At 42.9% G+C, this 68,523-nt stretch overlaps 1 protein-coding gene across 2 annotated transcripts; it reads right to left on the bottom strand.

The window, feature by feature from the left end:
- Positions 1–8,625: 8,625 nt before the first annotated feature.
- CLTCL1 (clathrin heavy chain like 1) lies at positions 8,626–66,936 on the bottom strand. Of its 2 annotated transcripts, XM_084819550.1 has the most exons (33): positions 66,616–66,936; positions 59,534–59,741; positions 53,061–53,329; positions 52,582–52,743; positions 51,954–52,067; positions 42,624–42,797; positions 40,671–40,868; positions 40,192–40,392; positions 39,441–39,593; positions 38,093–38,215; positions 37,171–37,308; positions 36,776–36,940; positions 35,106–35,286; positions 33,380–33,543; positions 32,405–32,530; positions 31,956–32,098; positions 31,321–31,555; positions 28,421–28,543; positions 27,778–27,923; positions 27,253–27,436; positions 26,414–26,606; positions 23,473–23,630; positions 23,173–23,337; positions 22,465–22,572; positions 21,711–21,878; positions 20,947–21,096; positions 19,722–19,853; positions 19,318–19,428; positions 18,332–18,502; positions 17,700–17,921; positions 16,545–16,565; positions 12,723–12,798; positions 8,626–10,753 (listed from the first exon to the last, which is right to left on the bottom strand). In XM_084819550.1, exons 1-33 carry the CDS (start codon positions 66,655–66,657, stop codon positions 10,638–10,640), a joined length of 5,040 nt encoding a protein of 1,679 aa, XP_084675676.1. In that variant the 5' UTR covers positions 66,658–66,936; the 3' UTR covers positions 8,626–10,637. The 2 variants fall into 2 exon arrangements, with proteins under 2 accessions (XP_084675676.1, XP_084675677.1); XM_084819551.1 differs by lacking the exon at positions 16,545–16,565.
- Between the last annotated feature and the right edge of the window lie 1,587 nt (positions 66,937–68,523).

Genomic DNA, 68,523 nt, shown 5'->3' with positions numbered 1-68,523 from the left:
ATCTACTGGCAACAGGACAATCTTCCCTGCCCAAGTCCAACAAAATTCTCCCTCCCTCCCTTCCTCCTTGCTTTTAGAAAGGGCAACCAGGAACACATCTTTTCTGGTTAGCCTTTGAATTGGTAAGTTTTTGTGTGTGTGTTTAAAATTTTATTAATATATAAAGGTGGTACAAATTTATCCAAATCTATCAAACAAAAATATATATAGGATTGGTAAGTTGGCATTGCTGATTGGGTGGGCAATCAATGGATGTTGCTTTTTGTTTTGTTAATTTTATTATATTTTTGCAATTAAAATTATGGTTGTGTGCCTTTGGGGGGGGTTGCTTTGAGCTACAGAAAAGTGGCATACAAATATTCCAAACAACACACACACACACACACACACACACACACACACACACGTGGGGCCTGCAGCAGAATGTTGCAGTATGAAGTGCTTCCTTTTCAGGGTTCCAGCCACTCCATTCCCCATCCCACCTCTGGTTTTCCCTTTTCCCCTCCTAACAGCTCTCTTAGTTCTCATTGAGCTGGAGTCCAACCCCAACCCCCGCCCAACCCCAAGATGTTTTGTACTGCAAACCTCCAGGTTTCCCCAAATCAGCTGAAACCTCCCTTTTATATATGTGTGGGTGGTGCCATCTTGGCTACATAAGCAACAACACTCACTGCCTGGACATCAGGAATGGAAGGAATGCTACAACCTGTAGAGTAAGTGGAATTACAGCATTTGTAAGTGGGTTCCACGAATGCTTATTCCACATTGCCTTTATTATGAGAGCATATCACTCTGTTGATAAAGACCGCACAGTTTCTATAGAAAAGCAGAGTATCAATTATTCCTATAAAGAGATACGATGCATGGAAATTAACCCGGGAATTTGGGAAGATCAGACTATGGCTTAGAAAGCAGTGTAAAAGCAGCAAGAGGTATAGCTACACTGGGGCAAAAGGGAATGCAGGGAAGAGAATCCAAGATGGTAGAGAATCCAAGGAATGCAGGGAAGAGAATCCAAGATGGTAGAGAATCCAAGGAATGCAGGGAAGAGAATCCAAGATGGTAGAGAATCCAAGGAATGCAGGGAAGAGAATCCAAGATGGTAGAGAATCCAAGGAATGCAGGGAAGAGAATCCAAGATGGTAGAGAGTCTGTCAACAATGAAGACTTAGGGTGAAATCCTATGCATATTTAGATAGGAAAAAGTCCTACAATTCCCAGCATTCCCCAGCCAGCCATGCTGGCTGGGGAATGCTGGGAAGTGTAAGACTTTTTCTGTCTAAACGTGCATAGGATTGCACCTGGAGGGTGCAGTTCTATGGGGATAGTCGGCCTGCTCCAAAGTCAGAGGCAACCGGCAATCCAATGCAGGGCGGGCGGAGCATGGAGGGGATCTTCTCCCCTGCGCTCCAGCCACCCCACATTTTGCAGCTAGTCTGCCGATTTCAGCTGTCTAGCTGGAGCGGCTCAGAGCGGGGGGTAGGGGAGGCCAGATGGTGCATAAGAAGCATCGTACTGACACTTCCACCATCCCTGCCCCTCCCTGCCTCCAGGAACACACCGTTTTCCCCCCACTCCGCGCTTCTCTTCCAAGCGCGGAGCTAGGGACAAATCATGCCTCCTACAAGGCGGAGGAGGAGGAAGTGTGGAGGTGGTTTTCTGGGAACTGGCCTTGGAGTGCTGGCTCCGAGGTGAGTTCCCGAAAACCGAAAAATCTTATGGCCCTCTAGCCGCTGTCTAGGAGCCATAGGCTTGCTCCCTTACTTACAAAGGAGGGGGAAATAAGGACTAGGTATATGTCAAGCAGAGTCTAGAATGCCTTTGGATTAAGATGACTGAATAGTATTTCATGCCAGAATACGGAAAGCTAGAGTTAGGAAGCTTGAGTTAGGAAGAGTTAGAAAGCTAGAGTTAGAAAGCTAGAGTTAGGAAGAGTTAGAAAGCTAGAGTTAGGAAGAGTTAGGAAGCTAGAGTTAGGAAGCTAGAGTTAGGAAGCTAGAGTTAGGAAGAGTTAGAAAGCTAGAGTTAGGAAGCATGCAACCTTTTTCACAGTGGGTTTTGAGTCTTGGGAATGGTCCAGTAGTTCTGATTCAACGCAGAATTCCCACATACACTGCATGGCAGTTTTGTGAGTAAGAGGCTTCATTTGTCATCTGCCGCACGGCTGTGTTCCTTCCCAAGCACCATCAAGGGGACATCTCTAAGTAAACATGATTGGGACAGACCTGGGAAAGCTGCTGCACAACCAGAATATACCTTTGCAGACTGCAGATTTCTGTAAGTAGATGTAGATGCTACACTCTCCTTTAGTCTCTTTCTTGCACTACTAAAGAACACCATTGCCGTTGTTTTAATTGTGCATTGTGCACACGCCCCTGTGCAAAGATGAAGGATAACAAGTTAGTTGTGTGGGAACAGAAGGAGGGTGGGGGTGGGGAGATTATGAAGCTGGCAGGGAAAGGCCTAAGCCAAGGGTGGTGAATCTGTAGTCCTTCAGATGTTGTTGGACTCCAACTCCCATCACCCCCAGCAGCATGGCTAATGGTCAAGGATAACGAGAGTTAAGTATTCCCTTCTCCCCAGCCACATCCCTGCTTCTAAAAACCTTCTAAAAACCCTGTCACGCATGCCTGCCGACTAATTTTGTATCCATGCATGCCTGGATGCAGGGAAGGGCCTCTCTGTTACATCTTAGGGTGTGGGCAGGATTATATGGGAGAAGGCGGTTGAACCAAGGATGTTCTGTGTGCAGACGATGGGCTCTGCGACTCAACTGAGGTCCCTCCCCAAACGTCTGTCTTTGGGATCCCCAGAATGCCATCTTTGCTCTGCTCCTAAATCCTAAATTGTGTCTTTCTAATGGTCCTGCTTTATATTCGGAGAAACCAGAAGGAGGTGAGCATCCAGAGTAAATCACAAAGAAGAGAAACAGGTTCTCAGGATGCGTGCTCTCTCTCTCTCTCTAGATGGATGGATGGATGGATAGATAGATAGATAGATAGATAGATAGATAGATAGATAGATAGATAGATATTGTAGGAAGCCCAAGGAGTTTTGGCCTTTTTCTTATTTTTAGGCCTTCTTCAGGTGGTGTTGTTTATTTACAGTATTTTTACCCTGCTCTTCAGCCAAAAAAGCCTCCTAGATTTAATACTGAGACAGTGCCTGCCCTCAGGCTTACAATCTGTACCAGTTACCAGTACGTTACCAGTTACCATCTACACTGGTTACCGGTGTGTTTCTGAGCTCAATTTAAAGTGCTGGTTTTGACCTTTAAAGCCTTAAACAGTTTGGGACCGAGTTACTTGAAGGACCGCCTCCCATATCAGCCTGCCCACACTTTAAGATCAGAAAGAGAGGCCCTTCTCATTTGCCCACCCATGAGAGCAGTCAGGTGGGTGATCATACATGAGAGGGCCTTCTTTGCAGTGGCCCCACACCTTTGGAACAAGTTGCCATCAGAGGTCCACCATGCTCCATCATTGCAGGCTTTTAAGAAGGCCTTGAAAACATATTTTACCATGGCTTTCTCTTGATATGACTGCTGTTGTTGCTGTTATTGCCATTGTTGCTAATTTTATTGTTGTTTTTATTGCTAATTTATTGTGTCTATGTTTTTACCGCGTTTAATATTTTAACTGTTTTTATGTATTTTATTCCTGTAAGCCGCCTTGGCAGGGCTTCTGCCCTGAAGGGCAGCGAAGAAATCTTTTAGAAATTTTAAAAAATCTTTTAAAGGACACGACAGAAAAGGGATTGGGGAGGAGGAGCGGGGGCAAAGAGAGCAAAACTCAGGCACCACTTTTTACCTTCAAAGTTCCTATAGGCGTTGTATCTGGCGGAGATGGACGAAACAAGCTCCCTGCAGCTGTTCCTTCTCTGGCCAATGTCTGAGGCCAGGCTGGCCTCCCCCTTACCTTGATGTTTACCCGGAAGGCAGGGGCTTCAGCTGTCTTGGTACTCTGGCCGATGGATGAGGCCAAAGTCTGCAGCCCAAGGAAGCAGGCAGTAAAAAAGGGTCGTCTGATAACCACTACAGATGTCAGTGTGTAATGTGTAGCACAGTCCCCAGATAATGGCCCACGAAAGGGCTTTGCGCACGTGACATGTGCTGTAGTGGTACTGTTGCATCTGTTGCGCATAAGGGACACATACAGCTGCAGCACACACCTCTCCCTGGAGGTGGAAGAAGGCAGAACAATATACACCCAGATTTTGTCGTATAAGGGCTGAAGCGGTTTTAAAATGTAGGGATGTTGGAGAATTTCTCCATGAATCTCTGGGAGGCCGAATGCCAATGCATTCGGCCCCCCGAAATTGGTGGAGAAACGGTCCACCCCCCGCCCCCCCCCCCCGGGATGGGACTTACCTTGTGCGATGTGCGAATGTCCCTGGCGGCGGTGGCTTCCGGCGGTGAATGTAAGAATGGCAGTAAGAATGGCGGTGGGGCAGCGGCAGTGGCCGGTCTTCTGACCGGCTGCCACCGCCGCCATTTCCAAGTAAAACAACAACAACAAATATGATAGGCTACGTAAATGTTTATGTAGCCTATCATGGCTGACTTGGGGGGGGGAAGCACGTATGCAAATGGCGGCGCCCTTATTTTTGCCGTAGTCTATGTAAATGTTTACGTAGACTACACGTGCCCAAATAAGGAACGCAAATGGCGGCGCCCATGGGCGCCGCCATTTGCATATGCACTTTTTTTCCCCAAAGTCAGCCGTGATAGGCTATGTAAACATTTACGTAGCATATCACGGCTGACTGCAGGGATGCAAACAGCTACGGCCACCACCATTTGCATCCCGGCAGAAGAGGTTTCGCGGCTGGAGGGATGGGGCGCCTCCCCCCCGGCCAGAATTTCGTGGGGAGGGACGGAGCGCCTCGCCCCCACCGCGAAGCAAGCTGCGGGATCAGGTAAGGGACTTTCGTCCATCCCTACGATGTGGCAACCGCTCTTAAGTAGGTGCTGCCCCCTAGTGTTCCTTAGGGGAGAAACTTCTGGGAGAGATTCTAAGACTCCAGCCATTGCTTAAGGCAGCAGCCTTGAGCACAGCGCGCAAAGCAAACTAGGTCCCGTTCTGCTGATGCATCCTTTAATGGGGCTTGCCATTAAACATTCCTGAGGAATTCTGCACATCATCCTATTAACCAGAATGCTCAGTGAATTAGCTTTAATGACCATGAGGTGTTCTCTGCCAATGGCATAATAAAAGATGACACGCCTCTAATTAGAAATCGTTCACATTTCATAAGCCTTCACTTCTCAAGGGAATCATCTGCAGGGAAGGCTAGTAGCTCAGTGGTACATTACTGTCTTTACATTAGGGATGTATGAAAGTCACTTACCTTTTCGCGGATTCTGTTAATGGGGGGGGGCGTTCCGTCCCTCCCTCCGGAATCCTCGATGGGGGGGGGAGGTGATCCGGTCCTCCCCCCCGGAATCCTTGATGGGGGGGGAGGTGATCCGGTCCTCCCCCCCAGAATCCTCAACGGCCGGCTGTGCTCCGCGGCGGCTCTGCGGAGCAGCTGGCCAGGCCAGGGCCGTCTGCAGCCAGATTTCGGGCCATCCACAGCTGGATTTCCAGCCACAGAGGGCTATGGGTAGAAAAACAAAAAACAAAAACGCGTACGCAAATGGCGGCGGCTACGGCCGCCGCCATTTGCATTCCTTATTTTTCGCCGTCTTAGTCTACGTCAATATTTACGTAGTCTAAGACGAAGAAAAGGGGAATGCAAATAGCGTAGTGGGCACTATTTGCGTTCCCCTTTCTTTTCTTCGTCTTAGTCTACGTAAATATTGATGTAGACTAAGATGGCGAAAAATAAGGAACGCAAATGGCGGCGGCCGTAGCCGCCGCCATTTGCGTACATGTTTTGGGGTTTTTTTTACCCAGATGTGATAGGCTATGTAAGTCTTTACGTAGCCTATCACGTCTATGGGGAAAAAAAGAAAGAAAAAAACACAGACTGCAAATGGCGGCAGTGGCGGCGGCAGCCGGTCAGACCAGCCGCCGCTGCTGGAGCCGCCACCGTCGGAAACATCCGCCCCAGGTAAGTCTCGTCCCGGGGGGGGATCCGCGGGGGGTGGCAGGCCGTTCTGCGATGGATTTTGGGGGGCCGAATGCAGTGGCATTCGGCCTCACCGAGATCCGTCGCGGAATTCTCTGACATCCCTACTTTGTATAGAGAAGATTCCAGGTTCAATCCTGGGTGCCTCCAGTTAGGAGGATTAGTTAGCATGGAATGGGAAAGATTTCCAGCTGGAGAAGCGGGGCCAACCAGAAGACACAGTTCTGAGCCATGTAGATCCGGCATACCCGATGGGAGAGTGTCTTCCACTGAACCCAAGGGCAGTAGGCTGCTTTAGGGGTGCAGTGCACAGCAGGCCATGCAGCGCACACAACTGTGCCCTCCAACGCCTTGCCTCTGCCATCCCTATCTTTTGCCACCTGAGGCAGCTGCCTTATTCTGCTTAATGGGAGGGCCAGCCCTGCTGGCACCAATAGCTGATTATACTGAATTGCTTGAAAAGTGAAGCTATTCTAGTATGCTATCAAGCCATAGACAAGTGTGGCTGCACCAGATCAGCTCCTGCATTGTAAATTAGGAAGACATGCAGGAGCGGCCTTAGGCTAACTGCCAGTGACTGGTGCCCTAGGCGATCCATGGAATTGGCACCCACACCCCCAGACCCCAAGGGCAGATCTAGGCCGAGGTTTTTGGTAAACTGGGAAACGTTGTGCCCCTATTTTCCATTTAATGAAAAGGCAACCCACCCACATCTTCAGAAGCAGAAATATTATCATTTATAATAAAACACACAAAATGTTTTGTTTTTGCTTAGGGCGGTAGCAACCATTTAGAACGTTCCTGTAGCCACAGGCAAGAGCAGCTTGCTTTCCTCTTCTCCCTCCAGAGAGAAAATAGGTAGTATTAACTCCAAGCAGCTTAGGGTAGGAGCTGACAGAAGGTAGACTGGGATCTACGGGTAGATCCATGTGATTTGAAGCAGATCAGCAAGGGTTTCCAACTCACACCTATGTAATGATAGTGACACGAAGCTTTTTCGCCTCCTAGGTTAGGCTGGTGAAATCAAGTAAACTTGTGTGTGAAAAGCCTTATTTTTGGATCTGGAAATCACAGAAAGGACAGGAAGTGTTCTCCCCCCTACCTGAAGAGGGACTTCAGAGCCCCTTCACCTACACACAATTTAGCTTCAGTTGACTTTATTATATGGTGAACCATCTAAAATTAATATCCAGCTTTGGTAATATAAAGTCTGTCATATTTTGCTTTACTTTGGTTCTCGGCCTTCCCAGAAACCCGTCTGTTTCGCCGAAGGCAAGATCAGAGTTCCAGCCAGCCTTTGTTTTCAGAAATGAGGGTCAGCTCAGAATGCTAGGTATAATCCAGTACCTACAACATCTTTGAAAGCGATGACGTCTGTAGTAGACTGAGATACAGGGAACTATTGTCCTCTGTTCCAATTGCCTCTTTTGCTCCCCTGCATATCGGAGCCGCACTTTACATTCTGCCCACTTCACCAACACTTTCCCTCCTAGCTGTGGGACATTTTAATTGCAGCCAAACTGGACTCTTTCTTCTCTTCTCTCAAGCAGCCTGTAGAGATTCCCTGCTGCCATATTCACTCTTCTAGTGGTACTTCAGTGGTTTGTGAACATTACAAGGCATATCGCCTCCGCTTGTAGCACTCCAAACTTTATTGCCACTGCTCCCCCCCCCCCATTTATTTATATGTAACAGGTTTAAGAATGCACACCTGTGTTCAATCAGCTGCCTAGAGGAATTTAACCCACCATCTTTTTCAGTTCAGTTCTCTGTGTTAGGAAGATTAAAAAGAGAATGACCTACAGAAGGGAAGAGGCTGCACAGTAAGAAGGAAATCACATTTGGCTAGTGGCATTTTAACAATCCAGAATCGAGCATTCAGCTCCGAGTCCCAAATACTGTTGAGTTCCTGTAAAAATATAAACACCTCATGTTTTTCATTCAACTTTTCACAGAGCTCTCCTTATAACAGTAAAATAGGACCGTGTATTGACAGATACGACGGCTCACGCTGCAGTACTCTGAACCATTTTAATGCTGTCCTAAGTATAGGCAGCACCATTGCCACTACATACAAGGAGAGTTAACTTTGGAACGTTAAGTGCCTGTGGTGTCAAAGTATTACAGAAGTTAAAAGTGGGACACCTCTGTGGATCACAGCTTCCAAATATGGATAAACAGGGAGTTTGATTTTAAACTTTAGTTGCCATCATCTCTTGTGTATGGGGATGAGTGGGTTACTGAGGTACAGAAAACCCAAGGCACTTGATAGATCCGACACATCCGTTTACTAGAATAGAATTGGAGATGTAATGCCACTGTTCACCATCACATAAAACTGCTGTATTTCCACAGCTATGGGAGCCAAGCTCAGTTAATCCAGTTTGATTAGGAGAAACTCCTCCTCCTCTTCCCTTAGTTCTGGAACGTGCCAAAGAAAAGGATTATGTACAGGTATCCTTTATGTGGTTGCTGCATTCACCACCTTATAGGCACAGCTGGCTGATCCAGCAACTCCCTCCAGCCCCAGTATTTCAAACCACACAGTGGACACCAGTTTGGTTTATGTTTATAATTGGACTTTTCATAATATTCATGATTAGCACAAGATTCATAGCCATAAATTATACATTGTTATCTAGTTTTAAGTACATAAAATGTTAATGATATATGTCTCTGAAGAGTGGCACAAAGTAGTACATCTCTGTTGGCATTCTCTTATTGGGGAGAAGAAAAAAGTGTATGGTGGGCATACCATTTACATCACAGAACCCTGGCAGAGTCGGGGGGGGGGGGGCTCAAACTGTTGTCAATTCAAAAAGGCATCTCCCGATGCCCAGAGGGTTGAGAGCAACCTTCCTCAACGTGGTGCCCTCCAGATGTTCTGGTCTACAACTTCCAACAGCCCCAGCCAGCATGGCCAATGGTCAAGAATGTTGGGAGGTGTTGCCTAAAAGATCTAGAGGACACAAACGTTGAGGAAGGCTGGTTCAAGGTGCAATCCTACACATGTTTAGACAGAAAGACATCCTACAACTCCTGGCATGCCTCCAGCTAGCCATACTGACTGGGTCATGTGGGGAATTGTAGGGCTTTTTTCTGTCTAAACATGCATAGGATTGAAGCCTTAGGACGCAATCCTATGGCCCTGGACAGCGGCTAGACAGACATAGGATTTTAAATTTTCTGGGAACCAAGCTCTGAGCCAGCGCTCCAAGGTTGGTTCCCAGAAAACTGCCTCCCTGCTGCCTCATAGGTGGTGCAGTTCACCTCCTGCTCCGTGTTAGTAAGAGCAGCACAGAGAAGCCGAAAAGGGGGTGTTACTGGGTCAGGGAGGAGATGGCGGAAGCGCCGTTATGACACTTCCTATGCGCCATCCAGACTTCCCCCGCTCCAAAGCGCCCTGGCTAGACAGCTGAAATCGGCCATCTAGCCACAAATGCAGGGCAGGCCGTGCATGGGGGAGAAGATCCATGCTCCGCCTGCCCTGCATTGGATAGTAGGTTGCCTCCAAGTTCGGAGGCGGCCGACTATCCCCATAGCATTGCGCCCTTAGAGACTCAAGTCAAATACAACCAGCGTAGCAGGAAGCCTTGCTTTCAGGTTCAGAGTCAAGATATAAGAAGCAGATGTGCACCACATTCTACTTCTTCAGAAATTCACACTCCTTTCTTACTAACATAGTCCTCTTTGCACCAAACATTTATACTACTTATGGCTGCCCAGGCGTGCGCACACTTACACACACCAACATTTGCTTGTCAAGTCACATAGCTGAGTTTTTTGAAAAATTTATAGCATTTAATGCCAATGAGTATCATGCTCTCACAGTTATTCTACAGGAAAAATAATCTGGGAAGTGTCTGCTCTGCAATATGATCCAATTTATTCTCCAATAAAGTGTTTCAAAGACTACTCCAGAAGGCATAGATGCTTTTTCTTCAACATTCTGTAAATGGCACCACTCCCCCACCCCCCACACACTTATTTCCTTTTTGCATGGTGCTACGAACACATGGGGCAGGGGAAGAGAAATGAAGAGGGAGAAAGTGTGAGTTACAGATGGTTTTTCCGATGTGTCCAGCTAGTAGGAAGATTCTGAACCTAATTTCCTGCTTCTCAAGGAGCTGCTTCATCTGTTACAGTACTTTGAGCACTAACAGCTTGGTGCCAGGAGATTCCCTAGCATGAACGTGGCTACCCGAAGGACTCTGTAATGAGAAAAGTACTAACATTCCCCCAGCCCAAACACAGCTCCTCCTGGTCTCAGGAAGTTATTACTGTGTTGTTGATTTTATTGGAGGAAGTGCCTTAGCTTCAGACAGAGCCTTGAAATGTCAGTAACAAATAAAAGGGGGGGGGAGCTGCCTTTTTGAGGTTGAAATGTAACAGGACATAGCAATAAATAACACAGTGTCCTTTGGATGTCTCTGAACCAAGTGGGACTGCAAAGGCAATCAAGCCAACACAGGAAGTCATCTGCCTTCTTGGACAAAAAAGTAAAAAGGGATGGGAAGAGAAGAGAAGAGAAGACGACTGGTTAGAAAGGTCTGTTGCAGCGCAAGTTACATATTGAAACCATAAACTGGCGGCTGGGTGAATCCTGGCGCTGTGTATCCATATGGGAAGTTGGCCTGGGGAGGTACCGTGTTGGGGCCTGCTGTTAGCATCAGCTGCTGGCCTGGAAGGAGGCAAGGAAGAGTCAGTTGTTGTTAAACATGCTACATAAAAGCTAGAGCTCTTGAATACGCTACCCAACAGAAACTAGAACTAGACTGCAGAAGAACAAGCCCAATTATGAATGCAGGGGTGTGTGTGTTTTTCCTTTTAAAGACTGAAATAGAAAGAAGTACACTTCCAATTTTGTCGCGAGAGCCAATACACACATGAAGCTGCTTTAGGTGGTTAGTTTGTCCATCTACCCAAACTTTGCCTACTCATGGGCAACAGCTCCCCAGGGCCTCAGGCAGAGCTCTTTCCCAGCACTGGTTCCCAGGTTTCTTTTAACTCAAAACATGTTGAAGACTGAACCCGAGATCTCCTGCATGTCTTGAGAGCCAGTGTGGTATGGTGGTTAAAATGTCAGGCTAGGACCGGGGAGACCCAGGTTCGATTCCCCACTCAGTCATCAAGATCACAGGGTGAACCAGGCCAACCATCTCTCAGCCTAGCTTGGTCACAAGGTGGATGCAGTGGTCAAATGTAATTCACCTTGAGCTTGTTGGAGGAAAGGAGGGATTTAAGGGCTCTGCCATCGAGCCATGACCCTTCTGGGTCTAAAGAGAAGAGCAGATAATCAGGAAGACACCAAGGGACCATTCTAGTATTCCGTTTAGACAGCAAGTTTAAGTTGGCGGTTTCCCCAATGGTGGAAGGGAATAGGCAAGACTTGCTGAGAAATGGAGCTACTTGAATTAGCAGCTCCCATATTGTATGAAAGTAACTCAAGGGCTCCAGTCTGTAGCAAATGCTGCTCTCCCTGTTGGTAAAGTAATGACTGAATGGGGGGCTGTTGTGGGTATCTAGCGTCAAATTACGGGAATTTTTAAAATTTGGAACATACATTATAGACGTTCTGCACGGCCAGAATTTTAACACATTGCAGTTAGATCTGTTAGTTGTATTTCCCCAGCCTATGATGATTAATTCTGCCACAGACGACACAAATTTGTTAACACTATGAAAAACCACACATGCCTCATGCAGGGAATACTGAACTCCCATTTAAAACCATTCCCACTAAAACACTGACCTCACCATCATGAACTTCCTCTAAATGGAGGCACCTAGAATGCAATTGTCAATAAAGTCTACCTTTTGCCAAATAAGCCAAGAGAGACTTTTACATATTTCTGGAAAAGAAGCACTGTTTTCTTCCTCAATGGGATTTGTTTTTCCAGGAGATTTGATCTCAAGAAGTCTCATCACCTGTGGAAGGGCAGGTTTTCCCCTACCATAGGTCAGAAGAGTTAGAGGTAGCATAAGGAATATTATTTTCATCTTGAAATACTGTACTTCTAGAAAAGCAAATCACTCCAAGCATAGGGAATATTTTTTGTTTTTATAATGGAAAAACGCCAAGAGCCAATTCCAGCGTAATATTCCATATCTGGCTTGGAGCACTTTGTGTGGGGAATACATTTTGCTGGAATGGGTCACCCATGCCATTTGCTGATAAATTATTTCAGGAGTGAGATCTACCTTGGAATCCACCCTCTGCTCACAGACCAGGAATGAGCAATATGCATAGCTGTTCGATCCTGACATTTGTTTATTATATACGTGTGCCCCAGGAACTTCTTTGAACACATCCAGAATCTGCAAGAACACTCGCCAAGGCTGCAATCTTGAACATACTTACTAGGGAGTAAGTCCCACTGAACACAGTGAGGCTTACTTCTGAGTAAACACGTTGTGCTGCATGACCGGCTCTAGGATAGTCAGAAAAAATACATTACATCACCTAATTACTTCTACAATACCTATTATTTTGAATGTTATACTGTGGTAATGTGATTGCATGACAGTCACTAGCAGTAACAGTTAGAGCCAATGGAGCAGGTTGGGAGTAGGAGTACCAAAACTGAAGTTTAAGTCAGTTTTTTTTTTCATTTGACAGCCTAACAAAAAGAAAGCAAGTCTTCACCTACCAAATACTATTGGAGTGGGTTCAGTTACTTGTTCCTCTTCTTTCCTTAGGCTTTCAGAAGCATCAAGTTTATCCACCTAAGTTACAAAGTGAACAGGAAATGCTCATGAAGGAACTTCTTAGAGAACCTGTATTTTATGACCTCCAAAAGCACAGATGCCCCCCACCAGATGCTCCAAAGTCTTAGACATCCTTCATCTGAAATGTCTAACGTTTCAGGGTGCCAGTGGATCTAGCACAGCCTCCTGTTGGGCTGGATTCTGGAAGCTGATCACTCAGTCACGTATTTGCTTAATAGCCTGATATCATGCCGCTAATACAGGAATGGGGAACTCGGGGCCTGTGGGCCACAGGTAGCCTCCCCAGCTGATTTTGCGCCTCCCTGTGCCCAGCCCCTGCCAAATCTGCTGCCGTGGCAGAACTGGCCAAAGGGGGAAAAAAGGACACAATTTTGTGAGAAAACAAGGCATGTGGGGGGGGGAATGCATGCCTTGACTGGAAGCAGAATTATGCTCCTGGGAGAGTCCCAGGAGCACGATTCCAGTTGCAAACAAGGTACGTGCTCCCCACGTGCCTTGTTTTCTTGCAGAACAGGGGTGAAGGTGGTGCCATGGTAGTGGCAGCAAACTGAGGGGTTGTGTGGAGGGGTGCAGTCCCCCAGATGTTGCTCATCCCTGCTGTAATAGGATGGCCTACAGTACAAGCAATGATGAGGTCAATTTCACAATAATAGCAGAGAGCTACTGCCTAGATTCACCTTCAATATGTTTCAATACATGTGATCTGTGAGAGCCAGTTCCCACATTCCACCACATTCCAGGGCACCCAGTAACAGAACCCAAGGGCTAGCTCAATAGAAGCTGGTTTACTATAATGGTTCCGACAGAATTCTATAGGACAGAATTGCAGAGTGCTTGCAAATTTAGGGGTGGGGACAAAGCTTGCTTCTCATGCCTGGCACTAAGGTGACCAGGGTAAGTTTAGCCCTCACCAAAGAGGTGTCCCTACATGTATACCCATAAGTCAATGGCTGTGGGATCCATTCCCGATTTTCCCGACGCAGTGCTACACTTTAATGAGAGGAAAAGGGCACAACCTTTGCAACCAACCTAGCCAAACATGGACTGTGTGTGGGGGTGGGGGTGGAGAGCCCCTTTGCCCTCTCCTGAAGGGGGCAGTATACTCTGTGCACTGCTCCGTACCCATCCCCCAAAGGAGCTGGGTTTAAGAAGGGGAGGTGTAGGCAAGTAGCAGCATGGCCTTCTTCTCGGCCTGCATTCTGAACACAGATGGGTAAGGCTGGAAGAGTGATCCTTCAAAGGTCATGTTTGGTTTGGGAGAACAGAGGCAAGCCTAGATTTGAAAAGCAAGCCTGCAGCCCATCCCGGTCTCTACCTTCTCAATGCTGGGAGGATGAAATAAAAAAGTAAAAGTAAAAAATAAAAAAGTAAAAAAATAAAATACTGGAGTAAGTGGAACTCTCCACCCTTTCCCCACCTATCAAAACTTGATGGCCCTTTCACTGTAATCACAGTGAAATTTTACTCAACTCCCAATGCTGAGTAAAGGACTTGGCAGTAGAACGCCAAAGCAGATGTTTGTGTGATCTAGTAGCAGTAACTGAGACCTGCCATGCTAACTAAGAAGTTCATGTAAACACACTAAGAAAAATACTACATTAACAGCACAATTAAAGTTTTGACAGCCGCCAATACTAGAAACTCAGAAAAGCTTCTCTTCAAGGCAAGTTCCTGTGAATTTAAAATAAACACTAGGAGAGTCTCTTTTTAGGCTCGAGTTGTCATACTAGCATTGCTGCCTCTCGTTTATGTATCACTGCAGGGTCATCAATTCTAACTCTACTTTTGTATTCCCTGGAGGGTTGTGGTAAATAATGTTCTGCTTTATAACCAATTACCACCAAAATTCTGACATGCATCACTGCCTGGGGCAGTCTAAATACTGGAGGAACTTTACTCAAGCGGAATTTACCTCATCAGAGCTGCGTTTCTAATGAGGATTCAGTTTCCAGGACTGGAAGTGTGTTTTGCTAAGCCAGACAGCTTCACTTTATGTTTTGTTATCAAGTAATTGTTGTTTACATGGCTGAGAGCACAGAATTCCTTAGCCTAGTTCTGCCTTACCCAGGGACCAAGCTCTCTTACGCGTGCTTTTTTAATTACAGATCACTTCTGTAAACAATTCTTACGAAACAGGCAGCATGTAATGCCAGACAGTAGCTTCCCTTCCAGTACACGAAGGACCTGCAGTCTTGCAGTTCCAGGTCTTGGAACATTAGGAATTCTTTTGTACAGACAGGCACCCAAGTACTCTTGACAACATAAAGAAATCACCTGAACCATCTTAGTGCTGTTATACTTTTGATAGTTAAACATGCTAAAAGTGTGTGTAGGGGTGTGTGGAGCATTATCTGGGTCTAACCCAAACAGTAATACTGCCTTATTCTAAGCCAGAGATGGGCAAGTTGTAGGCCAAAACATCGGGAGGGCCACAAGTTGCCCTCCCCTGTTCTAAGCTAACATACAAGGCTTCCTCAGAAAAGCTGCCAACGTACCTTATCTATTGGCTTGAGACTGGCTAGGGTATATCCAGTTATGTCCAGTTGTTTCCCCTCAACTGCTACTTTCCTTTTCTATACAGTCTGATCCTCTGAAGCAGCTCTACCTTTGGGAGCTATGTAATTAGCACCTTTACACTAGATTTGTGATTGCTGCCAAAAAGCCCTAAGCACCTTGTGGTCTGGCAAACAATTATTACTTCTTTAAAAGGGAGGGGCAGCCAACATAACAGATGTGTCCTCTTAAATGGAGCTGCCCCACTTCTACTGGACATAAGGGCCTCCTGGACCAGAGGTCTGATCACAGCTTCTTTCCCTCCACAGAAATAAGTTTCCTTCACATTCTGGATGAACCTTCCACCCACAAAAGGTAGACACGCAACTGGATGTCCCTGCTGGGATGTCTGTTTTTATCCCGGTATTTTTAAAGGTGTTCAAGCCTTGCTAACAGGAGGTATGCCTTTTGGTAGAAGGGCGCACATCTAGCTGTTAGGTACACACTTACATGAGGGAAGTTAAATGCATTTACATTAAATGGGGGAATTCATTCTCCAATTAATTACTAATTCCATGTGCTAGATTAGTGCTTGTTTTAAAACCAATCTCATCATGCACGTTCTTTCTGGAAGACTGAATATTTAGTAGACACTTATTACTTGAAAATCCAACCAGAGTTCAGCTTGAAGAGAACCATGACAATATTTGTCAGATCAACTGCTTCAGTTATTTCCCAAATATAAAAACATGGTAGGGGGTTGTTTATGATTCACTGCACACCCCATTCTCCCATCCAACACAGATTAGCTTTTAGGGCCTTGCCATTTCTCTGAAGAGACCGTGAGGAAAGCCTCCAGCTACCCCAATATTACTTTAACCCTGTACATTCCAGACAATAACTTAGCGGCTTTCTCCCATAAGTGGGAGCACTACAAGCAGATCTGCATCTCAGGAGTGAAAATTTGGCTCTTCTGCCTGAAATATCTAATCTGATCAAAATATCTAATTTTGATCATTGGTTTATTGTTGGAATGTTCCCGTTTCCCCTACAGGGGAAGCAAGCAAGGTCTGGTTGGATTTTCCCCCAAGTTATTTATGAAGAGGTATGTACTACAGCATTAGTTAGACCAAGCTAGATTATTCTGCTTTTCAGCAAAAGCTACAGCTAGACTCCCATATGATCTTAGATGTGTTTTAAAGGACACAAATAAAAAAAAAACCCGAGTGTAAAACCAGAGAGACTGTCACCTTATTAAACAGACCATCAACCTGCAAGAAAATTCAGAGGGGAATACTTAAAATCAATAAGCCAAGACATCAATTTCAAGACAAAGGCAAAGGTCATGTAGCATTTGGGGTAGGGTGGGGTGAAGAGGCCTACCGAAACAGACAGATGTGAAGGAAAAGAACAAGCACACACTCGCATAACATTCAAGCCTCTGGGGAAACCAGTATTTTACTCAATGTGTGCCAATTTGCATACATGGAAATAAAAAGTTCTGCTACGCAGCTTAGAAGACAGCATATTCACTGTATGTACTGTACATATCCAACACCCCTACACTGTACTTGCCATACTAATAGGTTTGCACACTGCAAGGTCAGTGCATCAGTAACTGGTGTGGGGAAAGACAATGTGCACATGGAAATGGCATTATTTGATACAGCTTTATTCTGGTAGGGTAACGGCTTTTAAATAGCCAGAAGCTTATTGCTGGTATAACTGCCGAGACAAAGTCCCTCTGGTCTGAAATGCAAGCTTGTCAGTTCCAGACCTTCCACTATCCAGGCAGCTTTTAGCAATCCACCCAGGGCCGATTAAAAGTGCTTTAAAAACAAAAGGGAACAGCAGTTTCATGGGCTTATGAGGCCAGTGTGTGCACACACATTAGCTTCTGAAATATAGTATTCCAGGTTCGGACCAACATCTAATGGGAGGTGTCACAGCTGAGTGGGCTAGTATAAAGAGAAGTTCTGAAGAGAGAATATTAAGATCGATCAAGAAGCTGCAGGTCCATATCACACAGCAATGTTACCTCAACAAGCCATCAATTGCTTTATGAAGAAAGTGTTACACCTTAGTTTAGCGGAAGTAGCTATTAGAGGTTTTAGCCATCACATGATCACATGTTACTAGGCTTAGGTAGTTCCAGAAGATATGGGCAGAGAACTAGACAGAATAGAACTAATTTCTGTAGTGAAAATGCCATTCATTTTCTCAACATCACTGCAAGTACCCCCATAACCTTTTTTTTTTTTTTTAACACAGTGGCACTGAAGTATATTGCTATATTCAGTATTTGAGGAGTTGTGTCAGGTTTTTAAACTGAGGGATATGCTGAACCACTCACCCAGGAACCTACAGCAGAACAAAACAAATCTTTTGAGAGAAGCCACACTTACTTTGGTAAGGTATTCCCTCATCACCTGGATGAAATAAGGCATCGCAAAGTCTATAATGTTGTGCCTCCATGCCAGCTCAAGGACCACATCTGGATGCAACAAGTCATAGCATGTGAAGAGAGAAGCTGCAAAACACTCCTTTTTGTCTTCTTCCAGGAACCACTGAAGTAGTTTCTCTGCCAGCTCAGCATCTTTGGATTCTGCGGCATACTGCATTGCATCCTATGAAAGAACATAATGACGCTGACCTTTACAGCCATGAAGTAGCTTCACCATACATCTCATGTGATGCTAGAGATAGTTACATTGGATACTACCCTATGATGTCATTTCCACCAATTCAGATTATGTTGTGCTGGCATAAGAGAACTCTAGTGCAACACCAGTAACATTAGCTTGCCTGACGGGTTTTCCGGGGGACCCTCTCATGGAAGCTAATATTATTGATGTTACACTAGAGGACCTTCACACTAGCACAGTGTAATTTGCATTAGCAGAATGACATTGTTGGCTACTGCCCATAGGCACAAAAAAGTGTAGGACGGTTCTACTTTTGCAGGCCTTCTAAATAAAGGACTCCACCTCAACCATGCTCCAAGACGTACAGAAGGGATCCACGATCGTTGACAGACCTTATAAAGCCGATCTTTCTTGCAGAGCTCCACACTCTGTTTCCATCTGTTATTGCCTTTGTACAAGTAAGCAGCGATGCGCCTGAATTCAATCAGTTCGTGTTTCTCCAGACGCTGAGCCAGTGTAATGTTATCAAAATTATCGTAGGCGTCAATGGATGCTCGCAAGCCCTGTTCGAAGGGGGAGAAAGTTAGACAACACAGAGGGGTTAAGTCCCCGGTGAAACTAAAATATTTGTTCTAATTGCTGCGAATCCTACAGTGCTGCAGCATGGGGGTGGCCAAACCTTTTAGTGGAACGTTCTGAAGGCAGCAATAGGCAAAGAGCAGTGACCATAGATCACATCAACAACTATTATGTGGTTAGGACTGAGAGGGAAGACTATTTATGTAGATATTTGTAAGTGGCCCAGGGATCCATTTAATACAAGGTGTTTGCTTTTTAAGAGTGCAGGAAAGTACAGGGGTAGGCAGCTTCAGGGGTCAGGAGCCACACTGCCCCCCTCAGGGACTGCATCACTCACACTGCCAAATTTGCTTCCATAGCAGTGACACCTCTACCTCCCACATACACGCTTTTCCTTGAAAACAAGGCATACAGAGAACATACACCTTGTTTACAAGCAGAAGTGTGCTCCCTGGAGGCTTCTGGGAATGCAACTGTGCTGGTAAACAAGGTGTATATTCCCCCTGCGCCTTGCTTTCAAGGAAAATTGAGGGGAGGGGCATTTTCAGGCAGGGGGGCACAAAAATGGCTGGGGACACATGTTGCCCACCCCTGAACTAGACCCTTACTGCACCTACTTTTTCTGCCAGCAAGATCACTTGCTCTAGTTAGTGCCACTTTAGCAACATACTAAGCAGGTGGAGCTGACTGCAAATGTCAGATAGTTTAGAGCGAGTCATGAATTAGGTGGTCATTTGGCATTCATACCAGACCTATGTTTTTACTGTGCCATGCTATAACCATTACTCCAAAAGCTCACCTGGTAGTCTTCCTCCTCTGTCAGAAGGTTGTTCAGTGCCTCATTGACTCCTTTATTATTATGGTTCTGGACTGAGCGTAAGTAGGGTTTCACTAGAGGCAACTGATTAACCTATGGGGCAATAAGACAATTTAGGCAAAAAGCCGCTGTTGAAGGACCATAAGTCTTTGTATGTAAACATCTTAAAAACTGGGAATAGGACTCCTTTAACGATCTAGAGTAATTTATACAAATGGTGTGGAGAGCAACAGCTGTGAAAATGGAGAAAAACTCCAAGATCACCTCACCATGTTAAGAGATTAGACCCCACTTGCTTTGAACATTCAGTTTGAAACAAGAAGGATCTGGAGAGAAGCAGATTCTTTAACTTTTTTTTTTTTTTTAAGTATGTGCCTCCAACTCACCTTGGAGAAAAAGCTGACTGTCCTGGTGTGATCCAGCCGTGGAGATAATACCAGGAGAAGGTCATTCATCAGCAATGGTTTATAATCCAAGTAAAACTGCAGGGCTTTGTAATACAACTCCACATTGGCCACCTAGAGAGCAAGGGCGAGCTGTGAGATAATTGGTTGCCTCTGAATTGAAGCATTAGATTTAATTAAAGTATTAATTAATAATCCCAATAGTAAGACAGCTTTAAAAGGGGATTAGACAGATTCATGGAGGATATAGCTATCAACAGCTACTAGTCATGAAGACTATATTTTATTAGAAGCAGTATTAATGCCAGTTGCTGGGGACCATGAATGCAAGGGTGTTAAAATTATTATTAATTACATATCTATACTGCCCCATAGCCAAAGCTCTCTGAGTGGTTTACAAATATTAAAAATATTTTAAAAAATACAGTATAAAGATGTTAAAAGCTATTTACATAAAACACACACAGACAATATACACAAAGACAACATATATCTAAAAGCAACTTCAAGCAATCAACCTATTCAAGCTATTGCATTCATGTTCTGCTTATGGGCTGCCAAGAGGTATCCAATTGGCCATAGTGAGAATAGAATGCTAGACTAGATGGGTATTCTAATCCAGCACAACTCTTCCTATGTTTTTGTTTGATGCTCAAGAGCCTAATACAGCTCTGCATTCCAGTGCAGGTATGTTTAGTATTTGTGGCAGACCCACCTAGGCCATGTTGTGCCAAAAGAGAAACAGTAAAATAGGTTAGGGCAACACTTTAAAAATGCAAGCTTTGTCAAGGTCCCACCCCTTTTCTTAGCAAATATAAAAACAGATGTGATGTACACAGAAATGGTGCATATCTGATGCTCTGTTGGGCTGACTGGCTGAAACAGTCAACATTTGCCATAAGATCTGTCATGCACCAAGATGGAGGGAGGGAAGCAGTAGGACCGGCAGGAAGAAATTGCCAGACTCCTGCTTCTCAAGACAGTACCTTTAGGAAATAAAAATGTGTGTTCAAGAGGCTGAAGGTTGTACGATGTGTCTCTCTGCTACATGAAGGTCTGGCTGTGCCTTTTAGTACTTTGGTCACTTCCTGGGTTCTCAAGGACACACAAATACATTCTGAGCACTTGAACTTCACTGGTGTGACCCTCAACATGGTTTCGGGCACAAAGTGTAGAAGCTGAGGGTATTACCACTACAGCTGCTTACCTTTGCAATTATATCCTTGAACTGCCCTTCCTTCCAAGCATCTGTGGGATGGTTCATCATCGTAATTATTGCATTATCATATTCTTCATATTTGTCATAGAGGAAAACCAGCTCTCCCCAGAGATGGGCCTGTTCTGCCGCTCGAAGTACCTTGAAGAATAGTAAGATGAAAGGTAAGCATTTACAAGTCAGACAGTAGCCAAAGCAAGAGTTTAACTGCAAGTTGCTGCACAGAATATATGGCACAATACTGGTATTAACCTCACTGGCTCCCTATTTACTTTTGTGAGTAATTCAAGAGTGCTGGTTCTGATCTTTAAAACCGTAAACAGCCTGGGACAAAGGTCTGAAGGACTGTCTCCTCCCACATCAACTTGCCTGCTTTTAGGTACTTGAAGGCCCTTCTTCTGTGCTGTCCTGCCTGTGGAGATCAGGCAGATGGGTACACAGGTCAGGGCCTTTCCTGCATTGCCCTCAACAGGTTCAGCAATTTCAGCAACATTCCCTAGCCCTGCCAAAATGTTCACCCAACCACTTCAATCTCAGCTTTCCACCATGCAGTGAAACCTTTTGTTCCAGAGGGTAACTGAAGATTAGTTTGTCCCATGAGTTACTGATTATTTTTGTCCATCTCCATTGCTCCAATACTATGAATTGTGATTTGTTTTCCTTTCTTGTTTTGTTAGCCAAGCTTGTTGCAAGAGCAGCAGGATACAAGTGTTTACAACTTTACGAAGGTGCTTGCACTACACAATTTTACTTACCTTTGGAATATTGACTCTGGACCAGAACAATTCCAGATGCTCTCTCATCTTCTGTGGTTTATATTTAGAATATAAGATAGCAAGTTCAGTGAACATTCCCATGTGAGCACGCTCCAAGCCTAGAGCAGCTTCTAAGAGGGCAATCAGCTCTTCAAAGTAACCACGATCCTAGGATACAAGAACACAACATGTTTAAGAATGGTAAAGTTAAAACAATTTTAAAGCCCGTGTTCTAAGACATGAGAAAGGAACTCTTTAAAAAGTACAGTTCGGCTTAGATATGGGAACTTTCAAACACTTTGAGCAACACTAAAATCAGTACAAGTGTCTTGTATATAAGAGGGACACAAAGTATATGGCAGTTTATATGAAGCAGCGGTTAACTAGAATGTTCAAAATTTCATTTTTAAAAACTAAAATAGACTGTTGGCAGGAAATTGACACACCCAGGTAGTCTGCCCAGGAATTTCTCAGGTACAAGTGTGGATGTTGTTCTCTAGCCTCCTTGTCCGGTGTAATAGAATTGTTCTATTTGAGCTGGGAAATATCTCAACATTAATTCCTGCACTTAGTCTTCTAGAGACACATACCCATTTTACATATGAAATGCGAGTTACACTAGTTTATGAATACTACAGCTGTTAACTTCTGTTGCTGACTTTGGGCAAAGCACAGTATGAATATTTTAAATGACTATTATACTTTCAACAAAAAGCAAGGACATTTACACCATAGATGGTTAAAGGAATCTAACCTGATAATAGCTAATCAGCTCTTCAAGCTCATCAGCATGGATTACTATGTGTAAGCCACAGATTTGCGCAAGCCGAAATTCCTTTCCATCCACACAGGCAAAGCACACCTGAAAACAAGAAAATGCTGTTAGCAAGGCATGTACCATTAGACACCATGCTTTTATTCCAGATACTTTGGCCTTCCGATTCAAATATTTTTGCAGATTAAATTTTTATTCTACAGTAACTTATATTATAGTAAATATATCATTTGAGCCAATCTCCATTTAAATATATGAAAGTTCATCAAAAGTATTTTGAGAGGGAATATGGAGGCACAGTTACCTCCTACAAAAGGTGTTGTAAAACGAAGGAATTCATAAATGTTGCACCAGTTTAGTGGCAGCTGTAGTTGAGCAGTTCAAGATTTGACCACAATCTTAACATCCTTCCCCTTTGGGACAAACACAAGGCCAGTGGGAGCCAGTGTGGTGTAGTGGTAAGAGTGCTGGACTGGGAGCTGGGAGATCCAGGTTCTAGTCCCCACTCTGCCATGGAAGCTCACTGGGTGGCTCTGGGCCAGTCACAGACTCTCAGCCCAACCTACCACACAGGGTTGTTGTTGTGAGGATAAAATGGAGAGAGTAGGATAATGTAAGCCGCCTTGGGTTCCTTGCAAGAGGAAAAAGGGCAGGATATAAATGCAATGAATAAAAATGGCAAGTTACCTCTTTCCATGTCCTGGTGCTGTTGGCTTTGCGGGCACTATCGACTGCCGCTTGGTACTCCCCAAGATGAACCAGCGTAGATGCCAGGCGAGCAAAGTTAGACACGTTGTTGTAGAGCAGCTTTGCAGCATCATACATTCCCTCCTCATAGCAGCGATCTCCAACCTAAAGAGGCAGAGCGTCTGTTACAGCGAATGAATGCCGAGGCCTTTGTGTGCCTAGCGTTCATAAGTAGCAAATCAGAAGTTAGGTTAATTGACAGCGTATAGCAGTAGTATAAATGTTAGCATAAGAACATACCTGTTGTATGTGAGCGTTGTTAGGGCCACTGACAAACTCCTCTAGCTCTGAGAGCCGATTCGTTTTTGCCAAAGCAAAAATAAGTTCAGTCTCAACGTAAGATTCTCTTGCTTTTTTCCTAGCCATTTGCAAGAATTTAACCAGATCCTCCCAGTTATCTTAAGGAGGGGGGACAGAGAGAAAAGAGAAAAATTAGTTTCCCAATGTTTACTTGTTCATGGTTTCCTACATTTGCAGAATAAATGCAGTTGTTTAACCCAGGAATTGGCGTTGCCAAGCAGATGTGAGCAAGCATGTTGTCTCCCACACACTCAATGTTTCCACTTTTAAACAATGGTAATCAGGAACAACACAAGGCATTCAAAGCCAGAACTCTATGTTCGGATGTTGCGATAAAAACCCAGGAACAGGGTATCCTTGGGTTACTGATTGAAAACACAAGAGATGAGTGTCTGGGAGGCAGCGTACTTGCTTGCTGCTGCTCAGTCCTGACACTTCCTGGGTTGAACAACCCAGGAATTATCATTACGTGCAAACTGGGTCAATATGTTCCACCTCTGAGCAACACGAAGAGTTTTTATCCATTCTGACAAACTGATCCAAACAGGAACTAATCCATTATCTAGAGATTTAAAAGTGCTGCTAAATGTAAAGGCATCAAGAAGTTAAATATTGTAATGCTTTTAAAATGCTGCACTCAATATGCCAACACATTTGGAACACTCAGCAGTGGCCACAAGACTGGAAAAGGTCAGTTTACATTCCAATTCCAAAGAAGGGCAACGCCAAAGAGTGCTCAAACTACCGTACAATTGCGCTCATTTCACATGCCAGCAAGGTGATGCTCAAAATCCTACAAGCTAGGCTTCAGCAGTATGCGAACCGAGAACTGCCAGAAGTACAAGCTGGGTTTCGAAGAGGCAGAGGAACTAGAGATCAAATCGCTAACATTCGCTGCATCATGGAGTAAGCAAGAGAATTCCAGAAAAATGTCTATTTCTGCTTCACTGACTACGCTAAAGCCTTTGATGGTGTGGATCACAACAAACTGTGGCAAATTCTTAAAGAGATGGGAGTACCAGACCACCTTACCTGTCTCCTGAGAAACCTGTACGAGGGTCAAGAAGCAACAGTAAGAACCAGACATGGAACAACTGATTGGTTCAAAATTGGAAAAGGAGTACGACAAGGCTGCATATTGTCGCCCTGCTTATTTAACTTATATGCAGAGTACATCATGAGAAACGCCGGGTTGGATGAATCACAGGTCGGAATTAAGATTGCTGGGAGAATTATCAACAACCTCAGATACGCAGATGATACCACCTTAATGGCAGAAAGTGAAGAGGATCTAAAGAGCCTCTTGTTGAGGGTGAAAGAGGAGAGTGCAAAAGCAGGTTTGAAACTCAACATTAAAAAAACGAAGATCATGGCATCTGGCCCCATCACTTCATGGCATAAAGAAGGGGAAGAAATGGAAGCAGTGACAGATTTTATTTTCTTGGGCTCCAAGATCACTGCAGACGGTGACTGTAGCCATGAAATTAAAAGATGCTTGTTCCTTGGAAGGAAAGCTATGGCCAACCTAGACAGCATAGTAAGAAGCAGAGACATCACCTTGCTGACAAAGGTCTGTATAATCAAAGCTATGGTTTTCCCAGTAGTAACGTATGGCTGTGAGAGCTGGACTATAAGGAAGGCTGAGCACCGAAGAATCAATGCTTTCGAACTGTGGTGCTGGAGAAGACTCCTACAAGTCCCCTGGACTGCAAGAAGGTCAAATCAGTCAATCCTAAAGGAAATCAACCCTGAGTGCTCATTGGAAGGACAGATACTGAAGCTCAAATATTTTGGCCACCTAATGCGAAGAGAAAACTCTCTGGAAAAGACCCTGATGCTGGGAAAGACTGAAGGCAAAAGGAGAAGGGGACAGCAGAGGATGAGATGGCTAGATAGCATCACTGATGCAATGAATATGGACTTGAGCATGCTCCAGGAGAGAGCGCAGGACAGGAAGGCCTGGCGTGCTATGGTCCATGGGATCACGAAGAGTCGGACACGACTGAACAACAAAATAATCGTGCAACTCTTTCAGAGTCAGAGGTCCATATCCAAGTTTGTTTGTTTTTTCCAGGCTGCATTTCTGTATGAAAGGTCCACGTTTTAAATAATTCAGCTCTGTCAAATAGGATGCTTGAGGGTTTTGTCTGATCTGCATTTTTTAAAAAGCCAACCTGATTTGCAGTTCCCAGAGTAATACACAGATTGGAATGCATGTATCCTCTTATTTTTGCACTTCTGAATTTTGCATTACTTACTGGCTTAAATATGTACCAAAATGTGTACATAAATGTGTATTTTAGGTTTAAAAAGGTATACCAAAAATGGGTATTTGGGTAAAATGTGTACGAAAAATGTGTCTTTTGTTCAAGAGTAATGTGAATTTTCATGGGTTATTGTTTTTTACATTGCAGATCAATGTGGAAATGGAATGGAAAGGAAAGGTTCCTCCTGTGCAAGCACCGAGTCACTGCTGACTCCTAGAGGGACGCCGCTTTCGCTGGCGTTTTCATGGCAGACTGTAGCGGGGTGGTTTGCCATTGCCTTCCCCAGTCATGACTACCTTTCCCCCAGCAAGCTGGGTACTCATTTTACCGATCTCGGAAGGATGGAAGGCTGAGTCGACCTGAGCCGGCTACCCGGGACCCAGCTTCCACTGGGATCGAACTTGGGTTGTGGGGAGAGTTTCGGTTGCAATACTGCAGACGTACAAATGAACACATGCAAAACTGACATAAATTGGTCTATTTCCAGTCTGTCTATCCCTACTGTCAAATAGTAGCCTTCCAAAGAGATCACCAAAAATCCTTGCTATTAAGGCATGAATTAAAGCTCCCATACTGCACAAATTCTCCTAAGCTCCAGGAGCCCTTTGGCTTACCATTTCTGTTGGCTGCCTGGACAACTTCCATGTAGGCAGAAGGATCATCCGCCTTTATATAAGAATCTATGGCTTCCTTAACCAAGTCCTTTTGGAGCTGTGCTCTGGCCAGCTGACTCCAAACTGCTGGTTCATTACATCTCTCTGCAAATTCATAAGCACGATCCAAGTTGCCAATGTGTTCTATCAACACCTAAAAGAGGATACAAAAAACAGTGAAAAGCAGCATCAACAAATGGCAGCATAGGGGGGGCAGGGGACAGAAAGAAGATGAAAGAAGAACTGAAGTCTACAAAGGGGCGGGGGGCACATCCACACAGCCTTAAGATGTCACAAATATTTTTATATATAAAGCAGTGCTCTAAGACTGTTACTTAGGGAAACACTGGATAGGAGCAGTTGCTCCCCTTTACTCCATTGCTGTGTGTGTTCACAGACATCTGGGGATTTACTGGGCAAATAGGAAACTTGCCATCCTGAGAAAGTTTATTTTACTTTTAAAAAGCACATTTAGTGGCTCACGCACATGCAGAACAGTTTAGAACTATGTCAGTTTCTCGCAAAGCCTCAGTGAACAGATGGGCAAGGTTTCTATAGTTCTACCCAATAGACCCCCAAAGCAGCCACTCAGCCATACTAAAGTGTCCTTGAACTGAAGTGTTCCGATCCTTGAAATCAGAGCCCCTCCTCTAATTTATCCTCAACCTTCAAGTACACAAAAACATGTGCTGCATTTTGCTGGCATTTTGTGATTGAGGACTGGAAGCACTTTAAAGTATTTTTAAAAATAAGGAAGGTCTCTTCAGACACACAACCTGTCAATCATTAGTATGCCTCACCTGAATTGCAGAAGTATTCACATCAAATTTCCTAAAGATGGCAAAAGCTTCTTCATAAAGCTCATTGCTAATAGCAATATTGGCAATATCGGGGGCATCATAGTTGTCCAGACGGTTGATGTACTCCATCACACGTGTACGGTCTGCCTTAATGGCCGTCAAGATCAGGAGGTTCTGGAGATTCCTTTAAATAGTAACAATGAAATTGTTAGACATGTAGGTTCAGTCAGTAGGTTTTCCTAGTGAGTTTTATAAAGGAGTCATTTGCCGTTCTGTGCCAAGAAAATACAATCACAATGTAATCAAGTATTACTTCACTTAAACTAAAAATTAGTTTGTCGGCTGAAGTTAGTTCCAACTTCAAGGCAACAAGTGCCTCATTAACTGCTCTCAAGCGCAGAATGATAGTCTGGCCCGTAACATGCTATATATCTGTTTTAAAGCGAAGCCTACAGTACGAAGCCAAATAGAAAATAGTTATTTCCATGCATATTAAGTACATCAGGGAGAACTTCCCTTTCCTACCTGTGCTCACTGAAGACGGAGTTATCCAAAACAATCTTCTCAAGCAATTCAATGAGTTCATTTGGTAGGTCAGCAGTCATGAAAGCTTTGACCGTCACAGACACCTCTTCTGGATCCTGAGTCTCTGATAATGCAGTTTGGACAACCTGATATTTGGAAAATAATGCCCATTACTGTCATGAGTAGTACATATTAGTAGCCTAGTTTTAGGGAGCAAGTAGGAAAAGAGAGCAGGAATGCACTTAGATACAAGGGACAGGGTTTGTAGTTTATGTGATAAACAGATGGATTGAAAGAGTTTCTACTACCAGATTTTCTGAGTCTGCTTAGCACATAAAACAAAAATGACTAAGATGGAAATATGCTCTATTATTTAGCAATGGATTACTCCTAAGTGGGTAGCAGTTGCTAAAGATAGTATACCCTCCCTCACAGTTCTTTTTAAAATAAGGTTTGTGGCCTCTTTCATGCTCGTTAAGTATTGCTCTGCCTGCTCACTCAATCTTGCTGCTTTGTTTAAGCAGTTTCGGGAAGCATTTTTAACTTGACCCTACGTAGAATGCTTTCTTCTTGTGAAAACATTTCATTCTGGCTCCAGTCACTACTTTAAACTATTTCTGAAAACTCAGACTATTTGTTATACCTGATCAATGAGTGGTCTCCTGAATGGATTGTTTTCCTCCAAAACATTTACCCACAGTTCTGGATCTTTTCTGCGTACTAGGTAACGAGCTTCACTCTTGAACAAGGAATTCTCATTGCAGACCTGAGAAACAGAGGGAAAATAAAAGGAAACAGCGAGTATTATTCTGGACTGAAAGCAGGCATTTCTGCCTTCACTCTTAGCAGTATTTAGGCTGAACTGACAAAACATGTTTGCTATACTTGCAACTAATAACACCTTTTTTTGCCAGGACTTTACTGGGAAGAGGTCTACCCAACATAGTACTTCCTGCTCATCTCTAAAACGCTTTAGAGATGCAGTATAGTTTTAGACCTAAAGAAAGATTCAAAACATATTGAAGCCTCATATATGAAACTGAATCAGAGGCTTGAGAGATTTAAGGTGCAAGCCTATACATGTTTAGACAGAGAAAAGGCCCACAACTCCCAGCATGCCCCAGCCAGCCATGCTGGAGCATGCTGGGAGTTGTAGGCCTTTTCTCTGTCTAAACACACATAGGATTGCACCCTTAGTCTATAACAACTTGTAAGAATGGCTGCAAAACAAGGCAGTACGTGGATGAAGGGCAAATGTTAATGTTGTTTTGAGAATATTCTCCAGATTTTGTTAAGTCTAACAGCTGCATCAAGCTGAATGCAAATAAATGTTATTGCAAAAGCATCCATAGAGTATCTGTTTAGTAGAGTCAATATAAGAAGAGTTTGATTTTACTTGGACAGCGTCCATTTAACAAATCAATGATGAACCACAATTTAGCCTCAACTCACTCATATTGTGGTAATAAAGTGGAAGGTGATGCTGTAAGAGTTCTTGATCCAGCTACAATAATTGAAATGTGTTTTGAATTTCAGCAGATGTCAATGCTCCCACTACAGCATGATAGGTACCAAAGCCAGCACTTCATTACAAGGAAGAAAACCTTAGCCAATCTGTGCACACTGGCTGACAGTTTGGTGTTAATCAAAGGCTAGTTCTTCATAGAATCATAGAATAGTAGGGTTGGAAGGGGCCTACAAAACCATCGAGTCCAACCCCCTGCTCAATGCAGGAATCTCAGTTAAAGCATCCCTGACAGATGGCTGTCCAGCCTCATCTTGAATGCCTCCAGTGTGGGAGAGCCCACCACCTCCCTAGGTCATGGGTTCCATTGTCATGCTGCTTTAACAATCAGGAAGTTTTTCCTGATGTTCAGCCGGAATCTGGATTCCTGTCCCTTGAGCCCATTATTCCATGTCCTGCACTCTGGGATGATCGAGAAGAGATCCTGGCCTTCCTCTCTCTGACAACCTTTCAAGTACTTGAAGAGCACTATCATATCTCCCTTCAATCTTCTCTTCTCAAGGCTAAACATCCCCAGTTCCTTCAGTCTCTCTTCATAGTTCTGGGTTCCTTCGCCCCGAACTGGACACAGTACTCCAGATGAGGCGTAACCAGTGCTGAGTAGAGGGGAACTAGTACTTCCCATGATTTGGAAGCTATATTTCTACTAATGCAGCCCAAAATAGCATTTGCCTTTTCTGAGGCCACATCACATTGTTGGCTCATTTTCAGCTTGTGATCTACAACAATTCCAAGATCCTTCTCGCTTGTACTATTGTTGAGCCAAGTATCCCCCATCTGTGCATTTGGTTTCTTTTTCCTAGGTGCAGAACTTGGCATTTATCCCTATTAAATGTCATTCTGCTGTTTTCTGCCCAGCACTGCAGCCTATCAATATCACTTTGAATTTTGTTTCTGTCTTCCAGGGTATTAGCTATCCCGCCCAATTTTGTGTCATCTGCAAATTTTATCAGCATTCCCTGCACCTCCTCCTCCAAGTCATTAATAAAAATGTTGAAGAGCTGAGCCCTGCGGTACCCCGCTTGTTACCTCTCCCCAGTTTGGGAAGATCCCATTGAGAAGCACTCTGAGTCCGATCCTGTAGCCAACTGTGGATACACCTGATCGTTGTTTCATCTAGCCCACTTCTAGCTAGTTTGCTAATCAGGATATCATGGGGGACTTTGTTGAAAGCTTTGCTGAAGTGGAGATACAGAGAGATACAATGGGCTAGTGCAGCTTTCCGCAACTTGGTACCCTCCAGATACCTTTTGGATCATCCCCATCAGCCCCAGAAAGCATGGCCAATCCTCAAGAATGCTGGGAGTTGTCGTCTAAAACATCTGGAGTGCACCAGGTTGGATAAAGCTGAGCTAGTGCAAGCTCGTTTTTATTGGGTATGTTGCCTATGTCTTTTCAGGCAGCCCCATCAGCTAGTACCGTTTAGTGACTGCAGTGGATGACAAACTTTGGAGAAAGGATTCTCTGAAGTTAGGCTGAACTGTCTCCAAGGAACCCCCATATATCTGTAAGAGAACCCCTGTGCATTTGGGGAGGTGTTCTAGGGCAGATGCACCGTTCAGGCAGGGTGCTGACCAAGTCTATAGGGTCACAGCAATGGACCATGTGAACCAAGTGTAATTTGCTATTTGATGTATAATTGTATGGTTTTTATACTGAACTTGTTTGTTTTTTATGTTGTGTACACAATCCTGAGATCCTGTTAATAGAGTTTATAAATGTTTGCTTTAAAGCACACACCTAATGTTTCCTTGCTGCTGTATAGGAAGGCTGGCAGTGGTGGGCAAGCTGTCTTCCGGGGGGCAGGGCAGGGCGGGGGGCAGAACTGAACGAAGAACTATAGTAGGTGGCACATCTGCCATTACTGATCTTCTCAATGAGGATCCACAGAGCTCCCCAAGATATAGTTTGAAAACCACCGATTTAGAGTAGCTACTTTTTGTTAAGAGAAATGTTAGCACTAGCGAACTACAACCCTTTTGAGTTTTCATGTCCAAGAGAAAGGAGTTAATGCCAACCTTTATGAGCTCAAGGTCACACTGCCCCCTCTCATAAGCAACACAGGCCAAGTGTGGATCCCTCTTTTCACAGTATTTGCCTACAACACGGCTGTCGTAGAAAGGGTTTTCCCGCAGGAAGCGCTCTGGGTTGTTGTTGCTGTCAATATAGATCTTAGCCAGCGCGTTGTGTGTTGCTGGTTCTTCACAGCCTTCATGAATTCGAGACTCGAGCCATGGCAGGAGCAGCTTAAGCCTTAAATAGATAAGAGCACAGCCTTTTGGTTTACTATACCACTATCCTCCAACCTTTCTGTACCTGGCACCCACCCAAGGTCCACTTCTAATTGGCATCATAGAATCCATTTTGCTACACGCGTCTCTCCCCTTCTCTTAAAAAAGGCAAGGTTTAAAATGGGGGAGCCCCCCTTCCCCCCGCCGCAAAGCAGCTAGTCAAAAGCAAGGTAGCAGCACTAGTCAGCCCATGGTAAAAGCCTATAATCCAAAGAGGAAAACGAGGAGTTTTTGCTAACCACGCCAGTTTCTTAACTGCTGTGTTTGTTTTACATGGTGGTTTTTAAAACCTTGTACATTGCCTTGAGTACCACATGGTTAGGAAACAGGAATAGGTATTTTAATTCACCAATGGGTCTTACCTATTTCTTTTTTCTACTTCAGCTACCAATTCATCTGTTGAGAACTGGCCTCTCACCACCATGATCAAGTTCTTAATGACATCTTCAGAACAGTCCACATCTAGAAGCCCCCCAACCACCGCTGGAATACGGCTTGGGTTTACCTAGAACAAGTCAATATTTTTAGTTTCAGGGCTTGCAACTAAAGTACTCCTAGGTTATTCTAATGAACGTAGGTAAAGTCCAGTTTGCAGATGTCCTCCAAACCCATACCAACATTTAAAATACACAACATGCTCATCTGAGGCCAAATCCAATTTCATTTAAATACCCTATGATGAATTCCCCACCACCGCCACATTTATTGCATGCTGAATGCCTAGTAGTTATTCTACATGAACCAAGGAAGGATTTGCTGTTACTGGTGTCAAAAAAGCTCTTAGCAGTGCTCACAGAGATCCATACTTTACCTTTTGAACATAGATCTCAATGTATTTCTGCAGGTTGTTTCGGTACAAGTAGAGAACCAAGTCATGAACAAAGTCAAATCGGTCGCAGACAATTATGAGGGGAAGCTGGTCTGTGAGCTTAGCTTCCTGTATAAGTGGGAGGAGATGAGAGAATGCAACCAGGTATTGTTATGACCAGGAGAATAGCAATACAATACAAGAATGAACACAATTCCAGAAGAAAACACAACTGGAGAGTAATTCCCTCTCCCCAACCCAACGCACATACGATAGTGACATAATACAGTAAACAGGCAAATGGTGTAGCTTCTTGAAAGCACACAATTCCTTTGCAATAGCATTCAAGCAGAGCAAAAAAAAACACACGTTTCTCTAGAAACAAGACAATGAATTCAATTGCCAGACAACAGACAGTGTTCAAGATCAAAGGGTACTATTTACATTTTTTATTAATAGAATGTAGCAAAGTGGTCCTCTTCATTTTAAAAGAGTATTTTTATTACAATTTTTTTGAAGAACAGGAGAGAAATAGAGGAAGAACATTAACTCCTTCTCTTCTCTGAGCTACCAGAAGAGGCTCTCTTCCCTCTGTCTTGTTGCTCTAGTCTCCCTTCACCCTATCTGAGCAGGAGGTGAATGCAACAGAGTTAGGCCCCGGATCTCCCAACATGGGCAAAAGTCTAGTCATGGGGAAGTCAAAGCCTTCAGATATCCACACACTCTTTCTAATCTTCCACCACTCACCATTATGCCTCATCTTCCCTAGAAACTATTCTCCAACATGCTTTTCACAGGCAAGCTCAAATAGGAAATAAGATACATTTAAAACAGCAACTACACCAACTTGGTTAATACAACCATATGCTATCAACAATCCGAAGTAATCCATTTCATTTCTTGATGAAGAATGGTACGCAAATCTTCTGAATAAAAATAAAACATCACCTTTCAGCTTGGCACTCAGGAAATGTTTACCTTCAGGAAGTTTTTCACCCGTTCTGGATTGTAACAGTTGCTTTCTCGGCAGATCCTTTCTACTTCCTTGATTTGCCCCGTCTTGCAAGCGGCCTGGATATATTTAAAGTGGACATCGGGGTCCTGACTGAAGTTCACAATAGAGCCCAAGAAGTAAAACAGCCCTGGAGGAAGAAAGAGACATATGTAAAAACAGTTAGGGTGTGTGTACACACATCTGTTTTAAGGAGAAATTTTCCTTCAAGTTACAGAATTAGCAGACAGCCCAACTGAAAAGCACCTCTGCAAGAATCAAGTTAGGACAGTCTCGTAAGCTAAGCAGGGTCAGCCCTAGTTAGTACTTGGATGGAAGACCGCCTGGGAATCAGGCTTCCTGCATTGAGCAGGGGGTTGGACTCGATGGTCTTGTAGGCCCCTTCCAGCCCTATGAGTCTATGAGATCTATGAACTTCAAGATGACAGGGTAAAAGAACCACAGCATTTGATGTCTAAGGACATTATTAGTAGCCCGTCTAAGGACATTATCAGAAGCCCGTCTAAGGACATTTTCAGAAGCCCGTCTAAGGACATTTTCAGAAGCCCGTCTAAGGACATTATCAGAAGCCCGTCTAAGGACATTATCAGAAGCCCATTAACCAATATGGCTAGTGGGACATATGGCCTTAATCCATGCTATAAAAATAGGAACAGTGTTGAAAATAACTCACACTGGCACAACCAATTCACTTAGTTAAATCACTTGGCAGTATCTAGAAACAGGAGCATAATTCCCCCAGCATAACCATGGTTAAACCTTATATTACGGGTTAAGCATTATAGATCTTGTTAGATCCATCTTGATCTTCCAGTCATGTCATTTAATTTGTTAGACATTATTCCAACCAAAGCTTGACAGTCAGAATTTACAGTAAGGTAGGCCTTTAATATGCAACTCTACTAGGACCCTTCTCAGCTTTTACTATCAGGACTACCAAGAGACATGGTAAGCTCTGCGCTAGAACTGCTACAGAGAAAAGCTGTTTGACAAGAAGAGCTGAGTTTTGCTGCCTCTAATAAATCACGCCAGTTTACTTAATATGCGTTTTTGTTTATCTTGTACAAAGCATTCCACTTCTTGCATAACTCCTGCTGTTCATGAGGAAGGACAAGGCCCTGCCCTCAAATTCTTACTGAGCAATGGTTTTAGTTTCCAAGACACTGGAAATCTGGCCCACATGGGGTCCCAATCCAGCCTTATGGGGTTCCTCAGCTGGCCACGCTTTCTTCCCCTGGCCCCACCACCTTTACCCCAACCACTGATCACTGGGTGGTTTCCTGGCTTTTGCATGTCCCCTGTTCCCCCCATCCCCGCCCCAGCCACCATTCTGAAATGGAGGAGTGCTTCCCCATAAGGCTTAGTTACTGGCAATAAGAACTTTAAGCTAAAATATGCTGGAATTTTTGGCTCTGCGTCCTTTGCTTTTGCCTCCTCCTACCACTGGAATGTGGCTTCTCCAAAACTAAATTCAGCCCTCAGGATGAAAGAGCTTCAGCATCCCTGTTTTCATGGCCACATGGGCCAGAAATGTTTCAGTTAGGGGTCTTAAAATGAGCTCCCTTTTCACAACAGGCATTTTCAGTGCTTCCTTGGAACACATACCATATCCCACCTCCATCAGCTGACATTTGGGAGTCTTTAGTAAAGCAAGTTTACAGCAAGCATTGCTATTCAGTTTCTTAGACTTACCTTCATAACTTTTAAAGGATTCAAAGAGCTCAACAAGAGACTGGGTGCCCAGCTGTTCATGATACTTAGAAGCTACTTGCACACAGAGCTGCAGGTTTTGTCGGATATTGGCAGACAGCATTGCACGTAGGCACTCAACAGAATCCTCAACTGACAGAGAGCCAAAGAAGTTCACAAGCCACTAAAAAAAAAAAAGTGTAAGAATTATAGCTGGTTCACAGTGACATGAAACTCACAACACAGTAGCTGCACAACATTATAATACCTACCACTCTGAGACAGCAATTGTACACCTGTACCTTTTTTGATGTTTCAGGACAGTTCCATATTTTGACAATACAGTGACAAATACAGGGATCAACCTTCCCCCATGCAGCAAAAGGTTCTCCCACCCGCTCTCCATTTTATCTTCACAAAAACCCTGTCAGGTGGGTTATGGCAGAAGTTAGATCTGGAATTGCCAGTAGGTCTCTGGGTGATTTGCAGTAGATTGGCAAGGATTTCCAACTCCAATTTATTTTACAGCAGCAACAAAATGACTCCCCTGGCCCTAATTTATAATGATGGAATAAAGAAAGCTTGGGGGTAACCAGGAGTGTATTTGTGTGTAGAAGAACTGTGAGCTCTACAGAGTTCTGGTACTTAAAACAAGGTTCCTGTATTTAGAGTTCTTTCATTCTAAGAGAGCAATCCTATGCCCTCCAGACGATGAGGGGAGTCCCATAGGAAGGTTCGGAAAATGGAACATGGAGATGGGGAAAAGGGGGCACTCCTGCGGATGGGGAGGGGTCCAGAGTGGCTGCCTTAAACCATTTCCTATGGCCACCTCAGCCTCCTTCCCTCCCACTCCGAGGCACTGCTGCTAGGCAGGCAAAATCATCGTCTAGCAGAAATGGGGGTTGGCTGGAGCACAGAGACGCCACTCTCCTCCTGCCCTGCATTTGATACTCGGTAGCCTCCGAGTTCGGAGGCTGCTGACTATCTGGATAGGATTGTGCCCTAAGCATATATCTTTTATACCAGGTTCTGATTGGCGGACCTCGGGAGTTCTAGTTAAAAAACAAAGTAGATCCCATAGGCCCGAAGTCTGTCCACCCCTGGATTATGTCAAGAGACAGTGACTGGCCCAAGGTCACCCAGCGAGCTTCGTGATAGGGCTCTAGGTCAGTGGTAGAGCCCATGCTTTCATTTCATTCACTTACTATATTTCTATACAGCCCCACAGCCGAAGCTCTCTGGGCGGTTCACAAAAAATAAAAACCATTAAAATACATTCTGCTTTGCATGTAGAAGGTCCCAGGTTTGATCTTTGGCATCTCCACATAGGGCAGAAAAAATTCCTGCCTGAAACTCTGGAGAGCCGCTGCCAGCCAGTGTCGACGATCCTGGGCTAGATGGACCAATAGTCTGACACAGTATAAGCCAGCTTCCTATGGCCTGAGTGGGGATTTGAACCTGGGTCTCTGCAGTCCTAGTCCTACATTCTAACCACACCAGCTCATTTAAGAAGAGGCTAGAGGTTACTATAAGCAGAAGGGGGAAGGTCTGATGGGTCTCTAGGAAAGGAAGGAACCAAGCCAGAACAGCAAGGTGGACGGGACACAAGAGAACGTGAAGGCTAAACTAGTTAGGTGTACTCATATGTTCAGTTCAGCTGCATCTTATCTTACCTCTGGGTTCAAAAGATGGGTATGGACAACAGCACGTTTGATGTCATAAAGATCAGTGTAGTGTTCCAATGCTCTCTGTAACAAGCCTGCCTTTTCACAAAGCTGGGCAATGTGGGCACGATCATAGTGTGTGAACATCTGGTTTCCCAGGATGGCATCTGCAACCTAGAGGAAGTCAGCAAGAGTCCACGTCATTCTATAACAAGGGGCTGAACAAACTTTTTCAGTGCTCTTAAAACTTGTGCAGATGAACTTCTGTATGGAAGCGAAAAGGCAGAATGCCACACAAAGTTTTAGTCATGCTTAGCAGAAGAATAACTGCTTCTTTCAAGAGGGAATGAGAAGAAGCAGTTTGTAAAGAAGAAAAAATCCAAAAGCAGGGAGGGTGAAGTTACCTGTGGAGCATGAATGAGGTTCATCTCAAGCAGGCGAGTCTGAAGGTGGCCTTCAGCAGGACGATTATTTTTCAAGGCATCCAACAAGAAGGAGGTACACTGCTGAATTAAACTGTTCTCCATGAACACATCAACAATCTATGGCAGAGGAATCAACACCTGACTGTCAGACACATAAACCATTGCCATGGAGCGTGCCATAAAAACAAACCCCTTTGGCTTTATGCGTGCTGGGATTTATCACAATGCCAGTATCTACTCTGTCTGAAGAGAGGTTGTTGTGTCAATTCTATACATGCTGGCTTTAGAAAGTTTTAGATCTGAAATCAGTATTTCCCCACCAAATGCAAACACTTTTTAAAGAGTTTCTTATTTTATAACAGAATAAGGTATCTGAATTTGCATTTACGTGTTCTAAGAAGTTTCCAAACAAGTTCAGGGACACATCACATATCAAAGAGGCTTAAACACTGCAGTCTTTCAGAGAGAAATGAGGGTGTTTCCAAAATTACTTTCCCTAGTTCTGTATCTTTCTTCTGGAAGAGTGACTGTTCTTACCAGTAGAGTTAGAAACAGCAATGGCATCTTTGAAATGTACATTCGTGTTGTCAATGCCCATATTTACTAACTTTTTAATACAGTGTCTTAACTATAGTCCTGAAAGACAAATGTAACAGCTTTGTGCATACATCTGCTCAGGATCATCTGCTCAGCTACACTTTCCATAGAAAGTGATAAATTCTTATTACTTTGCAAATAAATCATAAAGCCATCCAAATTATCTGGAGTAACAGACCATGAGATGGACAATCTATAGGTATTTAAATGAGACAAGTCATTATTTATCCATATTAGGATTTTCAGGACATATTATTTCAGCTTATCTTCTAGAACTGACACATTGCAACAGGCCAGTTTTTACCTGATTGATGTTGGCTAGCGGCTCTTCATCCTGTACCAACATCTGAGCAAACTGAAGGCCCTGATCTGGGCTGACCCTCATCACACTTCGCAACAAGAAAATCCAATCTGGTGTATAGCCAACCTAAAAACCACATTGCAAAGAAGTTAGAGTGCTTCTAATGCTGGTTGGTAGAGCCAAGAAAGAGAAATTCAAGATATTCCTGCACTTTTGCAAGTACTATTTCAAAACCAACTAGGCCTTGGCATAGCTTGATGCAGCCAAGACCAGCCTATCCTGCTCAAGTCAGATTTGTATATGCTTCATGTGAAGATGGGACAAGGAACTGATTAGCCATCATTATTCATGCACTGGTAATATACAGATAGACTGCTGCAGTATGTGGTACATGGGGTTGCCTTTGAAAGCTACTTCAAGTGCTGCAAAATATAGCTGCTGCATTGACAGGTCCTAGTCAAAGGGAATACATCACCAGGTTTGGTTTTGTGTGCTTTTTTTAACAAAGCCAACAACTTCACAAACTGCTAGTCTGTTTCCAGACACAATTCGAATGCTGGTTTTAATCTTTTAAGGCCTATACAATTTGAGACCTGGGTATCTAAAGGACCACCTACTCCCACATGAACCTGTCCAAATGTGGAAGTCATCCATCCAACAGGTACCCCCACCTTTAGGAGATTAGGCAGATAGTGACCAGGGGGAGGGTGCTTTTCATTTGTGGAGGCTGTGGAATGCACTCCCCAGGGAGGCACACCCAATACTGAATTGTATGCTTTTTGAGCACTGGGTCTGAGACGGAAGACTTTATTATTTGTCCAGCCTTTTAAATCTTTAGATCAGTTATATTCCTGCTGAAATGTTGCTGCTCTGTTGTTCTGTTTTGTATGGTTTTAGTGTTAATAGTGAGTCACCCTGGGAGGTTTCAGACCAAAGGATGGGGTATTTTAACATTTTAAATAAAATGGCCAGAGACTAGAAAGATGGGGAACCACGTTAATGGGCAGAGCCCATCTTAATTCGGTCTTTTGCATTAAAACACATCCAATACACTACAGAACGATGATGTAGTTTCATTCACCTACAGGACATGTCTTCTAGCTCAGAGTCTAGTTTTGCAGTTTCTGCCCACAACAGAATAATCTGCTGAAAGCTCCAAAGACCATACAATTTAAGCAATTGAAACTTAACAAGGTGAGACTGTTGTATATCGCACTTCAGATATACTGGAATGTTCTGAGGCCATGTCTTATCTCAGGAAAGATAAAATGTAACTGTGTGTTCTAGAAGCCTCTGATTTGCTAGGTAAGCATTACACAACCACATATTTTTAGGGGGTAAAGATATTTACCTTTTTTGCATAAAGAACAATTTTCTGGAATTGACCAGTTTCTGCAAAACACTGAATTACTTTGTTTGGTACATTCGCACGGAGATAAACACTGAGGGCAAGGGTTGGGTCAGCAGTCTTTACTAAGTCTCCTAGCTCCTCAGAGCATTCCAGCTGAAACAGAAAGAGCATTTCAGAATCAACACAGATCTAAGTGTTCAGTTGCATCTGGTTTGCTAGCATGGGATAGAGGAGTGCAATTGAACCAGCATTTTTGAGGCTATGAACACCGCATCGGCCTCTGCCAGTGCTGCCACCCGGGTCCCCACATCTGTGCCACACCAAGCAACTTCAATTGTTACTGCCTGACTGAAGAGATGGCTTATGCCTTGTCTGAATCTCAATGATTTACCTCACTGCTCAGGAAGAGAACCCTATTGTTAACATAGGAATGCAGCCAAAACTCTTGCCAGGAGGTATTCTTAGCAGGAAGATTCTATCCGCTTCATGTTGGTTTAAAGTCACACAAACCAACCCCACCCCCACCCCCCCAATATACATGCTGGAGAATACAGCAAGGATTTAAGCAAGCCAGCAGACCTCTCAGTTGAGTCTAGGAGAGAGCATCACTGGCACATTTTGTTGGTAACAGAAGAGTTTTACTGCCATACGTCCCTCTTCTTGTGCCTGGAAAGGCATGCTAGTTTATGTCAGCATGGACAACGGTATGAGTAGACCAAGGTGTAATGAATTTAAAACGGCAGTGGCTTACCTTATCTTCTTTTAGCCATTTTTCTAGAAGCTGCTTACGGCCTTGCTGAAGAACAGGACGGCAGAGTTCCAGAGACTCAAATTTGTTGAGCTGGCCTTGATCAAGAAGGATGCCAAAGTACTGTAGCAAAGGAGAGGCCTGACCAGGTTGTGCTGGTACGCTCTGGAACTTCCGGATGGTATCGCTAGTGCGCAAGATTCCCTGAACGTAGAAATAGGATTTATTTATTTTTTTAAAAAACACCTGCTTCAAGGATATAGTTCCAAGACAAGAAGCCAGTCTTCATCCATCTTGCCATTTCAGAACTCTAAAAGCAACGTCTCTAGCAGCTTTCCTTGCCTCCTTGAAGAAGGGCCAATGTCACAAAACAGAAGACTGCTCTAGCACAATCTGGGACTGCTCGCTGATTTAACCAATGTTAAATGCTACAAAATTCAGTGTACACACTCTGCAGAGCCCCCCGCCCCCAAGATACTTGCCTTTGGAGCAGATGCTGCCACTTTAGCTGCTTCTGCATAGTTTCCCTGTGCAAAAAGAGTATTGAATTTTCTGGCAAAGAGCTCTTCTGCTCCAGCTAAGTTACTCCGGATAGCCATACGCAGACCCAGATCAGGATTCTGGAGAACATTGGTGGCATAATTCACAATGTTATCTTCTTCCACGCAGACAGACAGTACCTAAAAAGTCAAAGTGCACCGTAAAGTTTAAGAGGACAAAATATACTCTAGCCTGTACTATACACACACACACACACACGTGCGCACACACACACACGAAAGACTAACAGAGTATTCAAAAAATGTATTTTAAGCTAAACCTTTCGGCTTCCACTCTGATCAGTAGCTGTGCTGTTAAATGGATATCAGGAGTGTGTTTGTGTGTATATATATGGCATTGCAGATTTGGTGGAGAGAGTTAAACCTGCTTTGAAGAGTCTCACTTTATATGGAGTAGGTACCAATAGGACATAACTGCTATATGTCCCCAAATACTGGACAAAATACTAATCACAACTTTAGTCCTATTTTAGCACTTTGTTTAAGGAGAAGCCTCCATCACTGACTGCCCTGTTGATGTTTAAACCGCTTCCCCACTTGCATTTTGCTAGAGAAATCTATTCCATCAGACCTGCTATCTGTGCTTGTTACAGCATTCTGCACAGTAATCACAGGGGATCCTCCATAATGTTAACTGCAAAGCTTTATAAAAGAGCCATGCTGAATCAGACCAAAGGCTTATCTAATCCAGCAGTCTGTTCCCACAGTGGCCAACCAGATGCTTATGGGAAGCTCACAAACAGGATATGAGCACAACAGCATCCTCTACCACATGTTCCCAAGCAAATGGTATTGAGAGACATATTGTCTCCAATACTGGAGGTAATATATAGCCATGACAACTAGTAACCACTGATAGCTGTGACAGCCATATCCTCAACAGATTTGTCTAGTCCCCTTTTAGAAGCAGTCCAGGTTGGTGGCCATCACTACACTTAGTGGAAGTGAATCCCATATAATTATGCACTGTGCGAAGTAGTCCTTCCTTTTATCTGTCCCAAATCTCCCACCACTCAGCTTCATTGGAAGCTATTATGTTGCCACCATTGCCACAAAGGAAGCAGCCACCATGTGTGTGGGCACCCGTGACGCCAAGCTGTGAACAGAATTCTTAAGAGAACGTACCTCTGGGAACTTTAGGAAGTTACTCTGCATCACCTCTGCACAATTTTGAAGCAATGAGTCAACAACCTATACAAGTTAGGTCAGGGCCAAGCAAGATGGTGACTTAAGGAGCGCCTCCAGCAACACCAGACAGGCCACTCAACAAGATCAGCCTTGGATGGCCTTCTCTCTGTCCCATCAGCCAGGACAGCTAGGCTAGTGAGGATGAGGGAGAGGGCCTTCTCTGTGGTGGCCCCCACTCTGTGGAACTCCCTCCCTAGGAAACTCCGCCATGCCCCCTCTTTAATGAGCTTCCGCCATGCATTGAAAACATGGTTGTTCAGGCAAGCATTTGGGTTGGGTTAGGGTAATTTTAGAAATGTGATGTTTTTAATGGTGAATTTTTATTGTTTTGAACTGTTTTTATTGTTGTACATCGCCCAGAGTGGCTGGGTGACCAGCCAGATGGGTGATTAATAAATTTAATTAATAAATAAAACGAATAAATAAATAAATAAATAAATAAATAAACTAACAAATAAGGAAAGCCACCACAATATTTGACCCAGTAGTCAGATTAAGTTAAAATGCAGAGCTAAAGTGAGAGCCCTCCAATAGGCAGGCAAGGGAGCGATAAATCTTTATCTCCAGCAGCCTTCCCCAATGGCTGGGCTGGCTAGGAAATAGGATAGTTGCAGCCCAGTACATTTGGAGGGTGCCAGGTGGGGAAAAGCTGATCTATAGCTTAGAAGTCTCATGCCCCAGTCTTACCTGCCCTTTTTTATTCACTCCAATAATTCCCGAGGTAGGTTCATGAGGCGCAGTTACAAAGATGGTGTCTGCACTAATACGGTTCATGTAGATGCACACTCCAGATTCCAAGTCATACATATGAACGTATCCGTATTTTGTAATCAGATAGATAACACCATGCTTTGTTCCAATCTACCAGACATCGAAGAAAAGGACACGGTTAAACTCTTAAAACTGAACAGACCAGAAATTTGTTTGCTAGCTACTAAGCATCTCATTAGGAGTGCAAGCTAACCCTACAGCAAAGCAGAAAGAACTTAACATGTGCAATTGAAGAGATTTCACCCGTTTCTTACACTTCCGATTAAAGAGCAAGTATTGTTTTAACCTCCTTCATGGATCACTGCCTTGTTGTGGAGAAGGGGCTTGCGTAACTCAGTGAAGCCATAAGCTATGCCGTGCAGGGCCACCCAAGACGGACAGGTCATGGCAGAGAGTTCTGACAAAATGTGGTCCACTGGAGAAGGAAATGGCAACCCACTCCAGTATTCCTGCCAAGAAAACCCCATGGAACATATCACAAGGCTAAAAGATATGACGCCAGAAAATGAGCCCCTCAGGTCGGAAGGTGTCCAGTATACTACTGGGGAAGAGCAGAGGGAATTTTCAAGTAGCACCAGAAAGAGTGAAGCAGCTGGGCCAAAGCTGAAAGGACACTCAGCTGTGGATGTGTCTGGTGGCGAAAAGAAAGTCCGATGCTGTAAAGAACAATATTGTTTAGGAACCTGGAATGTCAGATCAATGAATCAAGGTAAGCTGGAGGTGGTCAAATATGAGATGGCATGATTGAACATCGACATCTTGGGAATCAGCGAACTCAAATGGACAGGCATGGGCGAATTTAATTCAGGTGACCATCATATCTACTACTGTGGGCAAGAATCCCTTAGAAGAAATGGAGTAGCACTCATAGTCAACAAAAGGGTGGGAAAAGCAGTACTGCGGTACAATCTCAAAAATGATAAAATGATCTCAGTACGAATCCAAGGCAAACCATTCAACATCACAGTAATTCAAGTCTATGCCCCAACCACTGAGGCCGAAGAAGCTGAGGTTGATCGGTTCTAGGAAGACCTACAACACCTTCTAGAACTAACACCAAAAAAAGATGTCCTTTTCATCATAGGGGATTGGAATGCTAAAGTAGGAAGTCAAGAAATCACCGGGATAACAGGCAAGCATGGCCTTGGTGTACAAAATGAAGCAGGACAAAGGCTAATAGAGTTTTGCCAAGAGAACACGCTGATCATAGCAAGCACTCTTTTCCAACAGCACAAGAGACGACTCTACACATGGACATCACCAGATGGTCAATATTGAAATCAGATTGATTATGTACTTTGCAGCCAAAGATGAAGAAGCTCTATATGGTCAGTAAAAACAAGACCTGGAGCTGACTGTGGCTCAGATCATGAGCTTCTTACTGCAAAATTTCGGCTTAAGTTGAAGAACGTAGGGAAAACCACTAAACCATTCAGGTATGACCTAAATCATATCCCTTATGAATATACAGTGGAGGTGAGGAACAGATTTAAGGGATTAGACCTGATAGACAGAGTGCCTGAGGAACTATGGACAGAGGTCCGTAACATTGCTCAGGAGGCAGCAACTCAATCCATCCCAAAGAAAAAGAAATGCAAGAAAGCAAAGTGGCTGTCTGATGAGGCTTTACAAGTAGCTGAGGAAAGAAGGGAAGGAAAAAGCAAGGGGACAGGGGAAGATATACCCAACTGAATGCAGATTTCCAGAGAATAGCAAGGAGAGACAAGAAGGCCTTCCTAAATGAACAATGTAAAGAAATCGAGGAAAACAATAGAATGGGAAAGATGAGAGATCTTTTCAAGAAAATCGGAGATCTCAAGGGAACATTTTGTGCAAAGACGGGCATGATAAAGGACAAAGAAGGCAGGGACCTAACAGAAGCAGATGAGATTAAGAAGAGGTGGAAAGAATACACAGAAGAACTATACAGGAAAGATCTTAATGTCCCTGATAGCCATGATAGTGTGCTCACTGAACTTGAGCCGGACATCCTAGAAAGTGAAGTCAAGTGGGCCTTAGGAAACATTACTAACAACAAAGCTAGCGGAGATGACAGTATTCCAGCTGAGCTATTTAAAATCCTAAAAGATGATGCTGTTAAAGTGCTGCACTCAATATGCCAACACATTTGGAACACTCAACAGTGGCCACAAGACTGGAAAAGGTCAGTTTACATTCCAATTCCAAAGAAGGGCAATGCCAAAGAGTGTTCAAACTACCGTACAATTGCGCTCATTTCACATGCCAGCAAGGTGATGCTCAAAATCCTACAAGCTAGGCTTCAGCAGTATGTGAACCGAAAACTACCAGAAGTACAAGCTGGGTTTCGAAGAGGCAGAGGAACTAGAGATCAAATCGCCAACTTTCGCTGCATCATGGAGAAAGCAAGAGAATTCCAGAAAAACGTCTATTTCTGCTTCATTGACTATGCTAAAGCCTTTGATTGTGTGGATCACAACAAACTGTGGCAAATTCTTAAAGAGATGGGAGTACCAGACCACCTTACCTGTCTCCTGAGAAACCTGTAAGAGGGTCAAGAAGCAACAGTAAGAACAGGACATGGAACAACCGATTGGTTCAAAATTGGGAAAGGACTACTTTCTCTGTATATTGTCGCCCTGCTTATTTAACTTATATGCAGAGTACACCATGAGAAACTCCAGGTTGGATGAATCACAGGTCAGAATTAAGATTGCCAGGATAATTATCAACAACCTCAGATACGCAGATGATACCACCCTAATGGCAGAAAGCGAAGAGGATCTCAAGAGCCTCTTGTTGAGGATGAAGATGGAGAGTGCAAAAGCCGGTTTGAAACTCAACATTAAAAAAACTAAGATCATGGCATCTGGTCCCATCACTTCCTGGCATATAGAAGGGGAAGAAATGGAAGCAGTGACAGATTTTATTTTCTTGGGCTCCAAGATCACCACAGACGGTGACTGTAGCCATGAAATTCAAAGACGCTTGCTCCTTGGGAGGAAAGCTATGGCAAACCTAGACAGCACAGTAAGAAGCAGAGACATCACCTTGCCGACAAAGGTCCGTATAATCAAAGCTATGGTTTTCCCAGTAATAATGTATGGTTGTGAGAGCTGGACTATAAGGAAGGCTGAGCACCGAAGAATTTATGCTTTTGAACTGTGGTGCTGGAGAAGACTCTTACAAGTCCCCTGGACTGCAAGGAGGTCAAATCAGCCCATCCTAAAGGAAATCAACCGTGACTGCTCATTGGAAGGACAGATACTGAAGCTGAAGCTCAAATATTTTGGCCACCTAATGCAAAGCGAAAACCCCCTGGAAAAGACCCTGATGCTGGGAAAGATTGAAGGCAAACGGAGAAGGGGATGGCAGAGGATGAGATGGCTAGATAGCATCACCGATGCAATGAATATGAACTTCAGCACACTCCGGGAGAGAGCGGAGGACAGGAAGGCCTGGTGTGCTATGGTCCATGGGGTCACGAAGAGTTGGACACGACTTAACGACTGAACAACAACAACAAATTGTTTTAACATGAGAAGTTGAGCGCTGTTATGCCTAATGCAACAGTGGAACAGTCAGTAAAAAAAAAAAAAAGTGGGACACTCCTCTGGTTTAAGCCCTACCTGTGCAACAGAAGCCTTGGGAAAGACACTGTTTTTCAGCCCTAGCCCATCTTGCAGGGTGGAGTAGCAACTTCTTGCAAAACTATTGCAGACACAATGTAGAAGGCTGTCACACATCTAAAGTCCTTTCTACGTGAAGTTATTTGAGTGCTTATGAAGACTTCTATATTTTCACTTAGGAGGAGTGCTATATATTCTTAGCAATACAAAGCTATAAAGTATGTGTTATGGGAAGGAGAGCGAAGAGGCAAAACCAAGTAATGGTGGCTTGCTCAAGGCTAGCCAAGATGTTTAGGGTGGAGCCAAAATCTAAATCTATGACTCTTACCCACTGAACTGCATTAATCTTTAAGTTCATTAAATAACACCTAAAGACAAGACAAAATTTTATTACTTCAGAAAGGTGGATCCCAGCTCAATATTAGTTCTCAGATTTTTAGTGTAAGTATTAGGCAGTACCGATTTGTTCAAGAGGAGTGAAATCTCATGCCTAGCTCTGGGCTAGAATAAAACAGAATGGATAATATGCATCCACATATAAACAAGGAATGTAGGAACAACGTACAAACCAACATCATCAGCCCAATTAGTCTAGCGGGTAGACTTTGACCTGGTCCAATACACTTTTTAGGTGAGCAGAAAAGCACAATGCCTAAAATGGTGCCAGAATATGTACTGAAGAACTTGTACTGTATAATATGTCCAATACGTTTTAGCACACACCTTCTTCAGGGACAAAACTAGTCCGTCCAAAGAACTCGATGCAAAGCTTATTTTTTTTGACAGAAGAAGCTTTGCACCAAGCATTATTTTTTTTAAGTATTCCAAGGACTATTTTTGCTCCTGAAGAAGGCGTTTGCTGAAACATGCTGGACTTTTTATACCGTACAATAAAATGTTCCATATATTCCAGTACCGCTTTCAGACTTTGCCTCTTTTTCCTTTTCACCTGTGTCTGGCACTGCCCTCCTTTCTGTCTGCAGATACAGTTTTCAGCCACCAACCCACTGGGAGGTCTCCACCATTATCTGACCTCATGTTTTGAATTTAGACTAATTAGAAATAAGCAAACAAGCACACAACTGCTTATAATATAATATACTAACATATGAACACATAATGAACGTAATGGGTGTTAGTGATCTATTTGAAATAGATTGTTTTCATATGTATAATTATATAGTTCCAACAACAATGTGAATACAATTGTACATATATTGGAAGGTAACAGAAGCATCTGTATCACAGGTATATACATATAAATATTATAACTGATTCAAGGATCTCAAAGTCCATCCAAAAAGTCTTACAGGAATCCTGTGTAATCCTGTTTCGCATATGAGTTGCTTCTTCAGATAAATAATAACTGTAAAAATATTAAGATATAAGATCTATAGTCATATTTATATGCACACATATGCACACACATGTGTGTGCATGCATATGCACTTATGTACACACACAGTATTTAGTATATTTATATTCACATTGTTAGAATCATAGAATCATAGAATCATAGAATAGTAGGGTTGGAAGGGGCCTACAAGGCCATCGAGTCCAACCCCCTGCTCAATGCAGGAATCCAAGTCAGAGCATCCCTGACAAATGGCTGTCCAGCCTCGTCTTAAAGGCCTCCAGTGTGGGAGAGCCCACCACCTCCCCAGGTAATTGGTTCCATTGCCGTATTGCTCTGACACTCAGGAAGTTTTTCCTGATGTTCAGCCGGAATCTGGCTTCCTGTAACTTGAGCCCATTATTCCGTGTCCTGCACTCTGGGATGATCAAGAAGAGATCCTGGCCTTCTTCTCTGTGACAACCTTTCAAGTACTTGAAGAGTGCTATCATATCTCCCCTCAGTCTTCTCTTCTCAAGGCTAAACATGCCCAGTTCTTTCAGTCTCTCTTCATAGGGCTTTGTTTCCAGTCCCCTGATCATCTTTGTTGCCCTCCTTTGAACCCTCTCCAGCTTGTCTGCATCCTTCTTAAAGTGTGGTGCCCAGAACTGGACACAGTACTCCAGATGAGGCCTAACCAGTGCTGAGTAGAGGGGAACTAGTACTTCCCGGGATTTGGAAGCGATGCTTCTATTAATGCAGCCCAAAATAGCATTTGCCTTTTTTGCAGCCACATCACATTGTTGGCTCATATTCAGCTTGTGATCGACGACAATTCCAAGATCCTTCTCGCTCGTAGTGTGGTTGAGCCACGTATCCCCCATCTTGTAACTGTGCATTTGGTTTCTTTTTCCTAGGTGCAGAACTTGGCATTTGTCCCTATTAAATGCCATTCTGTTGTTTTCTGCCCAGCGCTCCAGCCTATCAAGATCACTTTGAATTTTGTTTCTGTCTTCCAAAGTATTAGCTATCCCACCCAATTTTGTGTCATCTGCAAATTTGATCAGCATTCCCTGCACCTCCTCCTCCAAGTCATTAATAAAAATGTTGAAGAGCACTGGGCCCAGGACTGAGCCCTGCGGTACCCCACTCGTTACCTCTCCCCAGTTGGAGAAGGTCCCATTGAGAAGCACTCTTTGAGTCCGATTCTGTAGCCAACTGTGGATCCACCGGATCGTTGTTTCATCTAGCCCACTTCGAGCTAGTTTGCTCATCAGGATATCATGGGGCACTTTGTCGAAAGCTTTGCTGAAGTCGAGGTATATGATGTCTACAGCATTCCCACGGTCCACAAGGGAGGTGTTGTTGTTGTTCAGTCGTGTCCGACTCTTCGGGACCGTTTTCAGTTATTATCATAATATGTACATGTACAAAAACATTATTCAAATAAACACAAACCTGCTTGTTAAGAATTGTTACCATAATCTTAACAAAAATCATTGACATTTTGAATTACATATTTTTTCCAATTGTGCAACCAAGCGAGTTATTTATGTTATTATTTGCCCATGTGGGTTATTGTATGTGGGAAAAACCTCTCGTACCATTCAAACTAGGATTATTGAACATCGGTCCAAATTAAGAAACTGCGTTTTGGATGCTCCCTTGGTGCAACATTTTGCAGAACGGGCTCATACGCATGAGGACTTTAAGTTCCTAGTTATACACAGAATTTATTCTCACAAACACAATTGGACAGATTATAATAACTTACTGCTATGTAAGGAGGTGGAGTGGATTTTCAAACTAGTGTCTGTGATCCCTAAAGGTTTGAATGTTTCTCTGGATCTGGCATCTTTTGTGTAATATATACAGGCATTTGTGTTGGCGATATTTTTCTGATGGCATATGAAGCCAGACACTATACCTTTAATAGTAACATGGATGACTTAGCCTTTTTTTCAACACTGGGTATTTAAAACCTGCTACGAATTGGTATGCTCACAGCTGCTGACTCAACTCATCAACTTTAGAGCAGGAGAAATTGTCTGCCTGTGGTCTGAGGTTTGTTTGGTTACTTTGTCTCATTTCAAAGAAATTTTTCAGTAATGTACCGATATTACATGCTTGAAGTGTTGTTCTTTCTTAGCTCTGGGAAGCTCTATGACATAAAATGCAAGCTATGCCAGCAGTTTAAGCAGCTTCTTCGAAAAACTATTACAACTGTGGCAGTGTTACAATACTGCCACAGCTTTTTTTGTTGAGTCTAAGGACAGTGAGTTGAAACAATTTCCTTGCTTATAAAGTACAGCCCCGCTTTTTTGTAAGTGATTTTTGATAAGATTATGGCAACAATTCTTAACAAGAATGTTTGTATTTATTTGAAATAATGTTTTTGTACATGTACATTTTGGGATAATAACTGACAACTAGTGTGCATATAAATACAACAAATACCGTGTGTACGTATGTGCATATGCATGCACACACAGGTGTGTGCCTGTGTGTGCATATGTGTGCATATATATGTTACTATAGATCTTAATATCTTTACAGTTATTATATGAAGCAACTCATATGCGAAACAGGATTACACCGGATTCCTGTAAGACTTTTTGGATGGACTTTGAGATCCTTGAATCAATTATACTATTTATATGTATATACCTGTGATACAGATGCTTCTGTTATCTTCCAATATATGTACAATTGTATTCACATTGTTTTCATATGTATAATTATATTGTTCCAACAACAATCTATTTCAGATGGATCACTAACACCCATTACGTTCATTGTGTGTTCATATTGTTAGTATATTATATTGTTATTACTTGACCTATTTACAGTTGTGTGCTTGTTTGCTTATTTCTAATTGGTTTTTACAACTGTGGCGCAGAGTAGTAGGCGGCAGTATTGCAACCGAAACTCTCCCCACGACCTTGAGTTTGATCCCAGCGGAAGCCGGGTGTCAGGTAGCTGGCCCAGGTCGACTCAGTCTTCCATCCTTCCGAGGTCGGTAAAATGAGTACCCAGCTTGCTGGGGGAAAGGTAGTCACGACTGGGGAAGGCAATGGCAAACCACCCCGCTACAGTCTGCCATGAAAACGCCAGCACAAGCGGCATCCCTCTAGGGGTCAGTAATGACCTGGTGCTTGCACAGGAGGAACCTTTCCTTTCCGTGTACTTTGAATTTAGACTAGAAATAGCAGCATAATTCGCAGCAGGACTCTGAGGGTGAGCAAATTTAAATGTGCTCAATTCAGCTTAATGATACCAAAGTACGACAGTACAGCAACTGTCCACTGTCACCACCACCACAGCATCAGATTGACCGACTGACTATAACCCCAACATTCACTGCAATGGACCCCAAGTAGTTGCATGTGTTCCAGTATTCTGCAGTAAATTTTAGGAACTGGTCTCACTTTGACAGCAGCAGTCTCATGTTTTTCAATGGCTGCTCCCAAGCTCTGGAACTCCCTGCTGAGAGAGGCTGGGTTGGCTCCCTCTCTGTTGTCCTTTTACCAGCAGGCAAAGATGTTTTTACTCAGGCAGGCCTTTGGAATGTAAACTGGTCTGTTGCTGAAGGGGGGGGGTTAATTGGTTAGGTGCTATTTCTTTCATTGTTGTGTTTTTAGTTGTGTTTTAAAATATATGTTTTTATGTTATGTTTTAATGAAGATTTTGATTTTAATTTGTATTACCGTTAGCCGCCCTGAGTGCCATTTTGGGTGGAAAGGCAGGATACAAATGACATATAAATAATCACACCATTGACAGTACTCTGTAACAAGCAGACAGACACCTGTCTAGAATACAATGGCTGCAAGAAACCAGAGCCAACATTCAGCTAAGAAGGAGAAGTTGTACTCTAGCTGTGGTCTCCAAGGGCTTGGTTGTACCCAGTGGGATCCGATCGTTCTTTGAAGACCAGGCCTCCACCTCTACCCCACATCTGTGCCATATCTTGATCTGCTTTCAGAAACCCCTTCAGTTTCTAGAGTAGCTTGCCATGTTGGTGCCTCTTCAGCAAAGAGGGGTTTTCACATACAAATGACATAAAAGTTCTCTGAATCCCATCTTAGCAGCATTATGATCTCACACAAATTGCATGAATCAGTAGCCTAGCTCAACTGTTGATTATTTTAAACAGGTCTGCGTACCAATGCAGTGCTTTGGAGAGCTCTAAGTTCTATATTGTCCAGGCCCTGATAGCCAGTAGAGGTCATGCACTACTATTGCTACACTCAGGTGCAGCCCTGATAGGTTACCAGAAGTTTAAAAACACCCCTGATTCATTACCTGCATTGCTACTGGGAAATCTGTCTGAGCCTCAGGAGGGAAAAACACATCAACAGCTTTCTTGACAAAGGGCTGGTTTCCAGCAGCAGGTTGGCCCACTTCAATTATATGCAGCTGAGAAGACACCACAGAATTATCAGCAATGGGTTACTCTGAAGCAGAAAAGCTTACTCAAAACCAGATGTTCCTCAGAATAGACAACTGCTCAAATAGTGCTATGGATTTTTCTTAGTTTGCACATAGTTTGAAACACTCAACTCCTTAAACATTCTACACTAGTTTGTTCCATAGCCTGAATGCATCACAAGGCTTGTACATCAAGTTACATTTACTGGCACTTTGATAATCCAATTTGAAATGGTTACTTCCATTGTTTGTCGAAACACATTAGGATGAGGTGCAGGATCATCACCAGGTGTTCCAACCCAAACCTTTAACTGTATATAAGACCTCCTTTTTTAATGTTTGTACAATGGCTTGCATCATTTGGCTACATTGGTGCAAGCTCTTAGTGCAAAAAGCTTTTGAGGAACTTCACTCCACTGGGGGTAGGGGGGAGTGTCAGCTCTTCACCTTCATCCAAGCTAACAGTCGCTTTTAGTCACAATGAGCAGCGTAAAGTTTTTACCTTGCCTCCTGCAGGGCTTCGCACAGCAAAACAGAATAGGGTGGAGGGCTTGGCGTTTGCTTCTATTTTGAACTCTGCAAAGGCTGCTGCGTGTCCCTCTATGGGTTGGGAAACTTTTCGATCCACTGAATACAGTTGCATGGCACCAACTACACGATTTTGCTGACAAAACAAACACTTGAACACTCAATGGCTATAGTGGTTAAGAGCATCATTAACACCAAGAACATAAAGATTCAGATTCTTAATTCATTCAGAGCCTCTTACCCTAGCTCCTGCCATAAGAGATTCCAACTACTAATTTGACAGAACAGATGCAGAAACATGCCACAGCTTATGGCTTCACCATATGTTCTATGAACAGTTGTGCCACTTGCCAGCTGTGATGAAGAAACATGTCATCTAATAGCCAGATTTCTTCAATCCACATGCTTCGATGCATACTTGAATCCCCTGCAATATTCCATAGCTTTCCTTACCTGGGCAGAGATTCCTATTAGAAGTAGCCACTTTTGATTTTCATCTGTTCTATAGTTGATGATTTGGCAGCCTGCAAGACTGGCATGTCTGTCAAACATCTTTTGTGGTAGAGAGTCTCCTTCCATACTCCAATGATAAACTGCCGTCTCCGTCACTAAGGCAACTGTATTCACAGATATCCATTTCCAAAAGATCACTTCCTCAGCCATCGTGTGTGCTTTCATTTTACTTTTCATCTCAATGTTAAAGATCTGGAGCGTTTTCCCCGCTGGTGTATAAGACAGAAAGACAAGGAGAATCACAGACCTCCAAAATATTAAGAAACAACTATCCCTGCAGCAATAGAAACATCTTCTTCTTCTTTTAATAAAATACAATTTAGAAAGGTTCCTAAGACTACAGCTGTCAAAGGCCTCATTTATACATGCAGAAGAAATGAGGTGCTAAAAAAAGGCATAGTACCACTTTCAATAGCAGCTGGGCAAAACCCTGTTTTTGAACGTTCCTCTAGCTGCAGATGAAAAATGGTACAGTCCATTTTACCTCCTCACTCTGCTGCATGTGTAGATCCAGCATAATTTAGAATACTGCAAGCGGAGTATTAATTGACTGATGACTAAATCCAACAGTTTTACAGAGAAGTACTTTATCCAGAGCCCCATCTATTCCAATGGACTTAGCCTGGTCACTAGTACATGACATGTAGGTAATTTAAGCACTAAGCCTTGTGTGCAGCTGCTTAGAGTTCAAGAAGGGAAAGCCAAGGGTAGCATTGCCACACAGAACATAACAGCAATCTGCTAATGCCTATGCTTCACATCTTGCCTGTAAAGCTTCTTTAGGAACAGGCAGAAGCCAAGGTAGGTATACTGAAGTTTATGGCATAGCCATAGCTGGGGAAGATAAGGAAACTGATATGGGGCTGCATAGAGTAGACTATGTCAACGTTAGCTACAGTACTGTCAGAAAAAAACTGTCATATGAAATGCTATTGCCACATTGTATAAAGATAGACCTGGAAATGACTGAGGCCAGGTCATATCAGCAGGATATAAGTCAAAGATATCCACCCTATCCTTTGACAAAACATCATTTTATGTTTTTACCATAGATAAATTTCTACTCCATTGCTTGTCTATATTTTACACTACACTGAAAGAGTGTGCACATGTAGAGCAGGGGGTTTCATCTTCAGTATTTTGCCTCAAAATCAAAAGCTACTTTGGGACAATCTTCTACCAGCTTCAAAAGCAGAGGTAGATTTTAAACAGGCTGTTTAGTGAAACTAGAATGCTGCATATCATTGCAGAAAGATGCCTTTACTGTTCTGACCAGAATCTTCCTTCTTATGCTACTGCATCCTGCATTTCATTCCTACCTTCCTCAAGTAAGCTGAGAGACAGCAATACATCAATATTGACCTAAATGGCTTAGCCCATATGTGATGCTGTTGTTGGTGATTTTCTGCTTCCTAAAAAGTTTACTTATTTACAGGACATGAGCAGGTAAGCCAACCTACAAAGAAAATATGCCCTTTTCTCCCCTTTAGACCTAAAGGAGGTCTAAATTTTAGTAGGCTTTCTAAAACCGTTACCAGTGTTGTAACTAAAAACATCAAAGGAGGAAAGAGTCAATATTCAGTAGACAGGATTTTAAAAAGCGGAAATTAAGCAATGGTCTTCCCAGCAGATGATCTTCTAAAAAATGTTTAGCATCTGCTTCTCAAAAGCATAACCTAAAAGTTGTGAGAGCGCTAGCTTGCACATCATATAGTTAAACTATGGGATTCACTACCATAAGATGTAGTGATGACCACTAACTTGGACAGCTTTAAAAGAGGATTAGACAAATTCACAGAGGATAAGCTTCTCAAAGGCTACTAGTCATCATGGCCTCCAGTATTACCTGCAGCATCGGAGCCAGTATGCCTCTATATGCCAGGTAGGAGGGTGCTATTGCACACATGTCCTGTTTGTGAGCTTCCCCTGGTCATCTGATTGGCCACTGTGGGAACAGGACTACATAGGCCTTTGGTGTGATCTAGTATGGTTCTTATGATCCAGTTTACTTCTGTCTTAAGCTAAATACCTTGAGCCGAAGCTTTTCGGACTTGGGCTGTTGACAATATACAAAAGCAACAACATTTACTAGCCATGCTCTAGAACATGTTCTAGAATTCAACTCACATGGGTACTCAGTGTCATTTGGGGGTGTCAAGCAATATAACACTAGTGGCTCTAAGTGAGGTCAATTTCCAGTACAGCCCAAACAGAGAGGATCCACATGTATTTGCAATTCTTTTTGGAAACATCTGTGGTCCGAAGTAAGGATATTAAAGTATACCATGGACACACATGATAGATAGATAGATAGATAATTAGTGTTCCTTCCCAAGTTCCCATTTCCTTTACAGACCTACAAAGGCATCACGTCCTGCACAGCCAAGCTTAACTATCCCATCTGGAATCAAGACGGATCACTACTACTTTTCACCAGAAGTAAAATGGCCTGGATGATGCAGGGGGCAGGGCAGCACAGGGATAGAAGGGAGGCAGACCAGCAAAGAAGAAATGAGACACTATTTTTTTCTGATGACAAAGAAAGAGATCCTTGGATCAGGGTCAGAAGTAATCCATGGCCACCAGGTATGTTTGCTGCACACAGGCTGGAAAGATCAAGCAGGAAGCCTCTTTTCCTAGTTAAAAAAGGAAATGCAGCTGTCTGCACCTCCCTAAGATCAGCACTTGCATTAAATGGGGGCTAAGCTCCAACAACCCTCTTTGCTACTACTTACAAGGCTACACAGAGGGGCCATGATTTGACAAAGTGGGGCAGTGGGAGGAAAGACAGTCAGGGATTGGGGCTTATGGAATTCAAGCACTGCCTAGGATCTCCTCATACCAAGAGCCACTGCTCTGAATCCATTGTCTTGTTTTTGTAGCTCAACACATCTCTACGTGCAATGCCCCTGAAAGACTTGAATCTAATTCTATTCCTCATCCTTTCCCTCCGACTTTAACTATATCCAAAGTAATGCTGGACTCCCAAATGGGGATTTTTAGTGTTTCTGTTTCAATGCAATCGCCAGATAATTCTTTAGCCAAAGCTAACTTTAAACCATATATACACACATACACATACGATTGTAGACATATTTTCTTTGCAAGAATCTTTGAAGAGTGTCTTGTATGACCTGCTATACTAATTCCTGTCTTACGGAAGAGACCCTACTATTGCAGCAATGACATGAAAGTGACTACATTTACAGAGATGAGGATATTGTCAATTTTAGAAGGCAAGACCCCAATGTACCGCAAACACTTGCTCTCCATCAGGGTATACTAACAAGCACTTGAAACATAGGATTATTATGATTATGGTCTTCAAACTAATTCAATAAACTCTATTCTATCATAATCATCATCCAGTGGTGCAGCTAGGTCATTTCAGGCCCTGAACTTAATGGTCCTATGGGTGGGTGCTTTACTATGGCCATCTGTACAACTTTACCTGTGAAGCATACAAGTAACATTTATCTCCCCCTCCCCCCATTGCCATTCCATGCTTCAAAACAGCTTCAACATCACAAAACTGTTTCCAACCCTAATTAAAAAAACTGAGCATGTGCAGTTTTGCATTTTAAACTTAAACCATAACATCATCATGACTACAGGAATACAGTGAGTTTGCTTCTGCACCTGCTGCTCTCTGGGTGGTCATTTGGGGGGCGCTTGGACTGTGGGGCCCTGGATTTTGGTGCCAGGGTCCAGCCCTAGCTGCACCACTGACTTCAAGGGGTAGCTGGTCACTTGCAGCAAAAACAGAATCCTATCGAACCTTACCAACCAGACTTATTGTGGCATAAGCTTTCATGGGCTAGAGCCAACTTCAGATGCATGAAGTGTTGCCCTCGGCTGCAAAGTTTATACACATACATGTATGGGGGACAGCAGACAGTGAGGCCAGAAGGCCGTGCGATGCAAGAGGGTTTTATCTTCCAACTCAAGAGATGATATTAATAACTGTTGCCTCTTCAACTAATTCCTTTGTACAGAACTGTATGGGGGGGAGCATGCCAAGACCAGGAGAACCCTAACAAGCAAGACTCGTGTTTGAGTAAGCTGTTAAGGACAAGAGTACTCCAACAGAATTTGGGGGAAGAGCAACATGCAACAATTTCACCCCAGCCTGTCAAGTAAAGTTCCTTCCAGCAGGTTAAATTGTATGTTGTCATCCCACCAAGGAAGCTTACCCACAATAGAGTCTAGCCTCAAGAAAGGATTAGTACAAAGCACCAAGAATTGCACAATTGAGTTATGTCGCTTATCTTAAAAAGGCAAACATCTGTTCTCTATTCAGGTGCCACCTTTCTTTTCTTTTTTAAATGCAGGCCTGAATAGTTCTGTCAAATTCCAGGAAAAAAGGCTTTGAACACTTTTACATGTAAAACACTTTTACATCTGTGCAAGTGTAGAGCATGAAATTGTGTTTTTGCATTTCCATGCTGTGCGTATGGAAATGTCTTCCAAAAAGTGCTGCATTCCCCCATTCTGCTCAACGCTGATCACTGGAGGTGCTCTCATGGTACAGTACAACACAGGATACATAGATACAAGGACAATGATGCTTTGGTCACTGTGGGAATGCCACATGCAATCCAGAAATGCAATTTGTATGCACGCACCATACTCTTATCACAGTTTAGAGAAGCATTACATTTCTGAAGGACTGGTATTGTATGTTCAATGCTCGCACAAGGAATGCAAGCTTCAGGCAAGATATAATATGCAGATATCATTTGTCATCACCACACTCCAACAGTAGGGAACATTTGGAGTGCATTTCTAAAGTAATGTTTCCTTTGCATTTTAATGCGAGTTGATTTATATTTCTGTTGGACATTATGTTTTTGTGCAAATTTAGTCCTGCTGCTACTACTGAATAATTGTATTTTGGAGAGGTGCTGTCATGCCTGCCCATCTGGACTCTTTTTTTTTTTTTTTAAGAGGCAAGTAAAAAAAAAGATATGGTAGTGCTACAGGAACTGTTGATGTGGAGGAGACTCTAAGTTATGTTTGTAGTCTATGTTATTTGCATCTCTGGGGTTAGCACTTATTGCATGACAAAATAGTGTATTAGACAGAATTATGTCCAGGATTATCACTAAATATTAGCTTTCCTGGCCAATAGCTCGATTCACAGGGGGCCAAGATAATTTGAATTAAAGCATTATATATGCAAGTGAATCTTAGGTCAAAAGTTAACATTTACCCCATGGCGTACATTCATAGCCTGGCTGCTACCGCCAGGATATATTTTTAGCAAGCTTGGACATGCTAAGTCCACACATACATCCAGCTGCTGTTCATGGATTCCCAATACAAGTTAAACGGTAAAAATTGCATCGTGGACCCCTGCGAGTATTGCCACGGACTTTTGGGACGAAGTACCACATTTAAGATCAAATAAGTGACTAGCACACAAGACACCATGCTAGCAAAGGTCTCTCATAAAAGTATTGTGACTTGATTTTGTCAATTAACTGTACTATAATGGGATTGGTTACGGCCATCTATTGGTACAGCTATAAACCAGAAAGTCATGAATCAATAGCGGATAAAAATTTCCCCAAAATTCAAGATGTAGCACTGAGATCCCAATTAAGTCTACAATCATGTGCCAAATTGCTTTTTACAGAATTCAGTACTTTTTATGAGATTAGACCATTTCATACTATTAAACATGAAGTGTGTCAGGACAAAGTTAACTCACCATCTGTTTTAAGACAAGAATGCAGGAAGGAAAGTACACAGTCAATGATAGTAAAACTATTTTATATCTAAAGAGCTTTTGTATCTGCATCTACAGGGACATTTTTATGTGATGATCAGACAGCACTCGGATTACATAGCTCCTTACAGCTTGAAGACAAGCTGTAACAGAAACTTTACATTTCAGTTTTATGACTTCAAGCCAGACTTACAGCATAAACTAAGCTTTATTTATCAGACAATTTTTACTTCAGTAGGTACAGTCTGTTTTTAAGAGAGACCCAATTGTTAGATTCAACGATGTGCAAAAACTGTGCTGAACACTGCCTTGAAGAACCAGTACTTGGCTGGAAAAGACACCCAGGACCTGCCTTGGAGTTGGTGGTACCTAAGAATTTTCTCCAGCCCTGAAAATACTTTATTTTGCCAATCTTAATGAATGGTAGCAATGTCATCTTAAGATTAATTTTCAATAGTTTGCTATGACAAGCCCTATATTAAGAGACTCCCAAACCACTTCCTTACTAGTACAACTCAATTACAATGTTTTATACTACTCCCAGCCTGCCAATTTTACAACAGTTATCAAAACTGAATGTTCAGGTCTTACACACTGAACTTCAATTCAATTCAAAGCAGAACCAACACATTACTGTTGTACAGCAGCATCATTTCAGGTGCATGTAAGACAATAAGCTTACCTTTCAGAGCAATTACTTTAGAAGCTGGATTCATGATAGCACTCTCTGCAGAGATTGGGCGCCTGATAGGAGTTGTTGGATCACTCATGTCTATGATCACAACCTGTGCTTGCTCACCAACTTTTTCTCGGATACATATGAATTTGTCAGATTCCATTGTTAAGGTACTGAATCCAATGTTTGCTGGATTAATTCCAAGATTTTGGAGCTAAAAGGAAAAATAGCCAGTTAGTTTGAAAGTTACTTACATTAGCCTGACTTCTTTCTGGGGAAGAAAAGACCCTCCAAACCATTCAACAGAAAGCACAAGTTATTGGGCATATGAGTGGAAGAGTCCAAGGTATTTTTGCTGAATGGCACACTTTCTACTTCAGCCTGGTTTTATATTATAGAATCTATAGTAACCCATGGATAATAGCAGTTCTGATATCCGACATCTGTTACAACCATATTCAGTTTATTTTTCTTTATTTTATTAAATTTATATCCATAAGAATACCTGGGTGGTGAACAAAACAAATTTGATATAATATAATGCAAGTAAGACAGAACTAAAACCAATCTTTAGTCTGCTTCATTGCTTTGTAAGCCTCAGGTTACCACAAGTAAATTCATGTGAATTTACTTTATTTACATACAAAGCTGGATCCTGCTGTACTATTTCAGCATGACTTTCTATTTACAAGCAGGCTAAAAAAACTGCGACAAGTAGCTACACAGAAGACATATGACAAAAAAATCCAAGTATCGTTAAAAATCCTGGAACACCACAGATCCACCTCAAGGACAGGGTTTGTTTTTACTAAAAAAATAAGATCTGCACAGGTTGCAAATTGCCACCGCTGTTATTCCTGGGGCAAACATTTCTCATAGGGGTGTGAAGAAAGTGGGAAGCATATAACTGACTATACAGATTGCTTATATTTGTGATCTAGGTAGCATCAGAAGATCTCTCATTGTGACCATGGAGTTTGCCTTCCTTTATGGTATGGCTCACTTAAGCCTTCAAGAACTAGTTTACTAAATGGCATGGGGGTGTCAATTCACATGACCACATAAGCTTGTTGTGAATATGGACTGATTATATCCATGCAAAGATTGGACAGTCACAGGATTGCTTCACCATGTGTCCAGCTCACAATCTGTTTACTATTCACACACCCTTTGTAGCAATTTGGTTGTGCGTGGCATGCAGATCTTAAACACAGTGAAATAAAGTAGTTAACCTCTTCAGTCTGTGAACTAGAACAACCCAATTCCTATAGTTACCATAACAGTTTCGTGACATATGTGGGCTCATAGAGACACTAGCATCTCTAGCATGGCAACCCTTCATTAGATGTTACATCACATGGTACCAGCTTCCAGTATTGGAGCAGGGCTCTAAATTTTTAGTTTTGTTTAGTTATTAGCAACATAGTTCTGCACTGCACACAAGACCTCAACATCCTTCCTGAAAAAAATGTTTTTGCAGTTACATTCCTAGGCAATTGCGCTGATCTTCCCAATATTTATTATTTCAGCATTTATTTGCTACATACTCTGCCATAAATGGTAACATATATTTACTGTGCATTAATGGGAAACTGAATCAAGTCTGTATTCACCCCCATGGAAAGTGGAACGCTACTGCCCATGTGTTAACTTCTCTTAGTACTCTGTCTTATTTTAGCAGGACAGATTTTAAAATCAAAGCAGCAAAATTGGGTGGGTAAGGCAATGTTTATGTTCCAGTTACTCTATCAGCAACCCTAAAGCCTTGTCTTAAGCAGCCATTCCCAAGCATTTTGCTGTTGGGAGCCATCAACACACATGAGCCTATCTAAACGGATGAAAAAACCATGACAGCTGTTCAACCAAGATTAGTTTTTTCTGCAAATACCTACTAAACATAGAATTATCTGGCAAACATGCATTAAAAATGAGAGGAACCAATAGCTCAAAAGCATGTAAATTTCAATGTTTGGTTAATACAAGACTTCTCAATTTAAAAAGTTTCCCTAACACACTGCAGGGGGGAGAAGGGAGGCTAGGCTTGCAAGATAGTAAGTTTGCCATCTTAGCATGTTGAAGTTCCTCAATAAATCTGTCCAGGATTCTATTTATGGGCAGCTGTCCGCTACTGGGGGGAGGGGAAGAGAAGGAGGAGAAGACTAAGAGGAAAAAACAAATACATTATAGGTTGTATTATGGAACACTGAGCAAGCAAGATGAATTACTACTTGTCATATTTCTGCACCATTCAGTTATGGCAATGTTCCATTCTTACATCAATAGGCACTGTTCATTGCAGTTACAGACTGTTCTTAGGAGACATGGATGGAAATGCTTTGTAATAGGCATAAAAATAGCAGCAGAAGGAAAGGTTATATTCCCCCTTTCTAGCGTTCAGAAGACCAGTGTTGCACTCTGTGTACCAATCCACCCAGAGCATGGAGGAATTCAAGAACTAATGATTGGTTTGATTGCCCACTGTGTGAAATGCTAACACAGTTTAAGTGCTGTTCTTAGACAGTCCTTTCTGTTTATCTTGTACAGCTTCTACATAAGTTTGAAGTCCCACACACAAGAGAGTCAAAGGTTCTTGTTGTGACATCTTTACATCTGCAGAGATTATTCAATCTTGTATCGTCGTAATCAGACTGATCGAAGATAATACTTTATTCAGAGAAACAAAACCAGATCTTGTGGGGTGTTTTCCACATCTACAAATATGAAGAACTACAATGGTCAGTTTTTGCTTCAAAAGCAAAAATAAAAACTCAAGACTTGCCAAAACCATGAGTAGGAGACATCCAAGCACTATTTTCAGAAAGATGGAAAACTGAAGCTTGGCAAAACCAAGCTGGGCCAGTCCCTTTATAAACCTCCCCCATTAAAGGAAGCTTTTCCTTAGTTAGACTATTTCCATTACTCCAATATTCTACTACCTGACAAAAAGAGAAAAAGGTCAAGTAATGCTCAGGGGAATTTGGGAAGAGAGCAGTTGTTACAGAATTTGGGAAGGGAGTAATTACGACAGTATTTTATTTAATTATTACATAAATAATACACCACTTTGGATGGCTTTCAAAGGGGATTGGACAAATTCCTGGAGGAGAATGCTATCAATAGCTACTTGTCCTTATGGCTATATGCTACCTCCAATATCAGAGCTACTCTGGTTCACTGTTATACTAACCATTACTGAGTGAACATTTCCACAGAGTTGATCAGTCAAAATAATTTCATAAAGTTTTAAACCGAATTTCCAACTGGGTATTTGTTCCCACACAATTAACTGGAGGGGAATTGATGAAGTCAGTTTCCAAGTCTCATCACTATAACTTTAGCTTTCGGCACAACTGCATTCTCTGAAGGAATTATTCTGTCAATGAGGGGTTCTCTTCAGAAAATGATTTGTAATCTCCTCATCTCGAAGAATGTGTAGGTGTGTTCCTGGTGTATGTGTTGTTAAATAAAGACATGGCAGACTTAAATGCCTAAAGTACTATATGGCAAGGTTCTTGTGTTAAGAGCATATCACTGTGTGTGGTCTTAGGAGGAATGTTAAGACAACTAATCTTGTAGGTAGGCTACCTGATCTATACATCAAAAAATCCAAGTAAATCTAGTAGATAACATCTAGCCAAGTTACTATTCATGTCAGGCTTACACAAAAGTAACAGATTAAATATCAGCAACTACAATTTCTTTTTTTATCAAGCAACCTGATTATTCTTTAGAGTTTCAGTTTCAATAAGGTTTAGCTTCTCCGTGGCTTTCCAAAGTCAGCAGAACTAAACACTGAAGTCTTATTACTTTCAATAATTACACTCACCCACTTAGCTTTCTTGGAGTTGCATTCACATCACATATTCATTGAATTCACTGAAACTTACTTTGTCATTTTAAGATTATTACAAATGCTCATTACTTTGGCCAGTCTTCCCCAACCTGGTGTTTCCAGGTGTTTAGACTACAAGTCCCTCATCCTTGAACACTGGCTATGCTGGCTAGGGCTGATGGGAATTATAGCCCAAAACTTTCAGAGGGCACCAGGTTGGGGAAGGCCAATTTTGGCCTCCCTCTTTGAGCAAGATCTGGATACAAGAACACATAAACCTTGTAGAAGGTCTTGGATGTAACCCATGTAGAAATCTTCAGAGAAGATAGTATAGCTACATCACAATGATATGACACTGAAAGATTAACTTAATTTGATCAGTTTTTCAAAACTAAACTTGAGTCAGTTTAGTAAAAAAGGGGGACTTCCAGGCAGTTGCTTGTAACAACAGCTGGTAGAATATCTACTAACATTCAGTAACCAGGTTCACAACTTTTAATACACCAGTCAATTTCACCACCACCACCAAAAAATACATATATACTATGAGGTACCCCATTCATGCACACCAGTTTGTCAGTCTTTCCCCTTCCAAAAATGTGACCCACTACTTTAAGTCTGGTTAACGGACTATACTGAAACCAGACATATTTCCAGGTTCTGTATTAGTTTGAACATTTATACAGCATGCAGTGGTCTCCACACAATGCCAGTGTAGTGTTTAGTTTGACTGCAGTAGTGCAACAGTCAGTATGTTATACATAAACTTCATATTCTGAACATATATTCATGTTCAAAACTGTTGATCTGCAAGCTATACTTTGTGCTTACGGCAGTGAAGCCTCCATCATTAGCCAAGTCGGTGTGATGGCTTGAAATGTTCAGTTGCTCAGGAAGCAAAGCAGTTTACAGTCCAGATATTTAAAGGGATGCCAATTTGGCTGGGGTTACAACCTCACACAGAGAATGGCCATAGTCTCAGGACATGAAGGTCCCAGCCAATGTAGTGCAGTGCTTAGACTGCAACTGTTAAGAGTGTCAGGCTAGGACTAGGAAATTACAGGTTCAAATCCCCACGAAGATCACTGGGTGACCTTTGGCCTATCCTACCTCACAGGATGACAAAGAGGATGGGAAGAACCACGTATGCTGCCTTGAGCTCCTTGGAAGGAAGATGGTACATAAATAAAATATACAGAAGTTAAAGGACAGGAAGCCCAGAGAAGAACTGACCGAGGAGATAATGCAGAGTACTCAATGGGCTGAAAAGACTCCAAAGACAAATCTGGAAGGAGGGTAGCTGGAGAACAGCTACTGAACTAGTGAGAACAGGTTAAAAAAGTGGACAATAACCATGGGATTGAACTTCATTCCAAATTATTTGTACCTAATGGTAAGCAATCAACTGGAAGGTCAAACAGAACAGAAAGGCAGTAACTGTATGTGGCTAATACTTCAAGAGAAGTATTAATAAGCTTTAACTTAGCCGGACTACAAATGTTGGGAGATTAAAGCTGTAGTCCTATGCACACTTTCCTGGGAGTACAGCCCACTGAACATGGTGGGATTTACTACCGAGTAAACGTACACAGGATTATGCTACACAACGCTAGTAAATTCTTAGTCTTAAACCTATTCCCCAAATCATATTTCCATCATGTAAGTGTTCTGATAGTTGCTGTTACTCAGCTCCAAAGCTAAACTTCTATAGGACCAAGTTTATAATACATCTTGTGTGCTTAGGAACCATGAGGCATTTCGACAAGCTCCTATATCTCCCTAGGGAAAATCTAAGATGTTTAAATGATACAGTAAAGAGGAATGTAATAAAAATTTAACTTATGTTACTAAACACTAATAACAAAACTCAGTGATATCATGCAGTTCACATTTTGAAATGGATGCCCCTAACCTAAGTGGGGAAGGGAGGGGCGAAGGCAAGAGCATTTGCCAAGTCCACTTCCTGTTCTCCCATTCATTTAGTGAATTCCTTTAATTCCTGCCATAAACTGTCTTTTCTTAAGCCAACATTTCCCCATACCTGATCCATGGCAATCTACCCCATACCACTGCACTTCTTTTAGACATCTGCAGTCCTTCCCTCACTATTTCATACTCAATTAAATCTTCATAATATAGTCCATCCTCCTACAGAATTTTTTTTAAGTACCACCGGAGATGTTTGCACATGGGGTAGAAGGAAATAGATGTGGAGTTCTCAGCAGCAAGATCAAATCTGTCGGCACATTCCACGGTCCTTCCCAGTCTTCTACTCATTGCCCAATCTTGCAGGTCCATTTGCGCTGTTGAACTACTCCCAAACGCTACCCCTCCTCCCCACTCCGATACACAAGATCTAGAGACCGACAATGAAAACAGAATTACAGGGCCACAGCTGTGAGCTGCTGCCCCCATCCAAGTTCTAATGTGAGTGTGTCCTTTCCTGCATCCCATGTTCCTTACGGTGTAGTAACTGCAGGCAGGCAGCTCAGAGCCTCCCTCTCCACTCCACACACACCACACCAAAAAAAAAAAAAAAAAAGAGGAGGAGAGTCAGTCATTCAGGCAGCCAGTGACTCTGCACAAATACCCGCAAAAGGCTGCAATCAAAACTAGGAAGCCTCACTAAGGCACAAAAACCACCACCCGATTCTTGGATCAGGTGCAGCAAGAGCCCCTTCGTTTTCCCCTAACAAGGGCAAAATAATTAGAATGAAAGGTGCATTTTGTGCAATGTCGTTTCCTCATGTATGTTTGTTTTTCCTTTATTTATTTTTTTTAAAAAAGGCAGCACCATCACCCCCCTCGGTGTTAAATGAAAAGCTAGGGCAGATATTGTGCCATCCTTCCTGAAAGAAAAAATGATGAAGTGGGAGGCATAAATAAACAGAGAGCCCCCCCCCCCAAAAAAGAGAACCCACAAACACACATGTATCTACAGAAGGGGGCTTCTCCCCCAGTTCATCCTCATAAACCCCCCAGTAATAGAATCACTCCCTTTTCATAAGGAGGCGTCGCTCTCCTTCCCCACTCCACCCCCTTTCCCAAAGCAGGAAGCCCCCCACCCGCTGCCCACACTAGGCCGCAGCCCCTCCTCCCATTCCATTCAGCCTCCCCTCATCCCACCCAAGGCTGAAATGGGGTGGGAGGTTTTGGAGGGGGGCGGGAATGAATTAGAGGGGAGGGGGGCTCCTTACTCCCGACCTCTCCCTTCATCTCCCCACCCCCACCCCCACCCCCACCAGCAACTGCTCACCTGAAAGTGCTCCTGGAACCTTATGGGGAGTATTTGAGCCATGGCTGGGGATGGAGTGGGGAGAGCCGCCCTCACAGGGAGGGGGCTCCCAAGAAAGAGAAGCGGGTCGGGGGGGGGGCTGAAGGAGGCTCCTCGGGTCGGGGGGGAAGGACGCGTCGTGGGTCTGTCAGCAGAGAGGGGAGCCGCGGCTGCGCCCCCCACACACGCACGCACGCGCGCGCAAGGGGAGGGGGGCGGTTCGCTCGGGCTGCTTCAGAGAAGGCAGGGAAGGGGCTGCGCAGGCGCGACGCGTCCCTCTCCCCTCACGGCCCCGGCTCCATCAGCTTTGGCTCCCTTTTCTGTCTCATCTCCCAGACCTCATCACCCCCTTCTGGAGATCACTCCGCTCCTCAGACCAAAAAGGCAGGCGGGCAGGCGGGCAGGGAGAGGGAGAGGGAGAGGGGGGAGGCACGAGGGTCTCCCTTGGCACAAGTAGTCCCTGCGCGAGCCTGGGAAGCGGCGCTCCAGCCTGTTCCTCAGATATCGCTCTCCTCACAAGTCTTCCCAAGCGTGCCCATGCAATTTATATACATATACACACGCACATATAGATATACACACGCACACACACATGTATATTATGTGTGTGTGTGTATATGGAAGGCAGGGAAGGGGCTGCATATCTCTGTGTGTGTGTGTGTATATATATATAATATGTGTGTAAATATACACACATATGTATATTGTATATGTGTATATATATATATATACATGTCTATATATTTATATAATATATGTGTGTATATTGTATATGTGTGTATATATATATACATGTCTATATATTTATATAATATATGTGTGTATATTGTATATGTGTGTGTATATATATACATGTCTATATATTTATATAATATATGTGTGTATATTGTATATGTGTATATATATATACATGTCTATATATTTATATAATATATGTGTGTATATTGTATATGTGTGTGTATATATATACATGTCTATATATTTATATAATATATGTGTGTATATTGTATATGTGTGTGTATATATATACATGTCTATATATTTATATAATATATGTGTGTATATTGTATATGTGTGTGTATATATATACATGTCTATATATTTATATAATATATGTGTGTATATTGTATATGTGTGTGTATATATATACATGTCTATATATTTATATAATATATGTGTGTATATTGTATATGTGTGTGTATATATATACATGTCTATATATTTATATAATATATGTGTGTATATTGTATATGTGTGTGTATATATATACATGTCTATATATTTATATAATATATGTGTGTATATTGTATATGTGTGTGTATATATATACATGTCTATATATTTATATAATATATGTGTGTATATTGTATATGTGTGTGTATATATATACATGTCTATATATTTATATAATATATGTGTGTATATTGTATATGTGTGTATATATATATATATATATATTTTGTTGTAGTTCAGTCGTGTCCGACGCTTCGTGACCCCATGGACCACAGCACGCCAGGCCGTCCTGTCCTGCGCTCTCTCCCGGAGCGTGCTCAAGTTCATATTCATTGCATCCGTGATGCTATCTAGCCATCTCATCCTCTGCCGTCCCCTTCTCCTTTTGCCTTCAATCTTTCCCAGCATCAGGGTCTTTTCCAGGGAGTTTTCTCTTCGCATTAGGTGGCCAAAATATTGGAGCTTCAGCTTCATTATCTGTCCTTCCAATGAGCACTCAGGGTTGATTTCCTTTAGGATGGACTGATTTGACCTTCTTGCAGTCCAGGGGACTCATAAGAGTCTTCTCCAGCACCACAGTTCGAAAGCATCAATTCTTCAGCGCTCAGCCTTCCTTATAGTCCAGCTCTCACAGCCATACATTACTACTGGGAAAAC

This window comes from Heloderma suspectum, chromosome 13 (assembly GCF_057233095.1).
Source record: "Heloderma suspectum isolate Gila_16-S chromosome 13, 16-S_ref, whole genome shotgun sequence".
Classification (NCBI taxonomy): Eukaryota; Metazoa; Chordata; class Lepidosauria; order Squamata; family Helodermatidae; genus Heloderma; species Heloderma suspectum.
Note: the sequence above shows the minus strand (reverse complement) of the source record. Positions and strands in the feature narration are given on the sequence as shown.

Bases quoted from the DNA above. Each gene is read 5' to 3' on its own strand.
- CLTCL1 (XM_084819550.1), bottom strand. From the start codon at position 66,657: ATGGCTCAAATACTCCCCATAAGGTTCCAGGAGCACTTTCAG. The intron at 31,556-31,955 runs GTAAGACCCATT...TATCTATTTAAG, and splicing joins GAAGTAGAAAAAAGAAATAG to GCTTAAGCTGCTCCTGCCAT. The intron at 19,429-19,721 runs GTGAGTTGGAGG...ATTGCCCCATAG, and splicing joins CAGTCAGCTTTTTCTCCAAG to GTTAATCAGTTGCCTCTAGT.